The sequence below is a fragment of the Hemiscyllium ocellatum genome, unplaced genomic scaffold (assembly GCF_020745735.1).
Source record: "Hemiscyllium ocellatum isolate sHemOce1 unplaced genomic scaffold, sHemOce1.pat.X.cur. scaffold_532_pat_ctg1, whole genome shotgun sequence".
In the NCBI taxonomy this organism is placed as follows: domain Eukaryota; kingdom Metazoa; phylum Chordata; class Chondrichthyes; order Orectolobiformes; family Hemiscylliidae; genus Hemiscyllium; species Hemiscyllium ocellatum.
The window spans coordinates 60,081-121,096 of record NW_026869102.1 but is presented as its reverse complement, the minus strand read 5'-3'; the positions used below and the strand labels follow the sequence as shown (position 1 = coordinate 121,096).

At 56.3% G+C, this 61,016-nt stretch overlaps 2 protein-coding genes across 3 annotated transcripts; one reads left to right on the top strand and one right to left on the bottom strand.

The window, feature by feature from the left end:
- Positions 1–27,653: 27,653 nt before the first annotated feature.
- Positions 27,654–32,488, top strand: LOC132813918 (FMR1-interacting protein NUFIP2-like). 2 transcript variants are annotated; one of them, XM_060823303.1, is made up of 3 exons: positions 27,654–28,619; positions 30,524–30,556; positions 32,219–32,488. In XM_060823303.1, exons 1-3 carry the CDS (start codon positions 27,690–27,692, stop codon positions 32,252–32,254), a joined length of 999 nt encoding a protein of 332 aa, XP_060679286.1. In that variant the 5' UTR covers positions 27,654–27,689; the 3' UTR covers positions 32,255–32,488. The 2 variants fall into 2 exon arrangements, with proteins under 2 accessions (XP_060679286.1, XP_060679285.1); XM_060823302.1 differs by having other exon boundaries at positions 27,654–28,638.
- Positions 32,489–32,962: 474 nt separating this feature from the next.
- Positions 32,963–60,481, bottom strand: LOC132813909 (kinesin-like protein KIF22). Its single transcript, XM_060823290.1, is given in 16 exon segments — positions 32,963–33,632; positions 34,754–34,810; positions 38,801–38,992; positions 40,383–40,456; positions 40,706–40,874; positions 41,134–41,317; positions 43,072–43,189; positions 43,336–43,489; positions 48,952–49,072; positions 49,962–50,071; positions 50,449–50,658; positions 51,087–51,247; positions 51,916–52,000; positions 52,003–52,045; positions 54,666–54,879; positions 60,439–60,481. Coding segments are annotated over 15 exon segments (1,911 nt in total). The 5' UTR covers positions 54,869–54,879; positions 60,439–60,481; the 3' UTR covers positions 32,963–33,602.
- Positions 60,482–61,016: the final 535 nt, after the last annotated feature.

The following is a 61,016-nucleotide window of genomic DNA, read 5'->3' as shown; positions in this document are numbered from 1 at the left end:
TAGGGGGGAGGGAGAGAGAGAGAGAGAGAAGGGGGGAGGGAGAGAGAGAGAGAAGGGGGGAGGGAGAGAGGGGGGGGAGAGAGAGAGAGAGAGAGACCAGCGGGACGTCCCATCCCCTATACCCGACCAGCGGGACGTCCCATCTCCTGTACCGGACCAGCAGGACGTCCCGCCTGCTATACCCGACCAGCAGGACGTCCCATCCCCTATACCCGACCAGCGGGACGTCGCATCTCTTATATCCGACCAGCGGGACGTCCCGCCTGCTATACCCGACCAGCGGGACGTCCCATCCCCTATACCGGACCAGCGGGACGTCCCATCTCCTATACCCGACCAGCGGGGCGTCCCATCTCCTATACCCGACCAGCGGGACGTCCCGCCTGCTATACCCGACCAGCGGGACGTCCCATCTCCTATACCCGACCAGCGGGACGTCCCATCTCCTATACCCGACCAGCGGGACGTCCCATCCCCTATACCGGACCAGCAGGACGTCCCATCTCCTATAATAGACCAGCGGGACGTCCCATCCCCTATACCGGACCAGCGGGACGTCCCGCCTGCTATACCGGACCAGCGGGACGTCCCATCTCCTATACCCGACCAGCGGGACGTCCCGCCTGCTATACCCGACCAGCGGGACGTCCCATCTCCTATACCCGACCAGCAGGACGTCCCATCTCCTATACCCGACCAGCGGGGCATCCCATCTCCTATACCCGACCAGCGGGACGTTCCATCTCCTATACCGGACCAGCAGGACGTCCCATCTCCTATACCCGACCAGCGGGACGTCCCATCTCCTATACCCGACCAGCGGGATGTCCCATCTCCTATAATAGACCAGCGGGACGTCCCATCCCCTATACCCGACCAGCGGGGCGTTCCATCTCCTATACCCGACCAGCGGGACGTCCCGCCTGCTATACCCGACCAGCGGGACGTCCCATCTGCTATACCCGACCAGTAGGGGTTCCCATCTCCTATACCCGACCACCGGGGCGTCCCATCCCCTATACCGGACCAGCGGGACGTCCCGCCTGCTATACCCGACCAGCGGGATGTCCCATCTCCTATACCAGACCAGCGGGACGTCCCATCTGCTATACCCGACCAGCAGGACGTCCCGTCTGCTATACCCGACCAGCGGGACGTCCCATCCCCTATACCGGACCAGCGGGACGTCCCATCCCCTATAATAGACCAGCAGGACGTCCCATCCCCTATACCGGACCAGCGGGACGTCCCATCTGCTATAATAGACCAGCAGGACGTCCCATCCCCTATACCGGACCAGCGGGACGTCCCATCTGCTATAATAGACCAGCGGGACGTCCCATCTCCTATACCGGACCAGCGGTACGTCCCATCTCCTATACCGGACCAGCGGGACGTCCCATCCCCTATACCCGACCAGCGGGACGTCCCATCCCCTTTTCCCGACCAGCAGGACGTCCCATCTACTATAATAGACCAGCGGGACGTCCCATCTGCTATACCCGACCAGCGGGACGTCCCATCTGCTATACCCGACCAGCGGGGCGTTCCATCTCCTATACCCGACCAGCGGGACGTCCCATCTGCTATACCCGACCAGCGGGACGTCCCGCCTACTATACCCGACCAGCGGGACGTCCCATCCCCTATACCGGACCAGCAGGACGTCCCATCTCCTATACCGGACCAGCAGGACGTCCCATCTCTTATACCCGACCAGCGGGACGTCCCGTCTGCTATACCCGACCAGCGGGACGTCCCATCTGCTATACCCGACCAGCGGGACGTCCCATCCCCTATACCCGACCAGCGGGACGTCCTGCCTGCTATACCGGACCAGCGGGACGTCCCGCCTGCTATACCGGACCAGCGGGACGTCCCATCCCCTATACCGGACCAGCGGGACGTCCCATCCCCTATACCGGACCAGCGGGACGTCCCATCTCCTATACCGGACCAGCGGGGCATCCCATCTCCTATACCGGACCAGCGGGACGTCCCATCTCCTATACCGGACCAGCAGGACGTCCCATCTCCTATACCGGACCAGCGGGACGTCCCATCTCCTATAATAGACCAGCAGGACGTCCCATCTCTTATACCCGACCAGCGGGACGTCCCATCTCCTATAATAGACCAGCAGGACGTCCCATCCCCTATACCGGACCAGCGGGACGTCCCATCTCCTATAATAGACCAGCAGGACGTCCCATCCCCTATACCGGACCAGCGGGACGTCCCATCCCCTATACCGGACCAGCGGGGCGTCCCATCCCCTATACCCGACCAGCGGGGCCTCCCATCTGCTATAATAGACCAGCAGAACGTCCCATCCCCTATACCGGACCAGCGGGACGTCCCATCTCCTATACCCGACCAGCGGGACGTCCCATCTCCTATACCCGACCAGCGGGGCATCCCATCTCCTATACCCGACCAGCGGGACGTTCCATCTCCTATACCGGACCAGCAGGACGTCCCATCTCCTATAATAGACCAGCAGGACGTCCCATCTCTTATACCCGACCAGCAGGACGTCCCATCCCCTATACCGGACCAGCGGGACGTCCCATCCCCTATACCCGACCAGCGGGATGTCCCATCTCCTATAATAGACCAGCGGGACGTCCCATCCCCTATACCCGACCAGCAGGACGTCCCATCCCTATACCCGACCAGCGGGACGTCCCATCTGCTATACCCGACCAGCGGGGCGTTCCACCTCCTATACCCGACCAGCGGGACGTCCCGCCTGCTATACCCGACCAGCGGGACGTCCCGCCTGCTATACCCGACCAGCGGGACGTCCCATCTGCTATACCCGACCAGTAGGGGTTCCCATCTCCTATACCCGACCACCGGGGCGTCCCATCCCCTATACCGGACCAGCGGGACGTCCCGCCTGCTATACCCGACCAGCGGGATGTCCCATCTCCTATACCCGACCAGCGGGACGTCCCATCCCCTATACCCGACCAGCGGGACGTCCCGCCTGCTATACCCGACCAGCGGGGCGTTCCATCTCCTATACCCGACCAGCGGGACGTCCCGCCTGCTATACCCGACCAGCGGGACGTCCCATCTGCTATACCCGACCAGTAGGGGTTCCCATCTCCTATACCCGACCACCAGGGCGTCCCATCCCCTATACCGGACCAGCGGGACGTCCCGCCTGCTATACCCGACCAGCGGGATGTCCCATCTCCTATACCAGACCAGCGGGACGTCCCATCTCCTACACCCGACCAGCAGGACGTCCCATCTGCTATACCCGACCACCGGGGCGTCCCATCCCCTATACCGGACCAGCGGGACGTCCCGCCTGCTATACCCGACCAGCGGGATGTCCCATCTCCTATACCAGACCAGCGGGACGTCCCATCTCCTATACCCGACCAGCAGGACGTCCCATCTGCTATACCCGACCAGCGGGACGTCCCATCCCCTATACCGGACCAGCGGGACGTTCCATCCCCTATACCCGACCAGCGGGGCGTCCCATCCGCTATAATAGACCAGCAGGACGTCCCATCCCCTATACCGGACCAGCGGGGCGTCCCATCTGCTATAATAGACCAGCAGGACGTCCCATCCACTATACCGGACCAGCGGGACGTCCCATCTGCTATAATAGACCAGCGGGACGTCCCATCCCCTATACCGGACCAGCGGGACGTCCCATCCCCTATACCGGACCAGCGGTACGTCCCATCTCCTATACCGGACCAGCGGGACGTCCCATCCCCTATACCGGACCAGCGGGACGTCCCGCCTGCTATACCCGACCAGCGGGACGTCCCGCCTGCTATACCCGACCAGCGGGACGTCCCATCCCCTTTTCCCGACCAGCAGGACGTCCCATCTCCTATACCCGACCAGCGGGACGTCCCATCTGCTATACCCGACCAGCGGGGCGTTCCATCTCCTATACCCGACCAGCGGGACGTCCCGCCTGCTATACCCGACCAGCGGGACGTCCCGCCTGCTATACCCGACCAGCGGGACGTCCCATCCCCTCTACCCGACCAGCGGGACGTCCCATCTGCTATACCCGACCAGTAGGGGTTCCCATCTCCTATACCCGACCAGCGGGACGTCCCATCCCCTATACCCGACCAGCGGGACGTCCCGCCTGCTATACCGGACCAGCGGGACGTCCCATCCCCTATACCCGACCAGCGGGACGTCCCATCCCCTATACCGGACCAGCGGGACGTCCCATCTCCTATACCCGACCAGCGGGGCATCCCATCTCCTATACCGGACCAGCGGGACGTCCCATCTCCTATACCGGACCAGCGGGACGTCCCATCTCCTATAATAGACCAGCAGGACGTCCCATCTCTTATACCCGACCAGCGGGACGTCCCATCTCCTATAATGGACCAGCAGGACGTCCCATCCCCTATACCGGACCAGAGGGACGTCCCATCTCCTATAATAGACCAGCAGGACGTCCCATCACCTATACCGGACCAGCGGGACGTCCCATCCCCTATACCGGACCAGCGGGGCGTCCCATCCCCTATACCCGACCAGCGGGGCCTCCCATCTGCTATAATAGACCAGCGGGACGTCCCATCCCCTATACCGGACCAGCGGGACGTCCCATCTCCTATACCCGACCAGCGGGACGTCCCATCTCCTATACCCGACCAGCGGGACGTTCCATCTCCTATACCGGACCAGCAGGACGTCCCATCTCCTATACCGGACCAGCGGGACGTCCCATCTCCTATAATAGACCAGCAGGACGTCCCATCTCTTATACCCGACCAGCAGGAAGTCCCATCCCCTATACCGGACCAGCGGGACGTCCCATCCCCTATACCCGACCAGCGGGGCGTCCCATCCCCTATACCGGACCAGCGGGACGTCCCGCCTGCTATACCCGACCAGCGGGATGTCCCATCTCCTATACCAGACCAGCGGGACGTCCCATCTACTATAATAGACCAGCGGGACGTCCCATCTCCTATACCCGACCAGCGGGACGTCCCATCTGCTATACCCGACCAGCGGGGCGTTCCATCTCCTATACCCGACCAGCGGGACGTCCCGCCTGCTATACCCGACCAGCGGGACGTCCCGCCTGCTATACCCGACCAGCGGGACGTCCCATCCCCTATACCGGACCAGCAGGACGTCCCATCTCCTATACCGGACCAGCAGGACGTCCCATCTCTTATACCCGACCAGCGGGACGTCCCGCCTGCTATACCCGACCAGCGGGACGTCCCGCCTGCTATACCCGACCAGCGGGACGTCCCATCCCCTCTACCCGACCAGCGGGACGTCCCATCTGCTATACCCGACCAGTAGGGGTTCCCATCTCCTATACCCGACCAGCGGGACGTCCCATCCCCTATACCCGACCAGCGGGACGTCCCGCCTGCTATACCGGACCAGCGGGACGTCCCATCCCCTATACCCGACCAGCGGGACGTCCCATCCCCTATACCGGACCAGCGGGACGTCCCATCTCCTATACCCGACCAGCGGGGCATCCCATCTCCTATACCGGACCAGCGGGACGTCCCATCTCCTATACCGGACCAGCGGGACGTCCCATCTCCTATAATAGACCAGCAGGACGTCCCATCTCTTATACCCGACCAGCGGGACGTCCCATCTCCTATAATGGACCAGCAGGACGTCCCATCCCCTATACCGGACCAGAGGGACGTCCCATCTCCTATAATAGACCAGCAGGACGTCCCATCCCCTATACCGGACCAGCGGGACGTCCCATCCCCTATACCGGACCAGCGGGGCGTCCCATCCCCTATACCCGACCAGCGGGGCCTCCCATCTGCTATAATAGACCAGCGGGACGTCCCATCCCCTATACCGGACCAGCGGGACGTCCCATCTCCTATACCCGACCAGCGGGACGTCCCATCTCCTATACCCGACCAGCGGGACGTTCCATCTCCTATACCGGACCAGCAGGACGTCCCATCTCCTATACCGGACCAGCGGGACGTCCCATCTCCTATAATAGACCAGCAGGACGTCCCATCTCTTATACCCGACCAGCAGGAAGTCCCATCCCCTATACCGGACCAGCGGGACGTCCCATCCCCTATACCCGACCAGCGGGGCGTCCCATCTGCTATAATAGACCAGCAGGACGTCCCATCCCCTATACCGGACCAGCGGGACGTCCCATCTGCTATAATAGACCAGCGGGACGTCCCATCCCCTATACCGGACCAGCGGGACGTCCCATCTCCTATACCCGACCAGCGGGACGTCCCATCTCCTATACCCGACCAGCGGGATGTCCCATCTCCTATAATAGACCAGCGGGACGTCCCATCCCCTATACCCGACCAGCGGGACGTCCCATCCCCTGTACCCGACCAGCGGGACGTCCCATCTCCTATACCCGACCAGCGGGGCATCCCATCTCCTATACCCGACCAGCGGGACGTTCCATCTCCGATACCGGACCAGCAGGACGTCCCATCTCCTATACCGGACCAGCGGGACGTCCCATCTCCTATAATAGACCAGCAGGACGTCCCATCTCTTATACCCGACCAGCAGGACGTCCCATCCCCTATACCGGACCAGCAGGACGTCCCATCTCCTATAATAGACCAGCAGGACGTCCCATCTCTTATACCCGACCAGCAGGACGTCCCATCCCCTATACCGGACCAGCGGGACGTCCCATCCCCTATACCCGACCAGCGGGATGTCCCATCTCCTATAATAGACCAGCGGGACGTCCCATCCCCTATACCCGACCAGCAGGACGTCCCATCCCCTATACCCGACCAGCGGGACGTCCCATCTGCTATACCCGACCAGCGGGGCGTTCCATCTCCTATACCCGACCAGCGGGACGTCCCGCCTGCTATACCCGACCAGCGGGACGTCCCATCTGCTATACCCGACCAGTAGGGGTTCCCATCTCCTATACCCGACCACCGGGGCGTCCCATCCCCTATACCGGACCAGCGGGACGTCCCGCCTGCTATACCCGACCAGCGGGATGTCCCATCTCCTATACCCGACCAGCGGGACGTCCCATCCCCTATACCCGACCAGCGGGACGTCCCGCCTGCTATACCCGACCAGCGGGACGTCCCGCCTGCTATACCCGACCAGCGGGACGTCCCGCCCCCTATACCGGACCAGCAGGACGTCCCATCTCCTATACCCGACCAGCAGGACGTCCCATCTCCTATACCCGACCAGCGGGGCATCCCATCTCCTATACCCGACCAGCAGGACGTTCCATCTCCTATACCGGACCAGCAGGACGTCCCATCTCCTATACCCGACCAGCGGGACGTCCCATCTCCTATACCCGACCAGCGGGACGTCCCATCTCCTATAATAGACCAGCGGGACGTCCCATCCCCTATACCCGACCAGCGGGACGTCCCATCCCCTATACCCGACCAGCGGGGCGTTCCATCTCCTATACCCGACCAGCGGGACGTCCCGCCTGCTATACCCGACCAGCGGGGCGTTCCATCTCCTATACCCGACCAGCGGGACGTCCCGCCTGCTATACCCGACCAGCGGGACGTCCCATCTGCTATACCCGACCAGTATGGGTTCCCATCTCCTATACCCGACCACCAGGGCGTCCCATCCCCTATACCGGACCAGCGGGACGTCCCGCCTGCTATACCCGACCAGCGGGATGTCCCATCTCCTATACCAGACCAGCGGGACGTCCCATCTCCTACACCCGACCAGCAGGACGTCCCATCTGCTATACCCGACCACCGGGGCGTCCCATCCCCTATACCGGACCAGCGGGACGTCCCGCCTGCTATACCCGACCAGCGGGATGTCCCATCTCCTATACCAGACCAGCGGGACGTCCCATCTCCTATACCCGACCAGCAGGACGTCCCATCTGCTATACCGGACCAGCGGGACGTCCCATCCCCTATACCGGACCAGCGGGACGTTCCATCCCCTATACCCGACCAGCGGGGCGTCCCATCCGCTATAATAGACCAGCAGGACGTCCCATCCCCTATACCGGACCAGCGGGACGTCCCATCTGCTATAATAGACCAGCGGGACGTCCCATCCCCTATACCGGACCAGCGGGACGTCCCATCCCCTATACCCGACCAGCGGGGCGTCCCATCTGCTATAATAGACCAGCGGGACGTCCCATCCCCTATACCGGACCAGCGGGACGTCCCATCTGCTATAATAGACCAGCGGGACGTCCCATCCCCTATACCGGACCAGCGGGACGTCCCATCCCCTATACCGGACCAGCGGTACGTCCCATCTCCTATACCGGACCAGCGGGACGTCCCATCCCCTATACCCGACCAGCGGGACGTCCCATCCCCTTTTCCCGACCAGCAGGACGTCCCATCTCTTATAATAGACCAGCGGGACGTCCCATCTCCTATACCCGACCAGCGGGACGTCCCATCTCCTATACCCGACCAGCGGGGCGTTCCATCTCCTATACCCGACCAGCGGGACGTCCCGCCTGCTATACCCGACCAGCGGGACGTCCCATCCCCTATACCGGACCAGCAGGACGTCCCATCTCCTATACCGGACCAGCAGGACGTCCCATCTCTTATACCCGACCAGCGGGACGTCCCGCCTGCTATACCCGACCAGCGGGACGTCCCGCCTGCTATACCCGACCAGCGGGACGTCCCATCCCCTCTACCCGACCAGCGGGACGTCCCATCTGCTATACCCGACCAGTAGGGGTTCCCATCTCCTATACCCGACCAGCGGGACGTCCCATCCCCTATACCCGACCAGCGGGACGTCCCGCCTGCTATACCGGACCAGCGGGACGTCCCATCCCCTATACCCGACCAGCGGGACGTCCCATCCCCTATACCGGACCAGCGGGACGTCCCATCTCCTATACCCGACCAGCGGGGCATCCCATCTCCTATACCGGACCAGCGGGACGTCCCATCTCCTATACCGGACCAGCAGGACGTCCCATCTCCTATACCGGACCAGCGGGACGTCCCATCTCCTATAATAGACCAGCAGGGCGTCCCATCTCTTATACCCGACCAGCGGGACGTCCCATCTCCTATAATGGACCAGCAGGACGTCCCATCCCCTATACCGGACCAGAGGGACGTCCCATCTCCTATAATAGACCAGCAGGACGTCCCATCCCCTATACCGGACCAGCGGGACGTCCCATCCCCTATACCGGACCAGCGGGGCGTCCCATCCCCTATACCCGACCAGCGGGGCCTCCCATCTGCTATAATAGACCAGCGGGACGTCCCATCCCCTATACCGGACCAGCGGGACGTCCCATCTCCTATACCCGACCAGCGGGACGTCCCATCTCCTATACCCGACCAGCGGGGCATCCCATCTCCTATACCCGACCAGCGGGACGTTCCATCTCCTATACCGGACCAGCAGGACGTCCCATCTCCTATACCGGACCAGCGGGACGTCCCATCTCCTATAATAGACCAGCAGGACGTCCCATCTCTTATACCCGACCAGCAGGAAGTCCCATCCCCTATACCGGACCAGCGGGACGTCCCATCCCCTATACCCGACCAGCGGGGCGTCCCATCTGCTATAATAGACCAGCAGGACGTCCCATCCCCTATACCGGACCAGCGGGACGTCCCATCTGCTATAATAGACCAGCGGGACGTCCCATCCCCTATACCGGACCAGCGGGACGTCCCATCTCCTATACCCGACCAGCGGGACGTCCCATCTCCTATACCCGACCAGCGGGATGTCCCATCTCCTATAATAGACCAGCGGGACGTCCCATCCCCTATACCCGACCAGCGGGACGTCCCATCCCCTGTACCCGACCAGCGGGACGTCCCATCTGCTATACCCGACCAGCGGGGCATCCCATCTCCTATACCCGACCAGCGGGACGTTCCATCTCCTATACCGGACCAGCAGGACGTCCCATCTCCTATACCGGACCAGCGGGACGTCCCATCTCCTATAATAGACCAGCAGGACGTCCCATCTCTTATACCCGACCAGCAGGACGTCCCATCCCCTATACCGGACCAGCAGGACGTCCCATCTCCTATAATAGACCAGCAGGACGTCCCATCTCTTATACCCGACCAGCAGGACGTCCCATCCCCTATACCCGACCAGCAGGACGTCCCATCCCCAATACCCGACCAGCGGGACGTCCCATCTGCTATACCCGACCAGCGGGGCGTTCCATCTCCTATACCCGACCAGCGGGACGTCCCGCCTGCTATACCCGACCAGCGGGACGTCCCGCCTGCTATACCCGACCAGCGGGACGTCCCATCTGCTATACCCGACCAGTAGGGGTTCCCATCCCCTATACCCGACCACCGGGGCGTCCCATCCCCTATACCGGACCAGCGGGACGTCCCGCCTGCTATACCCGACCAGCGGGATGTCCCATCTCCTATACCCGACCAGCGGGACGTCCCATCCCCTATACCCGACCAGCGGGACGTCCCGCCTGCTATACCCGACCAGCGGGACGTCCCGCCTGCTATACCCGACCAGCGGGACGTCCCGCCCCCTATACCGGACCAGCAGGACGTCCCATCTCCTATACCCGACCAGCGGGGCATCCCATCTCCTATACCCGACCAGCGGGACGTTCCATCTCCTATACCGGACCAGCAGGACGTCCCATCTCCTATACCCGACCAGCGGGACGTCCCATCTCCTATACCCGACCAGCGGGACGTCCCATCTCCTATAATAGACCAGCGGGACGTCCCATCCCCTATACCCGACCAGCGGGACGTCCCATCCCCTATACCCGACCAGCGGGGCGTTCCATCTCCTATACCCGACCAGCGGGACGTCCCGCCTGCTATACCCGACCAGCGGGGCGTTCCATCTCCTATACCCGACCAGCGGGACGTCCCGCCTGCTATACCCGATCAGCGGGACGTCCCATCTGCTATACCCGACCAGTAGGGGTTCCCATCTCCTATACCCGACCACCAGGGCGTCCCATCCCCTATACCGGACCAGCGGGACGTCCCGCCTGCTATACCCGACCAGCGGGACGTCCCATCTCCTATACCAGACCAGCGGGACGTCCCATCTCCTACACCCGACCAGCAGGACGTCCCATCTGCTATACCCGACCACCGGGGCGTCCCATCCCCTATACCGGACCAGCGGGACGTCCCGCCTGCTATACCCGACCAGTGGGATGTCCCATCTCCTATACCCGACCAGCGGGACGTCCCATCTGCTATACCCGACCAGCGGGACGTCCCATCCCCTATACCGGACCAGCGGGACGTTCCATCCCCGATACCCGACCAGCGGGGCGTCCCATCCGCTATAATAGACCAGCAGGACGTCCCATCCCCTATACCGGACCAGCGGGACGTCCCATCTGCTATAATAGACCAGCGGGACGTCCCATCCCCTATACCGGACCAGCGGGACGTCCCATCCCCTATACCCGACCAGCGGGGCGTCCCATCTGCTATAATAGACCAGCGGGACGTCCCATCCCCTATACCGGACCAGCGGGACGTCCCATCTGCTATAATAGACCAGCGGGACGTCCCATCCCCTATACCGGACCAGCGGGACGTCCCATCCCCTATACCGGACCAGCGGGACGTCCCATCCCCTATACCGGACCAGCGGTACGTCCCATCTCCTATACTGGACCAGCGGGACGTCCCATCCCCTATACCCGGCCAGCGGGACGTCCCATCCCCTTTTCCCGACCAGCAGGACGTCCCATCTACTATAATAGACCAGCGGGACGTCCCATCTCCTATACCCGACCAGCGGGACGTCCCATCTGCTATACCCGACCAGCGGGGCGTTCCATCTCCTATACCCGACCAGCGGGACGTCCCGCCTGCTATACCCGACCAGCGGGACGTCCCATCCCCTATACCGGACCAGCAGGACGTCCCATCTCCTATACCGGACCAGCAGGACGTCCCATCTCTTATACCCGACCAGCGGGACGTCCCGCCTGCTATACCCGACCAGCGGGACGTCCCGCCTGCTATACCCGACCAGCGGGACGTCCCATCCCCTCTACCCGACCAGCGGGACGTCCCATCTGCTATACCCGACCAGTAGGGGTTCCCATCTCCTATACCCGACCAGCGGGACGTCCCATCCCCTATACCCGACCAGCGGGACGTCCCGCCTGCTATACCGGACCAGCGGGACGTCCCATCCCCTATACCCGACCAGCGGGACGTCCCATCCCCTATACCGGACCAGCGGGACGTCCCATCTCCTATACCCGACCAGCGGGGCATCCCATCTCCTATACCGGACCAGCGGGACGTCCCATCTCCTATACCGGACCAGCAGGACGTCCCATCTCCTATACCGGACCAGCGGGACGTCCCATCTCCTATAATAGACCAGCAGGACGTCCCATCTCTTATACCCGACCAGCGGGACGTCCCATCTCCTATAATGGACCAGCAGGACGTCCCATCCCCTATACCGGACCAGAGGGACGTCCCATCTCCTATAATAGACCAGCAGGACGTCCCATCCCCTATACCGGACCAGCGGGACGTCCCATCCCCTATACCGGACCAGCGGGGCGTCCCATCCCCTATACCCGACCAGCGGGGCCTCCCATCTGCTATAATAGACCAGCGGGACGTCCCATCCCCTATACCGGACCAGCGGGACGTCCCATCTCCTATACCCGACCAGCGGGACGTCCCATCTCCTATACCCGACCAGCGGGGCGTCCCATCTCCTATACCCGACCAGCGGGACGTTCCATCTCCTATACCGGACCAGCAGGACGTCCCATCTCCTATACCCGACCAGCGGGGCGTCCCATCTGCTATAATAGACCAGCAGGACGTCCCATCCCCTATACCGGACCAGCGGGACGTCCCATCTGCTATAATAGACCAGCGGGACGTCCCATCCCCTATACCGGACCAGCGGGACGTCCCATCTCCTATACCCGACCAGCGGGACGTCCCATCTCCTATACCCGACCAGCGGGATGTCCCATCTCCTATAATAGACCAGCGGGACGTCCCATCCCCTATACCCGACCAGCGGGACGTCCCATCCGCTATACCCGACCAGCGGGGCATCCCATCTCCTATACCCGACCAGCGGGACGTTCTATCTCCTATACCGGACCAGCAGGACTTCCCATCTCCTATACCGGACCAGCGGGACGTCCCATCTCCTATAATAGACCAGCAGGACGTCCCATCTCTTATACCCGACCAGCAGGACGTCCCATCCCCTATACCGGACCAGCGGGACGTCCCATCTCCTATACCCGACCAGCGGGACGTCCCATCTCCTATAATAGACCAGCGGGATGTCCCATCTCCTATAATAGACCAGCGGGACGTCCCATCCCCTATACCCGACCAGCGGGACGTCCCATCCCCTATACCCGACCAGCGGGACGTCCCATCCGCTATACCCGACCAGCGGGGCGTTCCATCTCCTATACCCGACCAGCGGGACGTCCCGCCTGCTATACCCGACCAGCGGGGCGTTCCATCTCCTATACCCGACCAGCGGGACGTCCCGTCTGCTATACCCGACCAGCGGGACGTCCCATCTGCTATACCCGACCAGTAGGGGTTCCCATCTCCTATACCCGACCACCGGGGCGTCCCATCCCCTATACCGGACCAGCGGGACGTCCCGCCTGCTATACCCGACCAGCGGGATGTCCCATCTCCTATACCAGACCAGCGGGACGTCCCATCTCCTACACCCGACCAGCAGGACGTCCCATCTGCTATACCCGACCACCGGGACGTCCCATCCCCTATACCCGACCAGCGGGACGTCCCGCCTGCTATACCCGACCAGCGGGACGTCCCGCCTGCTATACCCATCCAGCGGGACGTCCCGCCTGCTATACCCGACCAGCGGGACGTCCCATCCCCTATACCCGACCAGCGGGACGTCCCATCTCCTATAATAGACCAGCAGGACGTCCCATCTCTTATACCCGACCAGCGGGACGTCCCATCTGCTATACCCGACCAGCGGGACGTCCCATCCCCTATACCGGACCAGCGGGACGTCCCATTCCCTATACCCGACCAGCGGGGCGTCCCATCCGCTATAATAGACCAGCAGGACGTCCCATCCCCTATACCGGACCAGCGGGACGTCCCATCTGCTATAATAGACCAGCGGGACGTCCCATCCCCTATACCCGACCAGCGGGACGTCCCATCCCCTATACCCGACCAGCGGGGCGTCCCATCTGCTATAATAGACCAGCAGGACGTCCCATCCCCTATACCAGACCAGCGGGACGTCCCATCTGCTATAATAGACCAGCGGGACGACCCATCTCCTGTACCCGACCAGCGGGACGTCCCATCCCCTATACCCGACCAGCGGGACGTCCCATCCCCTTTTCCCGACCAGCAGGACATCCCATCTACTATAATAGACCAGCGGGACGTTCCATCTCCTATACCCGACCAGCGGGACGTCCCGCCTGCTATACCCGACCAGCGGGACGTCCCGCCTGCTATACCCGACCAGCGGGACGTCCCATCCCCTATACCCGACCAGCGGGACGTCCCGCCTGCTATACCGGACCAGCGGGACATCCCATCCCCTATACCGGACCAGCGGGACGTCCCATCCCCTATACCGGACCAGCGGGACGTCCCATCCCCTATACCGGACCAGCGGGACGTCCCATCCCCTATACTCGACCAGCGGGACGTCCCATCTCCTATACCGGACCAGCAGGACGTCCCATCTCCTATACCGGACCAGCGGGACGTCCCATCTTCGATAATAGACCAGCAGGACGTCCCATCCCCTATACCGGACCAGCGGGACGTCCCATCTCCTATACCCGACCAGCGGGACGTCCCATCTCCTATAATAGACCAGCAGGACGTCCCATCCCCTATACCGGACCAGCGGGACGTCCCATCCCCTATACCGGACCAGCGGGGCGTCCCATCCCCTATACCCGACCAGCGGGGCCTCCCATCTGCTATAATAGACCAGCAGGACGTCCCATCCCCTATACCGGACCAGCGGGACGTCCCATCTCCTATACCCGACCAGCGGGATGTCCCATCTCCTATAATAGACCAGCGGGACGTCCCATCTCTTATACCGGACCAGCGGGACGTCCCATCTGCTATAATAGACCAGCGGGACGTCCCATCTGCTATACCGGACCAGCGGGGCGTCCCATCTGCTATACCCGACCAGCCGGACGTCCCATCTCCTATACCCGACCAGCGGGGCGTCCCATCTTTCTATACCCGACCAGCGGGGCGTTCCATCTCCTATACCCGACCAGCGGGACGTCCCGCCTGCTATACCCGACCAGCGGGACGTCCCGCCTGCTATACCCGACCAGCGGGACGTCCCATCTCCTATACCGGACCAGCAGGACGTCCCATCTCCTATACCCGACCAGCAGGACGTCCCATCCCCTATACCGGACCAGCGGGACGTCCCATCTCCTATACCCGACCAGCGGGACGTCCCGCCTGCTATACCCGACCAGCGAGACGTCCCATCTCCTATACCCGACCAGCAGGACGTCCCATCTCCTATACCCGACCAGCGGGACGTCCCGCCTGCTATACCCGACCAGCGGGACGTCCCGCCTGCTATACCCGACCAGCGGGACGTCCCGCCTGCTATACCCGACCAGCGGGACGTCCCGCCTGCTATACCCGACCAGCGGGACGTCCCGCCTGCTATACCTGACTAGCGGGACGTCCCATCCCCTATACCTGACCAGCGGGACGTCCCATCCCCTATACCCGACCAGTAGGGGTTCCCATCCCCTATACCCGACCAGCGGGACGTCCCATCCCCTATACCGGACCAGCGGGACGTCCCGCCTGCTATACCCGACCAGCGGGACGTCCCGCCTGCTATACCTGACTAGCGGGACGTCCCATCCCCTATACCTGACCAGCGGGACGTCCCATCCCCTATACCCGACCAGTAGGGGTTCCCATCCCCTATACCCGACCAGCGGGACGTCCCATCCCCTATACCTGACCAGCGGGACGTCCCATCCCCTATACCCGACCAGTAGGGGTTCCCATCCCCTATACCCGACCAGCGGGACGTCCCGCCTGCTATACCCGACCAGCGGGACGTCCCGCCTGCTATACCTGACTAGCGGGACGTCCCATCCCCTATACCTGACCAGCGGGACGTCCCATCCCCTATACCCGACCAGTAGGGGTTCCCATCCCCTATACCCGACCAGCGGGACGTCCCATCCCCTATACCGGACCAGCGGGACGTCCCATCCCCTATACCGGACCAGCGGGACGTTCCGTCTCCTATACCGGACCAGCGGGACGTCCCATCCCCTATACCGGACCAGCAGGACGTCCCATCTCCTATACTGGACCAGCAGGACGTCCCATCTCTTATACCCGACCAGCGGGACGTCCCATCTCTTATACCCGACCAGCGGGACGTCCCGCCTGCTATACCTGACCAGCGGGACATCCCATCCCCTATACCTGACCAGCGAGACGTCCCATCCCCTATACCCGACCAGCGGGACGTCCCATCTCCTATACCGGACCAGCAGGACGTCCCATCTCCTATACCCGACCAGCGGGGCGTCCCATCCCCTATACCGGACCAGCGGGACGTCCCATCTCCTATACCGGACCAGCGGGACGTCCCATCTCCTATAATAGACCAGCAGGACGTCCCATCTCTTATACCCGACCAGCGGGACGTCCCATCTCCTATATCGGACCAGCAGGACGTCCCATCTCCTATACCGGACCAGCGGGACGTCCCATCTCCTATAATAGACCAGCAGGACGTCCCATCTCTTATACCCGACCAGCGGGACGTCCCATCTCCTATAATAGACCAGCAGGACGTCCCATCCCCTATACCCGACCAGCGGGACGTCCCATCTCCTATACCCGACCAGCGGGACGTCCCATCTCCTATAATAGACCAGCAGGACGTCCCATCCCCTATACCGGACCAGCGGGACGTCCCATCCCCTATACCCGACCAGCGGGACGTCCCATCTCCTATAATAGACCAGCAGGACGTCCCATCTCCTTTACCCGACCAGCAGGACGTCCCATCCCCTATACCCGACCAGCGGGGCATCCCATCCCCTATACCCGACCAGCGGGACGTCCCATCCCCTATACCGGACCAGCAGGACGTCCCATCTCCTATACCGGACCAGCGGGACGTCCCATCTCCTATACCGGACCAGCGGGACGTCCCATCTCCTATGATAGACCAGTAGGACGTCCCATCCCCTATACCCGACCAGCGGGACGTCCCATCTCCTATACCCGACCAGCGGGACGTCCCGCCTGCTATACCCGACCAGCGGGACATCCCATCCCCTATACTGGACCAGCGGGACGTCCCATCCCCTATACCGGACCAGCGGGACGTCCCATCCCCTATACCCGACCAGCGGGACATCCCATCTCCTATACCCGACCAGCGGGACGTCCCATCTCCTATACCGGACCAGCAGGACGTCCCATCTCCTATACCGGACCAGCGGGACGTCCCATCTCCTATAATAGACCAGCAGGACGTCCCATCTCTTATACCCGACCAGCGGGACGTCCCATCTTCTATAATAGACCAGCAGGACGTCCCATCCCCTATACCGGACCAGCGGGACGTCCCATCTCCTATACCCGACCAGCGGGACGTCCCATCTCCTATAATAGACCAGCAGGACGTCCCATCCCCTATACCGGACCAGCGGGACGTCCCATCCCCTATACCGGACCAGCGGGGCGTCCCATCCCCTATACCCGACCAGCGGGACGTCCCATCCCCTATACCCGACCAGCGGGACGTCCCATCCCCTATACCGGACCAGCGGGACGTCCCGCCTGCTATACCCGACCAGCGGGACGTCCCGCCTGCTATACCTGACTAGCGGGACGTCCCATCCCCTATACCTGACCAGCGGGACGTCCCATCCCCTATACCCGACCAGTAGGGGTTCCCATCCCCTATACCCGACCAGCGGGACGTCCCATCCCCTATACCTGACCAGCGGGACGTCCCATCCCCTATACCCGACCAGTAGGGGTTCCCATCCCCTATACCGGACCAGCGGGACGTCCCATCCCCTATACCGGACCAGCGGGACGTCCCGCCTGCTATACCCGACCAGCGGGACGTCCCGCCTGCTATACCTGACTAGCGGGACGTCCCATCCCCTATACCTGACCAGCGGGACGTCCCATCCCCTATACCCGACCAGTAGGGGTTCCCATCCCCTATACCCGACCAGCGGGACGTCCCATCCCCTATACCGGACCAGCGGGACGTCCCATCCCCTATACCGGACCAGCGGGACGTTCCGTCTCCTATACCGGACCAGCGGGACGTCCCATCCCCTATACCGGACCAGCAGGACGTCCCATCTCCTATACTGGACCAGCAGGACGTCCCATCTCTTATACCCGACCAGCGGGACGTCCCATCTCTTATACCCGACCAGCGGGACGTCCCGCCTGCTATACCTGACCAGCGGGACATCCCATCCCCTATACCTGACCAGCGAGACGTCCCATCCCCTATACCCGACCAGCGGGACGTCCCATCTCCTATACCGGACCAGCAGGACGTCCCATCTCCTATACCCGACCAGCGGGGCGTCCCATCCCCTATACCGGACCAGCGGGACGTCCCATCTCCTATACCGGACCAGCGGGACGTCCCATCTCCTATAATAGACCAGCAGGACGTCCCATCTCTTATACCCGACCAGCGGGACGTCCCATCTCCTATATCGGACCAGCAGGACGTCCCATCTCCTATACCGGACCAGCGGGACGTCCCATCTCCTATAATAGACCAGCAGGACGTCCCATCTCTTATACCCGACCAGCGGGACGTCCCATCTCCTATAATAGACCAGCAGGACGTCCCATCCCCTATACCCGACCAGCGGGACGTCCCATCTCCTATACCCGACCAGCGGGACGTCCCATCTCCTATAATAGACCAGCAGGACGTCCCATCCCCTATACCGGACCAGCGGGACGTCCCATCCCCTATACCCGACCAGCGGGACGTCCCATCTCCTATAATAGACCAGCAGGACGTCCCATCTCCTTTACCCGACCAGCAGGACGTCCCATCCCCTATACCCGACCAGCGGGGCATCCCATCCCCTATACCCGACCAGCGGGACGTCCCATCCCCTATACCGGACCAGCAGGACGTCCCATCTCCTATACCGGACCAGCGGGACGTCCCATCTCCTATACCGGACCAGCGGGACGTCCCATCTCCTATGATAGACCAGTAGGACGTCCCATCCCCTATACCCGACCAGCGGGACGTCCCATCTCCTATACCCGACCAGCGGGACGTCCCGCCTGCTATACCCGACCAGCGGGACATCCCATCCCCTATACTGGACCAGCGGGACGTCCCATCCCCTATACCGGACCAGCGGGACGTCCCATCCCCTATACCCGACCAGCGGGACATCCCATCTCCTATACCCGACCAGCGGGACGTCCCATCTCCTATACCGGACCAGCAGGACGTCCCATCTCCTATACCGGACCAGCGGGACGTCCCATCTCCTATAATAGACCAGCAGGACGTCCCATCTCTTATACCCGACCAGCGGGACGTCCCATCTTCTATAATAGACCAGCAGGACGTCCCATCCCCTATACCGGACCAGCGGGACGTCCCATCTCCTATACCCGACCAGCGGGACGTCCCATCTCCTATAATAGACCAGCAGGACGTCCCATCCCCTATACCGGACCAGCGGGACGTCCCATCCCCTATACCGGACCAGCGGGGCGTCCCATCCCCTATACCCGACCAGCGGGGCCTCCCATCTGCTATAATAGACCAGCAGGACGTCCCATCCCCTATACCCGACCAGCGGGACGTCCCATCTCCTATAATAGACCAGCGGGATGTCCCATCTCCTATAATAGACCAGCGGGACGTCCCATCTCTTATACCGGACCAGCGGGACGTCCCATCTGCTATAATAGACCAGCGGGACGTCCCATCTGCTATACCGGACCAGCGGGGCGTCCCATCTGCTATACCCGACCAGCCGGACGTCCCATCTCCTATACCCGACCAGCGGGGCGTCCCATCTTTCTATACCCGACCAGCGGGGCGTTCCATCTCCTATACCCGACCAGCGGGGCGTTCCATCTCCTATACCCGACCAGCGGGACGTCCCGCCTGCTATACCCGACCAGCGGGACGTCCCGCCTGCTATACCCGACCAGCGGGACGTCCCGCCTGCTATACCCGACCAGCGGGACGTCCCATCTCCTATACCGGACCAGCAGGACGTCCCATCTCCTATACCCGACCAGCAGGACGTCCCATCTCTTATACCCGACCAGCGGGACGTCCCGCCTGCTATACCCGACCAGCGGGACGTCCCATCCCCTATACCCGACCAGCGGGACGTCCCATCCGCTATACCCGACCAGTAGGGGTTCCCATCTCCTATACCCGACCAGCAGGACGTCCCATCCCCTATACCCGACCAGCGGGACGTCCCGCCTGCTATACCGGACCAGCGGGACGTCCCATCTCCTATACCGGACCAGCAGGCGTCCCATCCCCTATACCGGACCAGCGGGACGTCCCATCTCCTATACCCGACCAGCGGGACGTCCCGCCTGCTATACCCGACCAGCGAGACGTCCCATCCCCTATACCGGACCAGCGGGACGTCCCATCTCCTATAACCGACCAGCAGGACGTCCCATCTCCTATACCCGACCAGCGGGACGTCCCGCCTGCTATACCCGACCAGCGGGACGTCCCGCCTGCTATACCCGACCAGCGGGACGTCCCGCCTGCTATACCTGACTAGCGGGACGTCCCATCCCCTATACCTGACCAGCGGGACGTCCCATCCCCTATACCCGACCAGTAGGGGTTCCCATCCCCTATACCCGACCAGCGGGACGTCCCATCCCCTATACCCGACCAGCGGGACGTCCCGCCTGCTATACCCGACCAGCGGGACGTCCCATCTCCTATACCCGACCAGCAGGACGTCCCATCCCCTATACCGGACCAGCGGGACGTCCCATCCCCTATACCGGACCAGCGGGACGTTCCGTCTCCTATACCGGACCAGCGGGACGTCCCATCCCCTATACCGGACCAGCAGGACGTCCCATCTCCTATACTGGACCAGCGGGACGTCCCATCTCTTATACCCGACCAGCGGGACGTCCCGCCTGCTATACCTGACCAGCGGGACATCCCATCCCCTATACCTGACCAGCGAGACGTCCCATCCCCTATACCCGACCAGCGGGACGTCCCATCTCCTATACCGGACCAGCAGGACGTCCCATCTCCTATACCCGACCAGCGGGGCGTCCCATCCCCTATACCGGACCAGCAGGACGTCCCATCTCCTATACCGGACCAGCGGGACGTCCCATCTCCTATAATAGACCAGCAGGACGTCCCATCTCTTATACCCGACCAGCGGGACGTCCCATCTCCTATATCGGACCAGCAGGACGTCCCATCTCCTATACCGGACCAGCGGGACGTCCCATCTCCTATAATAGACCAGCAGGACGTCCCATCTCTTATACCCGACCAGCGGGACGTCCCATCTCCTATAATAGACCAGCAGGACGTCCCATCCCCTATACCCGACCAGCGGGACGTCCCATCTCCTATACCCGACCAGCGGGACGTCCCATCTCCTATAATAGACCAGCAGGACGTCCCATCCCCTATACCGGACCAGCGGGACGTCCCATCCCCTATACCCGACCAGCGGGACGTCCCATCTCCTATAATAGACCAGCAGGACGTCCCATCTCCTTTACCCGACCAGCAGGACGTCCCATCCCCTATACCCGACCAGCGGCACGTCCCATCCCCTATACCGGACCAGCAGGACGTCCCATCTCCTATACCGGACCAGCAGGACGTCCCATCTCCTATACCGGACCAGCGGGACGTCCCATCTCCTATAATAGACCAGTAGGACGTCCCATCCCCTATACCCGACCAGCGGGACGTCCCATCTCCTATACCCGACCAGCGGGACGTCCCATCTCCTATAATAGACCAGCAGGACGTCCCATCCCCTATACCCGACCAGCGGGACGTCCCATCCCCTATACCCGACCAGCGGGACGTCCCATCTGCTATAATAGACCAGCGGGACGTCCCATCCCCTATACCGGACCAGCGGGACGTCCCATCTGCTATAATAGACCAGCAGGACGTCCCATCCCCTATACCCGACCAGCGGGGCGTCCCGCCTGCTATACCCGACCAGCGGGGCGTCCCGCCTGCTATACCCGACCAGCGCGGCGTCCCATCTGCTATAATAGACCAGCAGGACGTCCCATCCCCTATACCGGACCAGCGGGGCGTCCCATCCCCTATACCCGACCAGCAGGACGGCCCATCTCCTATACCCGACCAGCGGGACGTCCCGCCTGCTATACCCGACCAGCAGGACGGCCCATCTCCTATACCCGACCAGCGGGGCGTCCCATCCCCTATACCCGACCAGCGGGACGTCCCATCCCCTATACCCGACCAGCGGGACGTCCCATCCCCTATACCGGACCAGCGGGGCGTCCCATCCCCTATACCGGACCAGCGGGACGTCCCATCCCCTATACCCGACCAGCAGGACGTCCCATCTCCTATACCGGACCAGCGGGACGTCCCATCCCCTATACCCGACCAGCAGGACGTCCCATCCCCTATACCCGACCAGCGGGGCATCCCATCCCCTATACCCGACCAGCGGGACGTCCCATCCCCTATACCCGACCAGCGGGACGTCCCATCCCCTATACCCGACCAGCAGGACGTCCCATCTCCTATACCGGACCAGCCGGACGTCCCATCCCCTATAATAGACCAGCGGGACGTCCCATCTCTTATACCCAACCAGCGGGACGTCCCATCTGCTATACCCGACCAGCGGGACGTCCCATCTCCTATAATAGACCAGTGGGACGTCCCATCTCCTATACCCGACCAGCGGAGCGTCCAATCTCCTATAATAGACCAGCAGGACGTCCCATCCCCTATACCCGACCAGCGGGACGTCCAATCTCCTATAATAGACCAGCAGGACGTCCCATCCCCTACACCGGCCCAGCGGGACGTCCCATCCCCTATACCCGACCAGCGGGACGTCCCATCTCCTATACCCGACCAGCGGGACGTCCCATCCCCTATACCCGACCAGCGGGACGTCCCGCCTGCTATACCCGACCAGCGGGACGTCCCATCTGCTATAATAGACCAGCAGGACATCCCATCCCCTATACCGGACCAGCGGGACGTCCCATCCCCTATACCGGACCAGCGGGGCGTCCCGCCTGCTATACCGGACCAGCAGGACGTCCCATCTCCTATACCCGACCAGCGGGACGTCCCATCCCCTATACCCGACCAGCGGGACGTCCCGCCTGCTATACCCGACCAGCGGGACGTCCCGCCTGCTATACCCGACCAGCAGGACGTCCCATCCCCTATACCGGACCAGCGGGACGTCCCATCCCCTATACCGGACCAGCGGGACGTCCCGTCTCCTATACCGGACCAGCGGGACGTCCCATCCCCTATACCGGACCAGCAGGACGTCCCATCTCCTATACTGGACCAGCGGGACGTCCCATCTCTTATACCCGACCAGCGGGACGTCCCGCCTGCTATACCTGACCAGCGGGACATCCCATCCCCTATACCTGACCAGCGAGACGTCCCATCCCCTATACCCGACCAGCGGGACGTCCCATCTCCTATACCGGACCAGCGGGACGTCCCATCTCCTATAATAGACCAGCGGGACGTCCCATCTCTTATACCCGACCAGCGGGACGTCCCATCTCCTATATCGGACCAGCAGGACGTCCCATCTCCTATACCGGACCAGCGGGACGTCCCATCTCCTATAATAGACCAGCAGGACATCCCATCTCTTATACCCGACCAGCGGGACGTCCCATCTCCTATAATAGACCAGCAGGACGTCCCATCCCCTATACCCGACCAGCGGGACGTCCCATCTCCTATACCCGACCAGCGGGACGTCCCATCTCCTATACCCGACCAGCGGGACGTCCCATCTCCTATAATAGACCAGCAGGACGTCCCATCCCCTATACCGGACCAGCGGGACGTCCCATCCCCTATACCCGACCAGCGGGACGTCCCATCTCCTATAATAGACCAGCAGGACGTCCCATCTCCTATACCCGACCAGCAGGACGTCCCATCCCCTATACCCGACCAGCGGCACGTCCCATCCCCTATACCGGACCAGCAGGACGTCCCATCTCCTATACCGGACCAGCAGGACGTCCCATCTCCTATACCGGACCAGCGGGACGTCCCATCTCCTATAATAGACCAGTAGGACGTCCCATCCCCTATACCCGACCAGCGGGACGTCCCATCTCCTATACCCGACCAGCGGGACGTCCCATCTCCTATAATAGACCAGCAGGACGTCCCATCCCCTATACCCGACCAGCGGGACGTCCCATCCCCTATACCCGACCAGCGGGGCGTCCCATCTGCTATAATAGACCAGCGGGACGTCCCATCCCCTATACCGGACCAGCGGGACGTCCCATCTGCTATAATAGACCAGCAGGACGTCCCATCCCCTATACCCGACCAGCGGGGCGTCCCGCCTGCTATACCCGACCAGCGGGGCGTCCCGCCTGCTATACCCGACCAGCGCGGCGTCCCATCTGCTATAATAGACCAGCAGGACGTCCCATCCCCTATACCGGACCAGCGGGGCGTCCCATCCCCTATACCCGACCAGCGGGACGTCCCGCCTGCTATACCCGACCAGCAGGACGGCCCATCTCCTATACCCGACCAGCGGGACGTCCCGCCTGCTATACCCGACCAGCAGGACGGCCCATCTCCTATACCCGACCAGCGGGGCGTCCCATCCCCTATACCCGACCAGCGGGACGTCCCATCCCCTATACCCGACCAGCGGGACGTCCCATCCCCTATACCGGACCAGCGGGGCGTCCCATCCCCTATACCGGACCAGCGGGACGTCCCATCCCCTATACCCGACCAGCAGGACGTCCCATCTCCTATACCGGACCAGCGGGACGTCCCATCCCCTATACCCGACCAGCAGGACGTCCCATCCCCTATACCCGACCAGCGGGGCATCCCATCCCCTATACCCGACCAGCGGGACGTCCCATCCCCTATACCCGACCAGCGGGACGTCCCATCCCCTATACCCGACCAGCAGGACGTCCCATCTCCTATACCGGACCAGCAGGACGTCCCATCCCCTATAATAGACCAGCGGGACGTCCCATCTCTTATACCCAACCAGCGGGACGTCCCATCTGCTATACCCGACCAGCGGGACGTCCCATCTCCTATAATAGACCAGTGGGACGTCCCATCTCCTATTCCCGACCAGCGGAGCGTCCAATCTCCTATAATAGACCAGCAGGACGTCCCATCCCCTATACCCGACCAGCGGGACGTCCAATCTCCTATAATAGACCAGCGGGACGTCCCATCCCCTACACCGGCCCAGCGGGACGTCCCATCCCCTATACCCGACCAGCGGGACGTCCCATCCCCTATACCCGACCAGCGGGACGTCCCGCCTGCTATACCCGACCAGCGGGACGTCCCATCTGCTATAATAGACCAGCAGGACATCCCATCCCCTATACCGGACCAGCGGGACGTCCCATCCCCTATACCGGACCAGCGGGGCGTCCCGCCTGCTATACCGGACCAGCAGGACGTCCCATCTCCTATACCCGACCAGCGGGACGTCCCATCTCCTATACCGGACCAGCACGACGTCCCATCGGCTATACCCGACCAGCGGGACGTCCCATCTCCTATACCGGACCAGCACGACGTCCCATCGGCTATACCCGACCAGCAGGACGTCCCATCCCCTATACCGGACCAGCAGGACGTCCCATCTCCTATACCCGACCAGCGGGACGTCCCATCCCCTATACCGGACCAGCGGGACGTCCCATCCCCTATACCCGACCAGCGGGACGTCCCATCCCCTATACCGGACCAGCGGGGCGTCCCATCCCCTATACCCGACCAGCGGGACGTCCCGCCTGCTATACCCGACCAGCAGGACGTCCCATCTCCTATACCCGACCAGTGGGGCGTCCCATCCCCTATACCCGACCAGCGGGACGTCCCATCCCCTATACCGGACCAGCGGGACGTCCCATCTCCTATACCGGACCAGCGGGACGTCCCATCCCCTATACCCGACCAGCGGGACGTCCCATCTCCTATACCCGACCAGCGGGGCGTCCCATCTTCTATACTGCACCGGCGGGACGTCCCGCCTGCTATACCCGACCAGCAGGGGTTCCCACCTCCTATAATAGACCAGCGGGGCGTCCCATCTGCTATAATAGACCAGTGGGACGTCCCATTTCCTATACTCGACCAGTGGGACGTCCCATCTCCTATACTCGACCAGCGGGACGTCCCGCCTCCTATACCCGACCAGCGGGACGTCCCATCTCCTATACCCGACCAGCGGGACGTCCCTCCTGCTATACCGGACCAGCGGGACGTCCCATCTCCTATACCGGACCAGCGGGACGTCCCATCTCCTATACCCGACCAGCGGGACGTCCCATCTGCTATACCCGACCACCGGGACGTCCCATCTCCTATACCCGACCAGCGGGACGTCCCGCCTGCTATACCCGACCAGCAGGACGTCCCATCTTCTATAATAGACCAGCGGGACGTCCCATCTGCTATACCTGACCACCGGGACGTCCCATCTGCTATACCCGACCACCGGGATGTCCCGCCTGTTATACCCGACCAGCAGGACGTCCCTTCTGCTATACCGGACCAGCGGGACGTCCCTTCTGCTATACCGGACCAGCGGGACGTCCCTTCTGCTATACCCGACCAGCGGGACGTCCCATCTCCTATACCCGACCAGCGGGACGTCCCATCTCCTATACCCGACCAGCGGGACTTCCCATCTCCTATAATAGACCAGCGGGACGTCCCATCCCCTATACCCGACCAGCGGGACGTCCCATCCCCTATACCCGACCAGCGGGACGTCCCATCCCCTATACCCGACCAGCGGGACGTCCCATCTCCTATACCCGACCAGCAGGGCGTCCCATCCCCTATACCCGACCAGCAGGACGTCCAATCTCCTATACCTGACCACCGGGACGTCCCATCTCCTATAATAGACCAGTGGGACGTCCATCTGCTATACCGGACCAGCGGGGCGTCCCATCTCCTATACCGGACCAGTGGGACACCCCATCTCCTATACCGGACCAGTGGGACGTCCCATCTGCTATACCGGACCAGCGGGACGTCCCATCTGCTATACCCGACCAGCGGGACGTCCCATCTCCTATAATAGACCAGCAGGAAGTCCCATCTCCTATAATCGACCAGCAGGAAGTCCCATCTCCTATAATCGACCAGCAGGAAGTCCCATCTCCTATACCCAACCAGCAGGGCGTCGCACCTCCCATTCCCGACCAGCAGGACGTCCCACCCCCTCTCCCCCATGCTCTGCCTGATGAAGGGAAGTATGATGGTAGCTGCCTTCAGTGGCCTGTCTCTCTGGTGTCAATGCCCAGGTGTTGTCTGTCTGTCTGTCTCCCTGCCTGTAGGTCTGGGGCTGTGTCACAGATACGGTGCTGAAGAGGGACATGGAGAACTCGGTCAATCGCGAGGTGGATGAACACAGGAGCCTGGGCTCAGCCAATGGCGTTGGTACAAAGTACCGTCGGGCGTTAGACGGCGGTGGTGGAGGAGGAGGAGGAGGAGGAGGCAGTGGATACTATCGGCCCGTGGGCCGGGCTCTGGGAAGTGAAGGCAGCTCCTTCCGGTCCCTGGGGAGGCTCCCAGGTCCTGAGGGTGGATACTACCGCCAGGCGACGCCCGGGAGGCTGCAGGCGGGAGACGGTAGGGTGAGGAACAGTGGTCACTTCCAGCCCCGCGGTGAGCCGAGGGTCTACGGGCGCAGGTTCGAGAGGAAGCCTGGCGACGGCGCCGTTAATGGATTCACCCGCAGGTGGAAACCCCGGCCCCCAGGGAACCGGCTAACCAGAACACGAGACGGTGGCGAAGGGGCTGAGTCCCTAGAAGAGGCAGAGGGGAGCGGGGGCGCTGGGGAGGAGGAGGAAGAGGGAGAGCAGCCCCACGGCTGGATGTTGTTCAAACCCCCAGCCACATTCCCAGTGGGGAGCAGCACCGCCCGAATCCTGCCCCGGATCAGTTACGCCAGTAAGGTGAAGGAGAATCTCAGCGCAGAGCCCACCGGGACCAGAGGAGCCAGCGATGACCACGAATCAGGCCCCAGGCTGGGCCAGGGACTGGGTGCCATCTTCCACAACCAGTGGGGCCTGTCTTTCATCACTGAGCCGGGAATGGGCGCCGGAGATGGGGCGCGAGGGGAACAACGTTCTGGACTGAACTGTGGGCAGGAGATGGCAGATCCAGGGCGACTGGGAGCACCCAGTCCAGACCCCACCTCCACCTCCTCAACCTCCCCACCACCCCCACCTCCGCCCGTACACAGACTGAACACTGACTGGCAGCAGTACACAGACACTGACCCCCCAGAGCTGCAGGATGTCGTACGTTATTTCTCTACAGGTCGGTTACAGAGAGAGAGCGGGAAGGGGTTTACCCCACCCCACCCCAGACACTGTCCCTGCTCCCTGTCTGAGGGAGGGGGCTCCTCCCCCGGACACTGTCCTTGCTCCCTGTCTGAGGGAGGGGGCTAACCCCACCCCGGACACAGTCCTTGCTCCCTGTCTGAGGGAGGGGGTTAACCCCACCCCGGACACAGTCCCTGCTCCCTGTCTGAGGGAGGGGGCTCCTCCCCCGGACACTGTCCTTGCTCCCTGTCTGAGGGAGGAGGTTAACCCCACCCCGGACACAGTCCCTGCTCCCTGTCTGAGGGAGGGGGTTAACCCCACCCTGGACACATTCCCTGCTCCCTGTCTGAGGGAGGGGGTTAACCCCACCCCGGACACATTCCCTGCTCCCTGTCTGAGGGAGGGGGTTAACCCCACCCCGGACACATTCCCTGCTCCCTGTCTGAGGGAGGGGGTTAACCCCACCCCGGACACATTCCCTGCTCCCTGTCTGAGGGAGGGGGTTAACCCCACCCCGGACACATTCCCTGCTCCCTGTCTGAGGGAGGGGGTTAACACCACCCCGGACACTGTCCCTGCTCCCTGTCTGAGGGAGGGGGTTAACCCCACCCCGGACACATTCCCTGCTCCCTGTCTGAGGGAGGGGGCTCCTCCCCCAGACACCGTCCCTGCTCCCTGTCTGAGGGAGGGGGTTAACCCCACCCCGGACACAGTCCCTGCTCCCTGTCTGAGGGAGGGGGCTCTTCCCCCGGACACAGTCCCTGCTCCCTGTCTGAGGGAGGGGGTTAACCCCACCCCGGACACTGTCCCTGCTCCCTGTCTGAGGGAGGGGGCTCTTCCCCCGGACACTGTCCCTGCTCCCTGTCTGAGGGAGGGCTTTAACCCCACCCCGGACACAGTCCCTGCTCCCTGTCTGAAGGAGGGGGTTAACCCCACCCCGGACACAGTCCCTGCTCCCTGTCTGAGGGAGGGGGCTCTTCCCCCGGACACTGTCCCTGCTCCCTGTCTGAGGGAGGGGGTTAACCCCACCCCGGACACTGTCCCTGCTCCCTGTCTGAGGGAGGGGGTTAACCCCACCCTGGACACATTCCCTGCTCCCTGTCTGAGGGAGGGGGTTAACCCCACCCTGGACACATTCCCTGCTCCCTGTCTGAGGGAGGGGGTTAACCCCACCCCGGACACTGTCCCTGCTCCCTGTCTGAGGGAAGGGGTTCTTCCCCCCCCAGACACTGTCCCTGCTCCCTGTCTGAGGGAAGGGGTTCTTCCCCCCCCCCAGACACTGTCCCTGCTCCCTGTCTGAGGGAAGGGGTTCTTCCCCCCCCCAGACACTGTCCCTGCTCCCTGTCTGAGGGAGGGGGTTAACCCCACCCCGGACACTGTCCCTGCTCCCTGTCTGAGGGAGGGGGCTCTTCCCCCCCAGACACTGTCCCTGCTCCCCGTCTGAGGGAGGGGGTTAACCCCACCCCGGACACTGTCCCTGCTCCCTGTCTGAGGGAGGGGGCTCTTCCCCCGGACACTGTCCCTGCTCCCTGTCTGAGGGAGGGCGTTAACCCCACCCCGGACACTGTCCCTGCTCCCTGTCTGAGGGAGGGGGTTAACCCCACCCCGGACACTGTCCCTGCTCCCTGTCTGAGGGAGGGGGCTCTTCCCCCAGACACTGTCCCTGCTCCCTGACCTCGTGAGGACAGGGGCTGAGAGGCAGGGTTGAAGGGACTGAGGGTCAAGGGTGGCCCTGGCTATAGAGGGAGGGGTGGAACATGGAGTTTGGAAATACAGGGACGTGACTAGGTCAGAAGCCAACTGCTTTGAGGACAGGAGGAGTTCAGGAACGATATTTATTTACCCCACCTTGTTAATTTCCATCTTGTTTGTTTTTCTAGAATGGGATCGCATTTGGGAGAGACACAAACGAGGTGAGGGTTATAATCAGTTTTGAACAAAGATGGGTTTAGGGTGTGGAGTTGCTTTTCTGTGGCTCAACTCTCCCTTCAACGGTGTCCTTGCCCACACCAGGGAAATGATGTCTCGTGAACTTGATTGAGTTTTTTTGAAGAAGTAACAAAGAGGACTGAGGACAGAGTGGTGGACGTGATCGGTGTGGATTTCAGGAAGGTGTTCGATAAGGATCCTCACGGTAGACTGGTTAGCAAGGTTAGATCACGGGGAATAGATGGGGAAGTAGCCATTTGGATGCAAAATTGGCTTGAAGGTAGGAGACAGAGGGTGGTGGTGGAGGAGGCCTGTGACCAGTGGAGTGCCACAAGGATCGGTGCTGGGTCCCGATTTATATCAATGGTTTGGATGGGAGTATAAGGGATATAGTTACTGAGCTTGCAGATGACACCAAAATTGGAGGTGTCGTGGACAGTGAAGAAGGTTAGCTCCGATTACAACAGGACCTTGATCAGATGGGCCAAGGAATGGCAGATGGAATTTCATTTAGATAAATGCGAGGTGCTGCATTTTGGGAAAGGCAGATCAGGGCAGGACTTGTAACTTAATGCTAAGGTCCCACGGAGTGTTGCTGAACAAAGAGACCTTGGACGGCAGGTTCACAGTTCCCTGAGAGTGGACTGGCAGGTCGAGGGGGATGTACATGACAGCCTATGGAATAGGAATAAGCCATCTGTCCCTTTTGAGACTACTCCACCATTCAGTAAGATCCTCTTGTGGTCTCAGCGCTCACCTTAATTCCTTGACTGTTGAAAACAAAAGATCTATCTGAGGCTTCCCCTTTGAATGTTTTTAAAGCTAACTACTTCACTTAGCATGGCATTCCCCAGGTTGGAGGTAGGGTTTGGGATGTTTCCCTGTATCGGTCAGTACATTGACAATAGGAGTTGAGGGGTCACATTGTGGTTGGACACGACATTGATTCGGCCACTCAGACTCTGAAGGGGATACGTGTTTGAGGACGTTGAGGGTCAAAGCATCACAGAGGGACAGCACAGAAATAGACCCATCGGTCCAACACATCTGTGCTGAGCAGGTGTCCTATATTAATCTTGTCCCATTTGCCAGATGCCTTTTAAATGTCGTCATTGTACCAACCTCCACCACGTCCTCTGGCAGCTCATTCCATAGACACACCACCCTCTGTGTGAAAACATTGCCCCTCAGCTCCTTTGTAAACTGTGCTCCCACCTCCCCTTAAACCGGTGTCCTCTAGTTTTGGACCCCCTTCCTGGGGAAAAGATAGTGGCTCTTTACCCTATCCACACCCTTCCTGATTTTACCAACTTCTCTAACATCACCACTCAGCCTCCATTTAGTCTCTCCCTGTCGCTCCAACTCCTTGTAAATCCTTGGTGAACTCCTTCACGTTTCACCACATCCTTCCTGTAGCAGAAACCAGAGTTGAACAGTGTGTTCCAAAAGTGGCCTCACCCAGGTCCTGTTCAGTTCCCTGATGTGGCAGGAGTTGAATTGTTCCCGCACTGGTTCAGGCTGAAGGTTACTGATGCACCAGGTTGTGGTTGAGGAACGTGGACCTCTCAGTTCACCAGATAACCTGAAACTGGGTAGAGGTGGCCGGGGTGAGACAGCTCCTAACACACTGTCTCTGCCTGTTACAGAGCCCTCTGTGGTCGTGCTGTACGAGGGATCACTGAACACCACTGGTCTGATCGAGTGACACTCCTGTCTCCTGTGTGGTATTGTGTGTGACAAGGAAACAGTGAGGAGCAGAGGTTACAAGGTCTGCACTCCCCACCCTGCTCTCCAGCACTGAACTGCACCTCAGCAGAAGCAGGAAACAGGGTCAAACCCTGAAAACTCAGGATAACCAGTTGAGCAGCAAGTTTGGAAGTGTTGCAGCCAAGTGATTAAAGGCCTGTTTTTGCAAACCTATTGTGTCCACTCTTCATTATCATTCGTGCTGTCACAGGGTGGGAGTAGGAGAAAGGTTTGGACAAGGTGGTGAGGGGAGACCCACCCTCTGAGATAACTGATGGGGAGCATGGGTAAAACAGCTGGATTACACAGGGAGAGTGGAGAGTGACCATCCCTGATATCAAGGAGCCCAAGGTCAAAGTGAGGAGAGTCACTTTGCTGCTGGAAAAGCACAGCAGGTTTAGATGATGTATAAACAAGGACTGCAGATGCTGGAAACCAGATTCTGGATGAGTGGTGCTGGAAGGGGGTGGGGGTGAGAGAGAGGAAGGGGGGTCAAGGAAATCTGTCCACAAGTTGGAACTGGCACACAGGAGGACAGGTGTGTTTCTGTGGATGACTCCACACTATGTTCCCATCAGTGTGCAGCAAGCATTGGCAGCGCTGTGGACAAGTTTCACTGGCCATTTAATGGTACAACAAGTTTTAATAAAGGATTTGCTAAAGACAAGAAACAAATGGTTAAAATACAATAGCAGTGACATGTGAGCTGAGGTGGAAATATACATTCTCAGCTCCATTCCATTCTGACAAGATTCCTACTTTAATAACACAGGAGAAGCCAGCTCTGAAACACTGATTGCTAATGGCCAGGAGGGAGGTTTGTGACCCCGTACAAAGCAGACACAGCACAGGCAGAGGGAAGAACAAGGACTGGAGATCAGAGTCGAGTGTGGTGCTAGAAAAGCGCAGGTCAGGCAGCACCCAAAGAGCAGGAGGAGAATTGACATCTCGGCCATAAGCCCGCCCTTCGTCAGCTCTTCAATGTGAACTCTCCTGCTCCTCAGATGCTGCCTGAACTGCTGTGCTAATCCAGCACCATACACTTGACACACCACACTCTCCAGACTGCACACACTTGCCAGAAGACAGTTATCAATCACAGTTTCTTCATGAGCAGTCAGGACCTCCCTGTTTGAATTTGGAGCTTGTTGTAGGAACAGGCAGAGGAAACACACACACACACACACACAGAGAACTGAAGGCTTCTACTGTCACACCAGACTCCGGCACATACAATTAAGACAGCTTGGAAAGATGTGGTGATCCTTCATCTACACCAGGTATTCACCTCCCCATACAGCTCATCACGTTGGCCTAGGGAATGGGCAATATAAGAATAGTTATTCAGTAAAAAGGTTTGGTTTTGATCATCACTGTCTGTTCAGTCGGGTGTGGGTCACCTCAATAGGAACAGTATAGTAGGAGGCTATTCAGCCCTTTGAGCCTGATCTACCATTCAATATGAACATGTCTGACCATCCATCTCTGTCCCTGCTGTCTCACAACATTCCCCACCCCCCCTCCCCCCTCAGCACCAAGAGCTCCATTGGAATACTATCCCCTCGTTCACACATTCCATAGTGTAGCCTCAGCAGCTTCCTGGGACAGGATTCCACAGGCTCCACCACTTTCTGGGGAAAGAGGCTTCTCCCCATTTCAGATCGGTAACACAATGACCTCTGGTTTCAGATTCCTGATCGGGAAGGTCCTGTGTCTATCCTGTCGGGTCCTGTTGGAGGTTTATAGGATCATACAACATTTCCCGTACACCCCCAATAAATGCCAGCAAATGTCATCCTGAACCAATCTAATCTCTTCTCAAATGTCAGTCCCACTATATCAGGAATCAGTCCAGGAAACGTTTGCTGCACTCCCTCCATAGTTATCCTCAGATAATGAGACCAAAACCCAGACACTATATTCCAGGTACAGTCAGTATCATTATCTGTGCTCCTGGATTTGAAGACTCCTCTCCCTTTGAAGACCTGCAAGCTTACTCTCAGGTGAGTGATGTACAGACCCAGGTCCCGTGCCCCCCCAATCCCCCTTCCCAATTTATTGCTGTCCAGGTAATTCTCACATTTATCCACATCATACTGCATCTGCCATGCATTGGTCTGCTCACTCAATGTGTCGAAACCACACTGTCAGAAGTCACACAATATCAAGCCACAGTCCAACAGGTTCATTTGGAATCTCAAGCTGAAGACAGTCCACCTGATGATGGGGCACCGCTCCCAAAGCTTGTGATTTCAAATAAACGGGTTGGATTTACAACCGGGTGTCACGTGATGTCTGATTCGGTCCATCCCAGTCCCACACCAGCACTGGCCAATCCACATCAAATCACACTGCATCTGTTCCCAGTCAGTGTTTATACAAAGCAAGGGTCACAAAGTCAGCATCAGGCCCTGCACACACTCTCCGATTCTTACCCTCATGAAAGTGGACAGAGTTCTCAATGACATCCCAATCTTCTCCAGCTCCTCGATCTGAAAGAACACAGCATCAACTCGGGTTAAAGTGCTCAGTGTTGAGCAGAAACGGTACGTTTTACCTGGCACTTGTCCCACTCAGTCATTAGCTGGCTGATTCCCACCTCTCTTTTCCCTATTCCTGGGCTTCTCTCATTATTAGGAAATGGGATCTGGAGGTCACTGGCTGGGCCCAGCATTTCTTGCCTGTTCCAATGTGCTCCTTCAGAAAGTGGTGGGGAGCTGCCTTCTTGAACCACTACAATTGTGCCCCATGGATTGCCCCACAATGTCCTTGGGGAGACAGTGCCAGGAGTTTGACCCAGTGACACTGAAGAAATGGTGGCAGGAAGGTGAGAGGGTCAGAGGGGAACTTGCACAGGGTGGGGTTCCTGTGTGTCTGCCACCCTTGTCCTTCTGGACGGATGTGGTTGGGGGTTTGGAAGGTGTGGCCTAAGGAGTCTCATTGATAATGAATTCAGTAGCTGCAGAGTGTAGAGTCCAGTTACATGGAGCATTATAGAAAGGGGGAAGTGGGAGAGGGCTCGGCAGAGGGGGACGTTTGTATTAACAAGTAATAGGTCAGAGTATGGAAAAGGATCAAGAGTCAAACTTCAGGTACAGCAGATATGGGGACAACTCGGAGAAGGACAGTGGTCAGAGGGCTGAGGGTGTTCTACTTAAACACACAGTATACCAAACATATGGATATGTGTGGGAGTTAGAGGGAAAGTGAGGCTGGTGAAGAAGTAAAGGGAACAAAGAAATGGTGGGGATTTGGGACTTCCAGAAAGCCTTGGACAAGGTGCCACCCAAGCAGCTGCTACATAAGATAGGAGCCCATGGTGTTAGGGGATAGAGGATTGGCTGACTGGCAGAAGGCAAAACCTGGAGACACACGGGGCTATTTCAGGATGGCAGCTGGTGCTGACTGGAGCTCTACAGAGAGCCCATGTTGGGACCAAACCTATTGATGTTCTACGTTAACATCTGACAGAGGAACAAACAGCATTGTATCTGGGGGGGGGAACGGGGACAAAAGGACATGGATGTGCTGAGTCCACCTGGACAAAGATGTGTGGGTGAAATGCGTAGTTTGGTAGGAAGAGGTGTGGACTGTTTTCTAACTGGGGAAAGGGAGTCCTACTTCAGGATTCTCTTCAGGTTGATAGTTAGGAAGGGAAATCCAATGTTCACCTTCATTACAAGGCAGCTCGAATACAACAACAAGATACACTGCTGAGTATGTTGAACGCTCTGGTCAGACTGCATTTGGAATACTGTGAGCTGTATCGGAGGATGGCGGTGCTGGTAATGGAGGGGTCCAGTGGAGGTTTATAAGAATGAACAATCCCAGGGATGAAGAGCTTGTCACAGGAGGAGTGGTTGGGGACTCAGTGGATCATATAGAAGGATGGGGCAGAATACTGGGAGATGGACAGAGTGGATGTGGAGAAGGTTCCTCAACCAGGAAGGACAAGGGCATGGTCTCAGTAAAGAGAAGGCAGGAGAATGAGATTGAGAAACATCAACCCATGACCAAATGCTGGAGTGGACTCAATGGGTAAGAGTGCCTAACCATGCTGTGGGTCATGTAGCAGGGCCAATCCCCCCAACCCCGAACACGGTGGGTCATGTAGTGGGACCAATTCCCCCCAACCCCGAACACGGTGGGTCATGTAGTGGGGCCAATTCCCCCCAACCCCAAACACGGTGGGTCATGTAGCGGGGCCAATTCCCCCCAACCCCAAACACGGTGGGTCATGTAGCAGGGCCAATTCCCCCCAACCCCAAACACGGTGGGTCATGTAGTGGGACCAATTCCCCCCAACCCCGAACACGGTGGGTCATGTAGCAGGGCCAATTCCCCCCAACCCCAAACACGGTGGGTCATGTAGCGGGGCCAATTCCCCCCAACCCCGAACACGGTGGGTCATGTAGTGGGGCCAATTCCCCCCAACCCCGAACACGGTGGGTCATGTAGTGGGGCCAATTCCCCCCAATCCCAAACACAGTGGGTCATGTAGTGGGGCCAATTCCCCCCAACCCCAAACACGGTGGGTCATGTAGTGGGACCAATTCCCCCCAACCCCGAACATGGTGGGTCATGTAGCAGGGCCAATTCCCCCCAACCCCAAACATGGTGGGTCATGTAGCGGGACCAATCCCCCCCAACCCCGAACACGGTGGGTCATGTAGTGGGGCCAATTCCCCCAACCCCAAACACGGTGGGTCATGTAGTGGGGCCAATTCCCCCCAACCCCAAACACGGTGGGTCATGTAGTGGGGCCAATTCCCCCAACCCCAAACACGGTGGGTCATGTAGTGGGGCCAATTCCCCCCAACCCCAAACACGGTGGGTCATGTAGCAGGGCCAATTCCCCCCAACCCCGAACATGGTGGGTCATGTAGCGGGGCCAATTCCCCCCAACCCCGAACACGGTGGGTCATGTAGCAGGGCCAATTCCCCCAACCCCAAACACGGTGGGTCATGTAGTGGGGCCAATTCCCCCCAACCCCAAACACAGTGGGTCATGTAGCAGGGCCAATTCCCCCCAACCCCGAACACAGTGGGTCATGTAGTGGGGCCAATTCCCCCAACCCCGAACACGGTGGGTCATGTAGCGGGGCCAATTCCCCCCAACCCGGTGGGTCATGTAGTGGGGCCAATTCCCCCCAACCCCGAACACGGTGGGTCATGTAGTGGGGCCAATTCCCCCAACCCCAAACACGGTGGGTCATGTAGCAGGGCCAATTCCCCCCAACCCCAAACACGGTGGGTCATGTAGTGGGACCAATTCCCCCAACCCCAAACACGGTGGGTCATGTAGTGGGGCCAATTCCCCCCAACCCCGAACATGGTGGGTCATGTAGTGGGGCCAATCCCCCCCAACCCCAAACACGGTGGGTCATGTAGTGGGACCAATTCCCCCAACCCCAAACACGGTGGGTCATGTAGTGGGGCCAATCCCCCCCAACCCCGAACACGGTGGGTCATGTAGTGGGGCCAATCCCCCCCAACCCCGAACACGGTGGGTCATGTAGCAGGGCCAATTCCCCCCAACCCCGAACACGGTGGGTCATGTAGCGGGGCCAATTCCCCCCAACCCGGTGGGTCATGTAGTGGGGCCAATTCCCCCCAACCCCGAACACGGTGGGTCATGTAGTGGGGCCAATTCCCCCAACCCCAAACACGGTGGGTCATGTAGCAGGGCCAATTCCCCCCAACCCCAAACACGGTGGGTCATGTAGTGGGACCAATTCCCCCAACCCCAAACACGGTGGGTCATGTAGTGGGGCCAATTCCCCCCAACCCCGAACATGGTGGGTCATGTAGTGGGGCCAATCCCCCCCAACCCCAAACACGGTGGGTCATGTAGTGGGACCAATTCCCCCAACCCCAAACACGGTGGGTCATGTAGTGGGGCCAATCCCCCCCAACCCCGAACACGGTGGGTCATGTAGTGGGGCCAATCCCCCCCAACCCCGAACACGGTGGGTCATGTAGTGGGGCCAATTCCCCCCAACCCCGAACACGGTGGGTCATGTAGTGGGGCCAATTCCCCCCAACCCCAAACACGGTGGGTCATGTAGTGGGACCAATTCCCCCCAACCCCGAACACGGTGGGTCATGTAGTGGGGCCAATTCCCCCCAACCCCGAACACGGTGGGTCATGTAGTGGGGCCAATTCCCCTGGAATTGAACCTGGATCCCTCGTGCTGGGAGGTCGCAGAGCTAACCCCTGAGCCAGTGTACCACCCTGTTTGACTGTTTTAGTTGCCCTTGGTTGATTCTCTCAGTCTAACCCGTGGATAGTGATCAGAAGCAGAGACTCTGGATTTACGTCCCTCCCTGCACTTCCCCCCCCACCCCGACCCCCCCTCACACAGGCTGACTGTAGAACAATGACTAGCTCTGGGGGAGTTTATGACCCACCTCTCCAACCCTAGGGAGCTGGCTGTGGGGATTCCCTTCCTGAATAGGAGGGGCTGTGGGAGATGAGGTACCTGACTGAAAGGTCCATTGTGTTCCCTCCAGCTCATGATGAGCCTGGCAGTCTTGTCCCCCACCCTTTGCAGGGTCTTCAGCTGCTTCAGGTCTCCGGTGTTGAGAATGTTCAGGATGTAATCCTTGTGTCTCTGAGTCAGTTCATGATCCACGGTCAGCTCAAACTCATTCTCCAAGTCACTGCTGCATTCCTGAAAAACAACGACCAGCTCACACGTTACCAGAATGTCCATCGCCACTTTCTCCCCCTGTTCCCCCTACACTGGGGGTAGGTGGGATGACAGGACTAAACCTGGGACAATGATTAAATGTGGCCAACAGACTGTCCCTGAGAGGAAGGAGTTGCATGAACAATCTGACAGGGTACGTATGAGCTCCCCTTCCTGACAGTGGATTCAGAGCAGCCCTGATCACATGCTTTTCATTAACCAGGCACCAGGAGAGGGGCTTGTCTGCTTTCTAGCATGCTGGAGTTTTGATGCTGTCCGCAGTATCATTACTGCAGTCATAAAGAGGTTAAGGGTGATCTCGTTCACTAACATGAATGTGGTTTATGGCTGTTCTACTTGTCCTTTCACTTGCTTGCAGACTCTGAGCAGGACCCAGTTTGAGAGAGCAGTCCCCAATGTCCAGTGGTACACCACAGGGGTCAGTGCTTGGGACTCTTACTGTTTGTGATAACGGAGAAACAATGGAGAAGATGGTTAGTTTGTGGAGGACAGGAAGATGGGCTGATAACGAGAAGGAAGGTATTCGGGGGATAGAAGTGGTCAGGTGGAATGGAACCGTGTAGAAATGGGAGATGATGCCCTTTGGAAGAAAGGACAAGACCAGAGAGTACTCTGAATGGCAGGACACGAGGAAGCTCAGAGGAACGGTGGGCGGCACGGTGGCACAGTGGTTAGCACTGCTGCCTCACAGCGCCTGAGACCCGGGTTCAGTTCCCGACTCAGGCGACAGACTGTGTGGAGTTTGCACGTTCTCCCCGTGTCTGCGTGGATTTCCTCCGGGTGCTCCGGTTTCCTCCCACAGTCCAAAGATGTGCGGGTCAGGTGAATTGGCCATGTTAGGTTAGGTAAGGGGTAAATGTAGGGGTATGGGTGGGTTGCACTTCGGCGGGTCGGTGTGGACTTGTTGGGCCGAAGGGCCTGTTTCCACACTGTAAGTCTAATCTAATCTAGAACCTGAGGAACTTGGGGTGCTTGTCCAAAGGCCCCTGAAGGCAGTAAGACAGGTTCATATGGGGCAGGGGGGTGAATTTAATCAGTGGGGGCATAGACTGTCCAAGCAGGGAGTTCACGGTGGAGCTCTATTCACCAATGTAAGCTCGCTGGTTGGTGTAGGGTAGGTATAGACACCCACTCTGGTAGATGTGACAATAAATACATCCACCAACTGTAATGAGCACTGCAGCAGGCTCGATGGCTTGTACAGCTTCCTTCTGTTCCCAAGTTCCTCATTCCAATTGTTGTACAGAGATGGCCAAGGGGAGATTGGATTGAATTGAAAGGCCTGGATAGCGGGGATGACAAGGGCTCATTCCTGTAGCCTCCAGTCCGTGCTCTGGGTGGGAACACACACCTTGTTATCCAGTTTCTCTCTCCTCTTCAGCACCAGTGTGTCGCCGGTTTTGAGTAACTGACCGTTATCCAGACCTGGAACAACAGGGAGAACACAGTCAGACCTGGGGGCTGGGAAAGAGAGAGAGATACAGTGGGAGAGATTGACATGGTCAGATCTGGCCAGGGGCCAGGGTTAGGGGCTGAGCTATGAACCAGCTACCCTGCTATCCCCGTCTCGCTCTCTCCCCCCACTTCCCCCCTAACCTGTGACACCATGACTAAAGTCTGTATGTGTCCACACTCCCAGGTAACATGTCCCCACCAACAGAACACCTCACTTACGCTGTAGCGGTGTCACTATCGCCTGCTGTCTCAGCTTGGCCACTGAGCCTCTGCACAGAGCTCCAGGATGATTCCTGTTCAACAAGGTCTCCTTCCTCGGGGTTTGTCCCACTGCCGTTCCTTGCAAAGCGAGCACTTGCTCCAGCTGCTTCTGTCTCTGCTCCAGTTTCTATTTCAACACAAGGAAAGCAGACATGGACATTTCACAGACAGACCCTCTCCTGCACACACTGGCATTTCACCTCCGTCTGTAATATAATAGCGCTCTGAACATTTAACAACACTAACCCTGTCCTGTCCCTTATCCTCCAGGGGCCCTGTACTGAAACCAGGCTCCATCGTGAGACACATTTACCCCATGACCCTGGGCTGTTTATCCCCTACCCTCCTGGGTCTGGGTGCACCGAGCCGAGTGTAAGGGGCCTTACCTCTATCTGAAGCCTACTCTCCTCCAGTTTTTTTAGGAGTTGGAGACGTTCCTCTTTGGGTGTTCCCAGTACTGGAAGACCATTCTTGCAGTGTTTCCGCAGCATCTTTTCCAGATTGGAAATTCGTTCCAACACGTCCGAGTCAAAGGCCTCTGGGTCATATTCTCCCGGCTTCAGGAAGGGGCTGGATCAGAACGTGTCACCAGTGAGACGGTGCCTTCACATCCCTCCCCTGTACTCTAACTCCCGTGCCCACCTTCCCCAATCTATCTGAAGATTTCACTCCCCAACAGTTGATGTGCTCTTCCAGTCCACCCTCATTATCTCCTGCTTTATTCTCTGTCCCACTGCATGCTGTGGGACTACTCCTGTCCAGATCTTCTCCCCCTTTATATTGCTTCCCCATACCCCCATGGATTCTGCATCGTCTGAATTAAGGCCATTTCTTGCCTTGGTATTGACGTTATGCCATGCCAACAAAACCACCTACCACCCTTCCTGCTTGCCCTTTGGGATAAGTCACATGCCCTGAAAAATGGGAGATCCCAGCTTTGATCTGCTCATAACCCCTAACTGCTCAGTCTCTCTGCAGGACCTCCTTTCCATTCCGAGCAGTCCATGTTGATCCTAACAACTGACTCCCCCATCTCTCACTCAGCTCTGCTCCAGCCTGGAGACTTCTTATTTTCCAATGTGTACACAGACCATCAGCATCACTTGCCAGATCAGCATTAATCCCCTAGTAGCCATTTGTGCAGAGTCACGTGTAGGCCAGACTGGGTAAGGAAGGCAGATGGCCTTCTCTACAGGAGATCAGTGAACCAAATGGGCTTCTATCACACTCTATGGTTACATAGAGACAGTGTCATACAGCAGGGAAACAGACCCTGTGGTTCAGCCAGTCCATGTCAAACATTAACCCCAAACTAAACTAGTCCCACCTGCCTGCTCCTGGCCCATATCCCAAACTTTTCCGATTCACATACTTATCCAAGTGTCTTTTACACGTTGTAACGGTACCCAACCCACCATTTCCTCAAGTTCATTCCACAAGCAAACCACCCTCTATGTCAAATAGTTGCCCCTCATATCATCTATAAATCTCTCACCTTAAATCTCTTGTGGGCGGCACGGTGGCACAGTGGTTAGCACTGCTGCCTCACAGCGCCTGTAGACCCGGGTTCAATTCCCGACTCTGGCGACTGACTGTGTGGAGTTTGCACGTTCTCCCCGTGTCTGCGTGGGTTTCCTCCGGGTGCTCCGGTTTCCTCCCACAGTCACAAAGATGTGCGGGTCAGGTGAATTGGCCAAGCTAAATTGCCCGTAGTGTTAGGTAAGGGGTAAATGTGGGGGTGTGGGTGGGTTGCGCTTCGGCGGGTCGGTGTGGACTTGTTGGGCCGAAGGGCCTGTTTCCACACTGTAAGTCTAATCTAATCTTAAAAAGGTGCCCCTAGTTTTGAAATCCTCCATCTTAGGGAATACACAACTACCATTAACTCGATCAATACCTCCTCATTGTCTTATAAACCTCTATCAGGTCACCTCTCACCCTCCCACACGGGGGTGAAAATGAAACAGTCCCATCCTCTATGTAAAACTCAAACCCTTCCACACCCAGCATCGTCCTGGTAAATCTCTTCAGAAAGCTCGCCACCTTTCTATAGGGAGGCACCATTAGACTAGCCTTGATGATGTCATTAACCATTGCACCAGATACACACGCACACACCCCCCTTCAGGGGTTGTGCTCATGGCTACACGGAACACTATCCATCCCAGCTGCTATTAGAAAGGCCTATTTGTTCATCTCACCTGAAAGCTTCTCACTCCAGTTTTGCTCACTGCCCTACGGTCCCCCATCTCATCTGGGGAACTTGCAAGAACCTCCATTGTTGGAGGGTCTGTAACACTGAGTCAGGCAGAGTGTCCTCCCCTTACCTAAACACCAGCTCCTCCGAGGAATCAGGACTCACAGACTCTCCTGATTTTGTTCTCTTGGCTGGATGTTGCAAACTTGAAGATGAACCTTCACAGGAACGCTTTGAAGGGCAAATGCCTGAACGAGGAACGAATGAAAGAATATTTTAAAAAAGGCAGAAGCTGTGTGTCACTACCACACTACGGGCAGACGCTCCCCTGGACACCACAGTCACTTCACAGGGAATGTAGGGTTCCCTCCCCCACGGTTGTAACCACACTTACCGATAGGCTGGATGGTTTCCTGTGTGAAAGGACGGTTGACCACCAGCTTGGATTTGGCAGCAAAGTTGAGGGCGGTGAGCGTGTTAAAGTAGTACTTGTATTCTGGAGCGATGTTAGTTATCATTACACTGTGGGCCGTGCCTCCCAGAGAATCCTACCACAAAACCAAACACAGCATTGGAAACAAAGCACGTGTGTGACATAGCAAGATCAGGGAGGGACAGAACAACAACATTTAAACCCAAACACTGCAGGGCTGAACCACCCAGTTTACACCTTCATCTCCCCCTTTTATACAAAGCCTTCTCAAAGCCCTAGTGAACCACATTCACTGTCCCCCCCCACCACTCCCCCCTCATATCTCCCTGACCAGTCACATCCTTGGCAAATCCGAGGAGATTTCAGTGGGAGACTCACCAACCTCAAGGACATTTAAATGGTCATTGGATAAACAGATGGATTATAATGGAAGAGTGTGAGATCAACCTGCTTCAGATTGGTTCCACAGGGTCAGCACAACATCGAGGGCTGAGGGAGTGGACTGCGCTGTCATGGTCTACATTCTACTTGTCAAGAGTGATTTCCCTTTTCTAAATCCATACTGACACTGTCCGGTCCTCTCACTGTTTCCTGATACTCTATTCAGTCTTATACAATGGACTGAGAAATTTTCCCCACCACTGACATCAGGCTGACTGGTCAGAAGCTCCCCCTCCAGTCTGTGGGAACTAGTCCAGAGTCAATATAATCTTGGGATAGGATCACCTGGGTACAAAATTGGTTGGCGGTAGGAGACAGAGTGGTGGCCAAGGGGATTTTTTTGGGGACTGGAGGCCAGTGAACACAGGAATCAGTTCTGGATCCACTGCTGTCTCATGTACATAAATGATTGGGATGAGAATACAGGAGACGCAGTTAATATTTTTGCAGGTGACACCAAGATTGAGGGTATAGTGGACAGTGAAGGTTATCCAGGAGTACAGTGGGATCTTTCTCAGCTAGGCCAAGTAGAGGCAGACAGAGTTTATCTTAGATAAATGTGAGCTATTGCATTTTTGCAAGGTAAATCAGGGCAAGGCTGACACAGATAACAGGAAGTGTTGATGAACAAAGACACCTAGGGGTCCAGGTAATAATGTCTTGGAAATGGCATCATAAGTAGAGAGTGAAGGCAGCATTTGGCTGGGACAGGAATGGTTGGTGCAGGTTCCAGGATTTAGATGTTTCAGTAAGAACAGAGAAGATGGTAAAAGAGGGGGAGGTGTGGCATTGTTGGTCAAAGACAGTATTACAGTTGCAGGAATGATGTTTAGGGACTTGTCAACTGAGGTAGTATGGGCTGAGGTTAGAAACAGGAAAGGAGAGGTCACCCTGTTGGGAGTTTTCTGTATATTGCCAATGAGAGAGCAAGAGCGACTATAGAGGAGTCAGTTTTTGTCCAGTGTGTGCAGGAGGGCTTCCTGACAGTACGTAGACAGGCCAACAAGGGGTGAGGCCACATTAGATTTGGTACTGGGTAATGAGCCCAGCCAGGTGTTAGACTTGGAAGTAGGTGAGCACTTTGGTGATAGCGATCACAATTCTGTTATGTTTCCTGTAGTGATAGAAAGGGATAGGTGTATACCTCTGGGCAAGAGCTACAGCTGGGGGAAAGGCAATTACAATGCGATTAGGCAAGATTTAGGAAGCATAGGATGGGGAAGGAACCTGCAGAGGATAGGCACGTTAGAAAGGTGGAGCTATTCAAGGAAATGCTCCTGTGTGTCCGAGATAGGTATGTACCTGTCAGACAGGGAGGAAGCTGTAGTGCACAGGAGCCATGGTTTACAAAGGAAGTGGAATCTCTGGTCAAGAGAAAGAAGGCAGCTTATGTTCGGATGAGATGTGAAGGCTCAGTTAGGGCACTTGAGGGATACAAGGTAGCCAGGAAAGACCTAAAGAGAGAGCTCAGAAGAGCCAGGAGGAGACATGAGAAGTTGTTGGTGGATAGGATCAGGATAAACCCGAAGGCTTTCTATAGGTATTTAAGGAATGAAAAGAATTCCGAGTGTTAGATTACGGCCTATCAAGGAGAGTAGTGAGAAGCTGTGTGACGAGTCAGGGGAGATAGGGAAAGCACTAAATGAATATTTTTCGACAGTATTCACTCGAGAAAATGACAATGTTGTCGAGGAGAATACTGAGATACAGGCTACTAGACTAGGTGGGATTGAGGTTCACAAGGAAGAGGTATTAGAAATCCTGCAGTGTGTGAAAATAGATAAGTCCCCTGGGCCGGATGGGTTTTATCCTAGGATCATCTGGGAAGCCAGGGAGGAGATTGCCGAGCCTTGGGCATTGATCTTTAAATCGTCATTGTCTACAGGAATAGTGCCAGAAGATTGTAGGAGAGCAAATGTGGTTCCCCTGTTCAAGAAGGGGAGTAGAGACAACCCTGGTAATTATAGACCAGTGAGCCTCACTGCAGTTGTTGGTAAAGTGTTGGAAAAGGTTAGAAGAGATAGGATTTATAATCATCTAGAAAAGAATTTGATTAGGGATAGTCAGCACAGTTATGTGAAGGGTAGGTCATGCCTCACAAACCTCATTGAGTACTTTGAGAAGGTGACCAGACAGGTAGATGAGAGTAAACCGGTTGATGTGGTGTATATGGATTTCAGCAAGGCATTCGATAAGGTTCCCCACAGTCGGCTGTTGTACAAATTGCGGAGGAATGGGATTGTGGGAGATACAGTAGTTTGGATCAGTAATTGGCTTGCTGAAAGAAGACAGAGGGTGGTGGTTGATGGGAAATGTTCATCCTGGAACTCAGTTACCAGTGGTGTACCGTAAGGGTCGGTGTTGGGTCCACTGCTGTTTGTCATTTTTATAAACGACCTGGTTGGCAGTATAGAAGGGTGGGTTAGTAAGTGTGCAGGTGACACCAAGGTCGGTGGAGTTGTGGATAGTGCTGAAGGATGTTGTAGGTTACAGAGAGGCATAGATAAGCTGCAGAGCTGGTCTGAGAGGTGGAAAATGGAGTTTAATGCAGACAAACATGAGGTGATTCACTTTGGTCGGAGTAACCGGAATGCAAAGTACTGGGTGAATGGTAAGATTCTTGGTCATGTCGATGAGCAGAGAGATCTGTGTCCAGGTAATGTTCTATGTTCGACATGTTTGCCTTTGTTGGTCAGAGCACCGAGTGCAGAAGTTGGCACGTTGCGGCTGGACCGGACATTGGTGAAGCTACTTTTGGAGTACTGCATACAATTCTGGTTGCTGTTATAGGAAGGATTGTGTAAAGTACAGAAACAAATTTACCAGCATGTTACCTGAATGGAGGATTTGAATTATAAGGAGAGATGGGATGGGCTGGGACTTTTTCACTGGGAGACAGAAAGATTGAGGACTGACCTTAGAGGTATTTAAGGTTATGAGGGACACAGACAAGGTGAGTAGCAACAGTCTTGCCCATAGTGCAGGGGAGTACAAAACCAGAGGGCATCGGCTTAAGGTGGGTATGGAGAGATTCCAAAAGGGACAACTTCACCCCCACTCCACAGAGAACGGTGTGGATATGGAATGAACTGCGAGAGGCCGTGGTAAATGCAGACACAGTTACAATATTTCAGAGACATTTACACAGGTACGTGAATGGGAAAGGTTCCGAGGGATGTGGGTAAGGTACAGGCAGATTGGTAAACGCGATCAGTGTGGAGGAGTTGGACAGAAGGGTTTGACAACTCAGTGCCGGGTTGGAGATGATCAGGCCCGGAGCATTTTATTGGCCTTTAATCCCATCAATTTCCCCAACACCCATTGCCGTAGTAATACAGATTTCCCTCCATCCATCCGTCCGTCCCTCCCTCTCACTTGACCTTGCCCTCCCCAACATTTTCGGGACATGATTTAGGCCTTCCTTTGTGAAGGCAGAACCAAAATGCAGATTGAAATGAAGAACTGAATGGTGAAGATCTGAAACACAAACCCAGACGTTGGCTGCAGAGCTGAGGCTAAATGAACCAGACTGTCTGATATCCATGAACAAACCCATCAACTCCCACCGTATCGATGGTGCTACATTCTGCAGTGGGGCTCAGAAATGTCCACCTTTCTCCTCAACCATATTGAGGACAGGGCCCTTAGCCATGTCTGATCCATTTCCCAGACACCTGCCCTTACCCCTGGATGTTTCCCCCTTCCCCCTGATAACAATATAGTCCACACCCCACCCCTCCCTCCCCAAACCCTCACTTTCTACTCCACCAGGCTGTGTCCCAGAGGAACAAAAGCTGCCATTTCCCCCACCTCTTGCCATCTCCCTGGTCAGCATTCCACAGGGACTGTTCCCTCCAGTCCACTCCTCCTCCATGACCAACACCTCCCCATACTACTGCAGGAGGTACAACCCTTGCCAATTTTACCTTCCTCCCTCCTCATTACCCACAGTCTCAGACATACCTTCCAGGTGCAGAGTCATTTCCCTGCACTTTGTTGAATCTGGTCTACTGTATTTGCTGCTTACAACACAGTCTGCTCTACATTGGTGTCCCCAAACACAGACTGGTGACTGCCTTGTAAAACACCCATGTTCTGTCCATAAAAACAACTCCGCTTGGAGTTGCCTGCCAGTTCAACACCCCAGTGTCTCCTGGCCAATGTTCCAGTCTCCAGCACACTGCAGCACTGCAGTCAGACCCGATGCAAGTTGAAGAACACCAACTTCCCTTTTACCTGGTGACCGGAGAACCTTCATTGAGGTTGACTATTTCAGAGCATGTCTATGACCCAGCCACTAACCCTAATGGCCACCCTCCAGCACACAGTCACCCCATTTTTACCCACTCCGTCCTCATTATTACCCATCCTCCTTCTCCGCTTCCCTACCTTACCAACAATCCCTTTGCCTACCCACTTGTTGCTCTAAATTCTGTCCCCCCCCTATCTGCTCACTCCTTCCTGCCCCACTCCCTGGCATCATTTACCTCCCTGCTATCAGTTCTGAAGGGTTAGTGGAACCCTGTTCACTCTCACTGATGCTGCCTGACCTGCACAGTTTCGCCAGCAAGTTGTGTGTTTGTGCATTCTGTATTAATTGGTCTGTCATCTTTCTTCCTCATTAATTGCCGTCTGACTCGAAGGGACCTACACTGGCCGTCACTAAACCTTTCTTTGCACAGCTTTTACAACCAGTTTCCATGTTCCCCACAAGCTTCATCTCATCTGGTAATCGATTCCTTCACCCTGCTTTGCAGAAATCTAACCTGGTCCCAGCCTTCAGGTCTGATACTTACTTTAGCCAATGTGTATGCCCCCTCCTTGGATGTAATTCCCCTGATTAGCCATGGTTGGACTAGCTTTCACGTTGGTCATTTCATTGCCCAAGACCAATGAACAAGGGTGACCGTTTCCCCCATGTACATTCCAAAATGTTTGCCATTATCTACATCATTGCTAGCTCATGCCATTATTGTTTCCTCGATTTCAATTCAGGGGCCTAGTCTCTGAATCAACGACATCACTCTCCACCTTCAATCAGGAATGTTATCCCAGAACTGTGCCTCCTACTGCTACAGGAACCTTCCCACAGAGATCCTGCCTGAGGAGAGGAACCGGTTTAGGGGTGAGGTTTACCTGCAGCAGACGGGTTAGCTTGCTGTCCCTGTAGGGAATCCTGCACAAGCCCTGGTTCAGTGCATCCACCACTTTACTCAACACAAAGAGGGAGTTGTTGATGGCCCCACTCTCCTTTAGCCTGAGGAATACAGTAAAGCAGCATCATGACACAGTGACAACATCAGCATGTCCCAAGCCAATCCACAAGCTGAGCAAATCCTCCTTTTATACCCTTCACTTTATTGTAAAGCAGCAATCTGATCCCAACATACATGTAGCTGACCGTTACAAACGCGAGTTTGAGGAAGCATTCAGAAATAAGGGGAGGGCTTTTCGCGAGAGAGTGTTGATTGGTGACTCAGGACCATTTGAGGGGGAGGAAGACACCAAAGATGAATTCAAAAGGATACAGGCAGCAAGTGAGGATGGAAGAGAAAAACAGAAGGAGAGTCTATCTCAGGTGTTCACTGCACAGCTGGAAAGGCAGCTGTACTACACTGTTCCTGTGGAGAAGTCTCAGACACACACATGGCTCTATGCTGTCAGAATTCAGGGAGAAGTTTAGGAATTAGTAGGCAGCTTCAGAATGGAGTTGGTCGAGGTGCTGGGACATGGGAAGAATGCTACCTGTAAACTGAAGACGTCTGAGAGCATCAGGTTTTCAGATTAGCTGGGAGAGTGAGGACTGAAAACCTCAAAGGAGAATTAGTTTAATGCAGAAGAAACAAGCTCGAAGATGAGAAAGTCCAGGGGTAGTACTGGCTTGGTGAAGCTAGCTGTCAGCGAAGAGCTGGAGCTAAGCTGTTTGCTAAATGCTAATCATGGATGTTAGCTATATGTTACACATGTAGTGTCAAATGGTTAAAAGTGTACAATCTGTTTATCCCATGTTAGAACAGAATAACACTCTTGGGGCTGTTTTTTAAAATCATTGAAGTTGGATATAATAATTTGTTTATTTGAAAGTTACTAGGCAGGTACCCGAACATGTCTTGACATCAAAGTGGCAAATACAGCAGTGAACGTACCGGATACCTTCATTCCCGGTCCTGCGATTATCCTCCGATCCTGCCAGGTCAATGAGGTAGAGTTTCCCTGTCAGCTCTCGGAATGGTGCCTCTTGCTGCAATTTCACCACCTGCAACAGAACCAGTATTCGATCAGAGCAAGAGTGGTGGCTGAGCGTCCTAACCAAGCAACATTCATTCTGGCAGAGGGAGGGACAGGGGCACGGGGAGAGACAGAGAGAGACACAGAGCACTGAGGGAAGACAGCAAGGTGGTGGAGGGTGGTTGGGAAGTGGAGTTACACACTGTGCACAACTGGAGAGAGTGAGTGTGATCTTTCAGCCTCAGGCCTGAGCGATGTGGTTAAAGCCCTTAATGTAGCACTTATTGATACAGCATTTACAGTATGAAAGAGAAAGAAAGTGTGCCGAGAGAGAGAGAGACCACAAGGGTGTGAGCACCAGAAAGATAATTGAAAGAGCAACAAAGGGACCCGACATAGCTGGACCTTAATCAGGAGCACAGAGTGGCTGCGACTGGACCGACAATTCAACTTGGTGCTGGCTGTGGTCCGTCTTTGTGTGGCTGGCAGAAAGAACTGCTCAAACTCCACGAAGCTGGTGATGCGCTGCTGTGTCAGGTCGGGGACGAAGATGTTCTTGTCTTGGTCCTCTCGAATCGCCAAGTCTTGGTGCGTGGTCTCCAGTAGATCCAACACCTGAGAGACGTTGGAAATGTTACCATCCTCCAAAAGGCTGCTGGGAGAGTGCAGGGAACTGTGGGATACGAGGGGGTGGGGGTGCACAAGGTGTGTGTGTTTGAGAGCGTGTGTGTGTGCGTGTGTGTGTATTGCAGGAATTGAGCACCACAGAGATAGAAGAAGGACCACACATCCATAAACTGGAGCTGTTCACCACACGGGCAGGATGCAGGAGAAAGCATGGCACACTGTGCTCCCAGGGACGCTGGCTCTTTATGACAATTGGTACCAGTTTTGTGGTCACCATTATTGTTTTATTTCTTGGATTTGTCATTTGTCTGACTCATTTAAGTGGAATCCCCCAGTGCCTGAGGTAGGATTTGAACCTGAATCTCTGAATTAATGTCCCTCTTCCCAACCTAACCAGGACAACAAAGAAGACTCACCTTCTCCTGGTAGATCTCCAAGTAGGACATGGTCACATTAAATCTCCAGGAAGGTCCACACAGCTGGTCACTCTGCTCCTGTACCATGCGAAATATGTCCAGCAGAGAACGAGGGACCACTCCGGGCTGTTTGGGACTGCCCAGCATGGTGTGGGTCTTACCTATCAATGAGAAAAACAAATAAAGACAGGAGAGGGGAATATGGACAGATCGGAGATGGCCCAGGGAATCCCTCGTGGACTCAACCTGTAAGCCTCTCGATTTGTCCCAGAGATCGTACCCTTTGGTAGTCTGGAATAAAAATACCTCAAACAGACAGTTTAGGTTAACCCCTTGATGTAACAGTTTAACATAACACTGATACCTATAAGCTAAACTAACTAGGTTGTAATAACCCAGGAGAGTAGGAGATCAGCTCTTCAAGAGCCCTGACAGGGTACTGTGCTGAACGGTCACTAACTGACTTCCTTTACACAAAAACCCTGCACATTCTTAACTAGACAGGTAACAGTGAAGGACAATAATTGGGGAGAGAAGTTAATTGAGAGAGTTTTGTTTCAAGGCCAGAATCAAACAGTTATTAATTTCCCAAAGGAACAGCCGTGAATGCTATCGCTGTGTCCTGTTGACACAGATTCACTGATGTCCTTCATGACCTTAACCTCCCTGCCTGTCTATTTTCTGGTGTGCAGCAAGTGTGTTTGACAATGCAACATGACATTTTAGTCTAAATGTTAAAGGACAGGTTTTAAGGCTGTCGGCTCTGTGAGGGGGCTGGTCACTAAGGAAAGAGGCAGGACAGTGGACAGTCACTCACTCACTCACTCACCTGCTCCCGTAGGGCCATAGGCAAAGACACTGGCATTCTGTCCATTCAGGACATGGGATAGGATCGGTTTCACTGAATTCACATACTGAATTCCAGCTGTGAGGTGTCATCACCATAAAAAGCATCGAAGCTGAGAGACAGGAGGAGGTGAGGTTTAGTACACTGAAGGGTCCAGCTGTTTCACAGACTGATACATTAATGTTGAATTAGGCAGTAAACGTCTGTGTGATTTACCATTGTAAATCGAGGGTTTAGCACAAATGCCAAATTTCCACCTTTCCCTGTCCACAGGCAAACTCAGGAGTGCAGAGGAACCCAAACTCCATTTCTTTAAATAACCCAAACTAAAAGCAACAACTGCCCATTGGGGTGATTGCAACATGAACCAAAACCAAAGACTAACGACAGAAATAGAATTAAAATAACGTTGGCTGGGGAAAACAGCGCGCAGCTGGTCTGAAGAACTTCAGAAAGGTTCAGTACAAATTCAGGACAGTAATCATGAACACTTTTATAACGTCCTTTTGCAAAAAGCCATCACCGTTTCCAAATGTAATTTGCCACAAGTGTCCAGCTCAGCAAGTTAAATCAGACAAGTGAAATGTGACTGGTGCTCACAAACACCTCCGTTGTCATCACGTGGACACCCAGCTGTAGACATAAACGTGAAGAGGTGAGCTTGCTACTTACCTACATGAGGAAGACCTACAAAGCCTTGCTTCCTCCACACCGGATGCTCAAAGAGCAGGTATCTGCCGCTGAAGTGATTCCTTAAGAATATGAAGAGAGGGTGCACCCTCCCACAACCTGCAGATATGTAGTTAGATTCCAAAAGGAAGACAGTGTTTTCTTTCCCCAAATATTAGAAAAATGAAACTGAGAAACCCTTCCCCTCCAACCACACCCAAGGCACCATCACACTATAACAAGAGCCCTTCAGGGTTCTGATGACTAATAATATCCCTACTTAGAGTCAGAGAGATGGACAGCACGGAAACAGACCCTTCGCTCCATCCCGAACAAATAGCCTAACCTAATCTCGTCCCATTTGTCAGCACTAGGCCCATTTGCCTCAAACCCTTCCTATTCATATACCCATCCAGATGCCTTTTAAAATGCTCCAATCGTACCAGCCTCCACCACTTCCTCTGGCAGCTCATTCCATACATGCATCATCCTCTGGCTGAAACAGTTGCCCCTTAGATCCCTTTTATATCTTTCCCCTCTCACCCTAAACCGCTGACCTCTACTTCTGGACTCCCCCACCCCAGGGAAAAGACTTGGCCTACTGCCCCTATCCACACCCATCGTGATTTTATAAACCTCCATAAAGTCACCCCTTCAGTCTCCGACGCTCCAGGGGAAACAGCCCCACCTATTCAGCCTTTCCCTACAGCTCAAACCCTGCCAACATCCATCTTTCCAATAGGAAGGAGATCAGAACTGCATGCAATATTCCAACAGTGGCCTAACCAATGTCCTGTCCAGCCACAACATGACCCTCCCAACTCCTATACTTAACACTCTGCCCTACAAAGGAAAGCATACCAAACACCTTCTTCACTATCCTATCCACTTGGGACCCCACTTTCAAGGAGCTATGAACCTGCACTTTTGTTCTACAACACTCTTGGACCTTACCATTAAGCGTATAGGTCCTGCTAAGATTTGCTTTCCCCAAAATGCAGCACCTCACGTTTACCCAAGTTAAACTCCATCTGCCACTCCTCAGCCCATTGGCACAGCTGATCAAGATCCCATTGTAATCTGAGGTAACCTACTTCACTGTCCACTACACCTCCAATTATGGTGTCACCATCCAACTATACCTCCTATGTTCACATCCAAATCATTTATATAAATGCCGAAAAGTAGTGGACCCAGCACCGATCCTTGTGGCACTCCACTGGGCACAGGCCTCCAGTCTGAAAAACATCTCTCCACCACCACCCTCTGTCTTCTCCCTTCAAGCCTGTTCTGGATCCAAATGGCTAGTTCTCCCTGTATTCCATGAGATCTAACCTTGCTAACCAGTCTCCCATGGGGAACCTTGGGAAACACCTTACTGAAGTCCATATAGATCACGTCCACTGCTCTGCCCTCCTTCGGGACCAACAGGCCTGGGTTCAAATCCCACTTGTCCCAGAAACCTTTATTAGCGCCTCTGAGCAAGCAAATTACCAAACATTGAACCAAATACTAAAATGTACAAGCAAATGTAAGTAAGAGCATGTTAAGGTCAAAATGTTAGTGGATGGGGAACTGATGAGCCCCAGCCAGAAGCCAGCTCTTAAATACAACTTACTCTTGATCAACTCTGGAGCTATTCCGGCATACCTTTCAAACAAACATCACTTCCAGGCCAACACTCTCTGGATGGAGGTGAAGGGAGGAGTCTGCTGGCTTGCAACGCTGAGCGATACCAACAGCATGTCCCAATCTCTCTCCACAGGAACGTTTTCCCAAGCCCCCACAGCCCAGCCCAGAGTGACCAGATGTTTCAGGATTAAATTCCATCTGCCACTTCTCTGCCAAGTCTCCACCCTATCCATCTATCTATTTATCTCTATCCCACTGTATCCTTTGGCCATCTCAGGATGGTGAGGAAGGGTATTATCACTGCTGAGTGTTAACTCGGATCTCTGCAATTGTGCTCTGTTCTGACCTTACAGCCACATCAGTCCCAGCCAGGAGGTGGTGGGATGGTGGGCATGGGTCTGTCAGTGTAGGGGCACCTGTAGGACACTCACTTGTACTGCATGGATTCTGTCCGGCTCCTCCAGTTCACAAGTTCCAGCGAGCGGGTGCCTAGGCCACGCACACAGGGGCCCTCCTGCTGCTCATCCTCTGTGGACTGGTAGGGTCGGAGCCGGACCACCACCTTCACCCGGCGGTGATGGGAACTGGCCATCTTCCTAAAGGGCTGCACATCCGCAGGAGGTAGGTTAGACATTGTCAACTGCACTGGATGGAGAAAGAGAGAAAAAGATAAAAACAGTTAACAATAGGGTCATTACTGCTGAGGGAGAGCTTGTTGGATGTGAGTACCACTGGCTGACCCAGCATTTACCAGCCATCTCTCATTGCCCCTTGAGAAGATGGTGGTCAGCTCCCTCTTTGAACCACTGCAGTCCATGTGCTGTAGGTAAACCCACAATGCCCTGAGGGAAGGATTTCCAGGATTTTGATCCAACACCACTGAAGGAATGGCGATGTATTCCAAATCTCGATGGTGAGGGGCACAGAGGGGAACTTGCAGGGGGTGGAGTTCCCATGTATCTGCAGCCCTTGTCCTTCTCAATGGAAGGGGCCACAGGTTTGGAAGGTGTTGGTGCAGGAGCTTTGGCAAACTCCTGCAGTACACCTTGTAGATGATACACACTGCTGCTGGTAGTGGAGAGTGTGGATGTGGTACCAGTCAAGTTACTTTGTTCAGGTTAGGGGTCAAGCCTCAAGTATTGGAGCTGTGGCCATCCAGACAAGTGGGGAATATTCTATCACACTCCCACCTTGTACTTGGTAAACATTAGACAGGCTTTGGGGAAGCCAGGAGCTGAATTACTGGCTGTAGGATTCCCAGTTTCTGATCTGTTTGAGTAACTGCAGTATTTGTATGGAGATCACAGCTGCAAATGTGTTGCTGGTCAAAGCACAGCAGGCCAGGCAGCATCTCAGGAATAGAGAATTCGACGTTTCGAGCATAAGCCCTTGCTCGAAACGTCGAATTCTCTATTCCTGAGATGCTGCCTGGCCTGCTGTGCTTTGACCAGCAACACATTTGCAGCTGTGATCTCCAGCATCTGCAGACCTCATTTTTTATTTGTATGGAGAGTCCAGTTCAGCTTCTGATAAAAGGTAACCCCCAGGATGTTAGTAGCGGGGGATTCTATGATAGCAACACCACCGAATGTCACGAGGCAGTGGTTAGATTGTTTCCAATAGGAGAGTCATTGCCTAGCACTTGTGCAATGCGAATATCACTTGCCACTTGTCAGCCCAAACCTGAACAGAATCCAGGTCTTGTTGCTTCTGGACTGCTTCAGTATCTAAGAAGTTGTGAAAGCTGCTGAACATTGTGCACTCATTGGCCAACGTCCCCACTTCTGACCTTACAGCAGAGACAAGGTCAGCGATAAAGCAGCTGAAGCTGGTTGGCTCCAGGGCATGATCCTCAGGAGGTCCTCCAGGCATGTCCTGGAATTGAGAGGACTGGCCTCCTATGTGCCAGGGAAGTTCTCCATCCCCATCGATTCCAGTTTTACCCAGGCTCCTTGATGCCACACTTGGTCAAACGTGTCCTTGATGGGGTGTGGGTTGGCAGTGCCTTGAAAGCAGGGTCACAGGTACACAGGATGGAGTGAAGGCAGCATTAAGTACACTTGCCTTTACGAGTCAGTGCATTTAGTCCAGGGGTCATGGCATCAAAATTGGTGGGGTAGTGAACAATGAAGAAAGTTCAGAGTCCAACAGGACCTTGAACAGATTGGCAGATGGAGTTTAATCTAGATAAGTGTAAGATGTTGCATTTTTGGAAAGGCAAACCAGGGCATGACTGATGTACTTAATGGTGACGTCCTGGGAGTGTTCCCCTGGGGGTACAGGTTCATTGTTCCTTGAAAGTGGAGTCGCAGTAAGATCGGATAGCAAAGGCCGAATTTGGCCTTTATTGGGCAGGATATGGAGTATAGAAGGTGGGAGGTCACCTCACAGCTGTACACTGGGACATGGGTTTTAGAAGGGGGAAGTGGAATCAGATTGAAACTTACAGGATACTGACCAGACTGGACAGAGTGGATGTTGGGAAGACGTTCCCATTGGCAGGAGAGACTGGGACCCAAGGGCACAGCCTTAGACTAAAGGGAAGACCCTGTAGTACTGAGAGAAGGAGAAACTTCTTCCAGCCAGAGAGTGGGGAATCTATGGAGGCCAGGTCATTGGGCACATTTAAATCAGTGATAGATAAGTTCTTGATTGCCAAAGGGGATCAAAGGTTACAGAGAGAAAGCAGGAAAATGCGGTTGAAAGACCCATCAGCCACGATCAACTGACACAGCAGACTCGATGGGCTGAATGGCCTAATTTCTGCTCCAACGTCTTACAATCAGGCCGCATTTGGAATGCGGTGTTCGATTCTGGTCTCCCTGCTCCAGGAAGGATATTGCTAAACTTGGAAAGGGTTCAGGAAAGACTTACAAGTGAGGCTGTCAGGCTTTGAGGTATGGGAAGAGGCTGGGGGGTGGCAACGTATAGAGGTTCATAAAGGTCACAGGGGTCATATACAAGGTGTACAGTCAAGCACTATTGCTCAGGGGAGGCCAAAACTAGAGGGGTATAGGTTTGAGGTGAGAAAGGGAAAGATTAACAAGGATTAGGTTAGATTACTTACAGTGTGGAAACAGGCCCTTCGGCCCAACAAGTCCACACCGACCCACCGAAGTGCAGCCCACCCATACCCCTATATTTACCCCTTACCTAACACTACGGGCAATTTAGCATGGCCAATTCACCTGACCCGCACATCTTTGGACTGTGGGAGGAAACCGGAGCACCCGGAGGAAACCCACGCAGACACGGGGAGAACGTGCAAACTCCACACAGTCAGTCGCCTGAGTCGGGAATTGAACCCGGGTCTCTGGCGCTGTGAGGCAGCAGTGCTAACCACCATGCCACCCACGGAAGGTTTGAGCTTTAGGGAGAAGCTGAGGGTTGACCTTTGAGAGGAGTATAGGGTCATTGATAAGGTGAAGGGTCAAGGTCTTTTCCCTCAGGACAAGGTGAGGGAAGACAAAATTAGAGAGAATGAGGAGGGACAGGATGTACATGTCTTTGGAAAGGCAAGGACTGATTTGGGATAGTCAGCATGGCTTTGTGCGTGGGAAATCCTGTCTCACAAACTTGATTGAGTTTTTTGAAGAAGCAACAAAGAAGACTGATGATGGCAGAGCAGTAGATGTGATCTATATGGACTCCAGTAAGGCGTTCGACAAGGATCCCCATAGAAGACTGATTAGCAAGGTTAGATCTCATGGAATACAGGGAGAACTAGCCATTTGGATACAGAACTGGTTCGAAGGTAGAAGACAGAGGGTGGTGGTGGAGGCTTGGGAAAATGTTCCTGTGGAGAGAGATTGGGACATGCTGTTGGTATCACTCTGCGTTGCAAGCCAGCATACTCCTCCCTTCACCTCCGTCCAGAGAGTGTCGGCCTGGAAGTGATGTTTGTTTGAAAGGTATGCCGGAATAGCTCCAGAGTTGATCGAGTGTAAGTTGTATTTAAGAGCTGGCTTCTGGCTGGGGCTCATCCACTAACATTTTGACCTTAACATGCTCTTACTTACTTTTGCTTGTACATTTTAGTATTTGGTTCAATGTTTGGTAATTCGCTTGTTCAGAGGCGCTAATAAAAGTTTCTGGGACAAGTGGGATTTGAACCCAGGCCTGTTGGTCCCGAAGGAGGGCAGAGCAGTGGACGTGATCTATATGGCCTTCAGTAAGGTGTTTCCCAAGGTTCCCCATGGGAGACTGGTTAGCAAGGTTAGATCTCATGGAATACAGGGAGAACTAGCCATTTGGATCCAGAACAGGCTTGAAGGGAGAAGACAGAGGGTGGTGGTGGAGAGTTGTTTTTCAGACTGGAGGCCTGTGCCCAGTGGAGTGTCACAAGGATCGGTGCTGGGTCCACTACTTTTCGGCATTTATATAAATGATTTGGATGTGAATGTAGGAGGTATAGTTGGATGGTGACACCATAATTGGAGGTGTAGTGGACAGTGAAGTAGGTTACCTCAGATTACAATGGGATCTTGATCAGCTGGGCCAATGGGCTGAGGAGTGGCAGATGGAGTTTAACTTGGGTAAACGTGAGGTGCTGCATTTTGGGGAAAGCCAATCTTAGCAGGACCTATACGCTTAATGGTAAGGTCTGAGAGTGTTGTAGAACAACAGTGCAGGTTCATAGCTCCTTGAAAGTGGGGTCCCAAGTGGATAGGATAGTGAAGAAGGTGTTTGGTATGCTTTCCTTTGTAGGGCAGAGTGTTAAGTATAGGAGTTGGGAGGGTCATGTTGTGGCTGGACAGGACATTGGTTAGGCCACTGTTGGAATATTGCATGCAGTTCTGATCTCCTTCCTATTGGAAAGATGGATGTTGGCAGGGTTTGAGCTGTAGGGAAAGACAGAGGGTGGCGGTGGAGAGATGTTTTTCAGACTGGAGGCCTGTGCCCAGTGGAGTGCCACAAGGATCGGTGCTGGGTCCACTACTTTTCGGCATTTATATCAATGATTTGGATGTGAACGTAGGAGGTATAGTTGGATGGTGACACCATAATTGGAGGTGTAGTGGACAGTGAAGTAGGTTACCTCAGATTACAATGGGATCTTGATCAGCTGGGCCAATGGGCTGAGGAGTGGCAGATGGAGTTTAACTTGGGTAAACGTGAGGTGCTGCATTTTGGGGAAAGCAAATCTTAGCAGGACCTATACGCTTAATGGTAGGGTCCGAGAGTGTTGTAGAACAACAGTGCAGGTTCATAGCTCCTTGAAAGTGGGGTCCCAAGTGGATAGGATAGTGAAGAAGGTGTTTGGTATGCTTTCCTTTGTAGGGCAGAGTGTTAAGTATAGGAGTTGGGAGGGTCATGTTGTGGCTGGACAGGACATTGGTTAGGCCACTGTTGGAATATTGCATGCAGTTCTGATCTCCTTCCTATTGGAAAGATGGATGTTGCCAGGGTTTGAGCTGTAGGGAAAGACAGAGGGTGGCGGTGGAGGGTTGTTGTTCAGACTGGAGTCCTGTGCCCAGTGGAGCACCACAAGGATCGGTGCTGGGTCCACTACTTTTCGGCATTTATATAAATGATTTGGATGTGAACGTAGGAGGTATAGTTGGATGGTGACACCATAATTGGAGGTGTAGTGGACAGTGAAGTAGGTTACCTCAGATTACAATGGGATCTTGATCAGCTGGGCCAGTGGGCTGAGGAGTGGCAGATGGAGTTTAACTTGAGGTGCTGCATTTTGGGGAAAGCCAATCTTAGCAGGACCTATACGCTTAATGGTAAGGTCCGAGAGTGTTGTAGAACAACAGTGCAGGTTCATAGCTCCCTGAAAGTGGGGTCCCAAGTGGATAGGATAGTGAAGAAGGTGTTTGGTATGCTTTCCTTTGTAGGGCAGAGTGTTAAGTATAGGAGTTGGGAGGGTCATGTTGTGGCTGGACAGGACATTGGTTAGGCCACTGTTGGAATATTGCATGCAGTTCTGATCTCCTTCCTATTGGAAAGATGGATGTTGCCAGGGTTTGAGCTGTAGGGAAAGGCAGAGGGTGGTGGTGGAGAGTTGTTGTTCAGACTGGAGGCCTGTGCCCAGTGGAGCGCCACAAGGATCGGTGCTGGGTCCACTAATTTGTCATTTATATACATGATTTGGATGTGAATGTAGGGGATATAGTTGGATGGTGACACCATAATGGGTGTAGTGTACAGTGACCTCAGATTACTATAAATAACACCAGGTAAGAGGCCGGTTTTTACCTGTTTGCTGCCATTTTAAACACAACGAGCCTCCTCCCGCCTCCCAACCGCCGCCCGATTTAAATCTGACCAAAGCCCCGCCCCCCCCGAGCGCGAGCGCCTCGTCCTATTGGTCCTCCGCCGCATCCCCACACCGCTCTCATTGGCCGCTCAGCTCAGGAACGCCCCTTTACCCAGTACCTGCCTCTGGTTGGTCCGGCCGCCCGTCAATCGGATGCCTCACCGCGGATCACGTGGCCCAGCGGCCATTGGGCACTCCGCGCGTGTCCGGCCTCTGAGGCCCCGCCGCCTCCAACTCTCACCCCCCCCCAACACCCGCACTCCCGGCCCTAACCTCGCTTCCCATTGGCTACCCCTTCTCCCCCATCGGATTGGATAAACCCGTTGCCAGTCACTGCTCTTGCCGTATCAACGTCGGTAATGCCCCGCGCGCGCAACCAATCACCCCCGCCCACCTCCCGGAGGGTAGCCAATGGAAGGCGAGGCGCTGGCGCTCGGGCCGGGAGGAGGGCGGGGCTTTGATCAGATTTAAATCGGGCGGCGGTTGGGAGGCGGGAGGAGGCTCGTTGTGTTTAAAA

What these genes read in the sequence shown, in the direction of transcription:
- LOC132813918 (XM_060823302.1), top strand. Translation starts at nt 27,690, where the DNA reads ATGGAGAACTCGGTCAATCGCGAGGTGGATGAACACAGGAGCCTGGGC. An exon ending in CGTACGTTATTTCTCTACAG is followed by an intron (nt 28,639 to 30,523) that starts GTCGGTTACAGA and finishes TTGTTTTTCTAG; the next exon opens with AATGGGATCGCATTTGGGAG. An exon ending in TTGGGAGAGACACAAACGAG is followed by an intron (nt 30,557 to 32,218) that starts GTGAGGGTTATA and finishes TGCCTGTTACAG; the next exon opens with AGCCCTCTGTGGTCGTGCTG.